This window comes from Frieseomelitta varia, unplaced genomic scaffold (assembly GCF_011392965.1).
Source record: "Frieseomelitta varia isolate USP_RPSP 00005682 unplaced genomic scaffold, Fvar_1.2 scaffold_582, whole genome shotgun sequence".
Lineage (NCBI taxonomy): Eukaryota > Metazoa > Arthropoda > Insecta > Hymenoptera > Apidae > Frieseomelitta > Frieseomelitta varia.
Genome location: NW_025110348.1, coordinates 642,753 through 714,841, shown reverse-complemented (window position 1 = coordinate 714,841; position 72,089 = coordinate 642,753). Strand labels below are relative to the sequence as shown.

Here is a 72,089-nt window from a genome sequence, read left to right as displayed (position 1 = left end):
TCAGAAGCGTCGCTTGTTTGGAAGAAAGAATTTGTATCGCGCGTAGAAATTCCTACGTTTGAAGGGAAAGGGAGAAACAGCTCGGGGGGCAAACTCAAAGAGTGGTTGATACTTGTTTTTCCTCGGGAGGCACTATCTCTTATCCAGCTCTGTCGTTGGTTTCCCTAACGTCGGTTGCGAAAGGCGGTTGCGTGTTACGAAAGCTTTCTTTATTTGTCCGCTGCCACGTACATCTTCTCTCGGTGATTAATACTCCATGAATTGGTGCAAATTTATCTCGAAAATGCGAATGAAGATAAAAGAAGTTCGATACGAGTTCTCTGACATATCTTACAAGTCTCTTAAAAGTTGTTAATGGAATACCACGAAGAAGTATATTAATTTTTTAACGCATCAACGAAACAGAGCTAAATCATAGTTGAGAAATATGAAAGTCTGCAATGCATTAGACTAGTTAAAGGCGATGGAGCTTGAAACTGCACGACGTTTCAAATGATGACTAACTGTAAATGCCAAATCAACGAAAATGCATTCCTCTTTCTACGCTTGATAATTTTCACTCCAAGCGGAAGTAAGTATTCGTGCCATTCCCAAATTCACATTTTTCACAACACGTGTCTCACAGTTCTAGTCAACGAGACTGCCGACTGGTTAATCACAGTATTTTCGAAGTGACGGATTGATAACAGTTTAGAAATATCAATCGGTTTCACAGTCGTTTCTTTTACAATTTCAACTTTTCAGTTCGGTAGACGCCCCTCATGAGTCCATGCGTCAAAGCTAGTCCCCCAACTTTTATCATCGTCACGAGAATCCAACCAATCGAACCACCTTGATCCTGTCGGGCAATAATTTCTCGATCGTTTCCTCTTGGATCGAGTCGCAGAGCCGGATTCCACTCTAGCAAAAATCTGTCTGCGAAAGAAACTTCGACGGTTGACAGGGAGGTCTAGCCGAAAATCCGATCGGGAAAAGGTCGAGTGCGAAATAACGACGGAACAACGGCGAAAGTCGAACGAGGGGGTGCAAAAGGGTGGAGTGGAGGGGAAGGGGGTGGTTCGGATCGGCGTACAATATAGCCTCGCGATTGCCCAGTAAATATCGGGGCGAGGTTATAGCCGGGCTCCGCGGCCCGTAAACCAAGACATTAAATTTTATAATATTGCGTCCCGTCTCGCTCCCGTCCCTCCTCAACATCGACCCCTCTGGTCGTCGTTTCACCTACCTACCCCTTGGTAGCGCGCGAGCGGGGTGGACGCGGGCGCGAGCGAGCCAGAACGCGAGCGCGCACCCGTGCTTTTATTGGCTATTTACAGAGGAAATGGCCTCTAAATTAACTGCAGACTGCCGGATTGCTACCTATATCGAGCGGCCTCGTATAACGCCTCGCCGCTCCCGCTGCCCGTTAAGATCAAAATCGAAATGACAGAGCGGCGGCGATTAATTTTGCGCGCCAAAATAGCGAGCCTCGCTTTTCTTTTCTCGCTCGGTTTCTCGATCAGCTCGGGTTCGATCTTCCTCTGGCTCGTTCGCTGGGCCAGCGGCGTCGCACGCAGCGACGCATGATCGTTTCGATGGCTACGACGCGGCGACCGTCGGCTGTCTTGTCACCCGGACGCGAAAAACTGATCAACGTCCTGGCGCGAGAGGAAGGGAACTGTCGATGGAAAGAGGGCCGTACGTGTCGGGCTCCCTTTTAATCAGACGGTAAATGTTTGATCGTTCGACCGAGCGGTGGCGTTTATCGGATTTTTTTCGGGACCCTTGATCGTCGAGATCGGTCGAAGAACCGACACACGGAGTGTCAGGACTCCTGAGAGTTCTACGAGCTTGATATCGTTATTTATGGTTGCTTGATGGCGTGGTTTTATCGGGCAGAGGGGAACGTGTTTGGCGAGGAGTATTCTGGTCAGGGTTTACCCAAAAGTTCACGTGGACGGTTACTCTTTACATTTTTATGCATCTTGCCGGGATAATTGGAAGTTTCATTATTTCTTTCTCCTCTTTGGTCATTTTTTTTTTTTTTCTTGTTTGAAATACCTTCGAAGGATCGATTTGCTGAAATTTTCACGAAAAGTTGAATTGACAATTATGCGCTCTTCATCGAAGATCTAAAATAGGAATGTGTGAAAAATGCACGAAAAATCCCGACCCGTGCAATCATCCTGATCTCATTTTGACAAAAAGATATTCGCAAACGGATAAGGGGACGTTCTTCTTCTTCCTACGGCGAAACGAAAATTTCGAAACGATCGTACATCGTGCTAAAGTTTTCATCAAGTATATCGAACCTGACAACGCGGTGCCAAATAAATTTCATGTCTCAATTAGTTTTTCGGCCACGTGGCGGCACGTGGCGAATGCTGGTCCCGCGACTCGACCCCGTTCCTCTCCTTTGCTTCTTCCCTGCCACCGGCAGGGGCGTAATTCAAACGCAAATATATTAAGTGTTGTCTACACCGTGCCTCCGTTTAGTATGTCCGTTTCGTTTAGCTCGATAAGCATCTTCTGCTTCGGCTGCCCGCGATTCTACGCGACAGGATGATTACAGATCGCGGGGACACGATCGTATCATTTCATTCAATTAATCTAAGGTACCTACGAATAATACTTCGTGTAATTGTAACAATATCTACGCCTTGTGAAAGATTGTTTGAAAACAGAATTTGTACATGATTTTGGATTCGAGAATTGGAGACAAAATTATTCCAAGATCAATTAAAGAAAATGGAATTTCTATCCAAGTGATCTGAAGAGTTTCCCAGTCAAGGATGTAGATGAAATATATGTATTGGAGTGACGAGAAAGTAATTGTATTTTTCTTATTGTAATCTGATACCTGATTCTTCGAGCTTGATTAATAGAAAAAAAAAAAAAAATAAATGTACGGTCTCGTTAACAATTGCTCGTTTGGTATCGATTTCAAAATGCAAAATCAAAAAGAAGCATTTTCGCTTATAGAAAATTATCTGATACGTCTGATGAAGAAGCCTTGAAGCTAAATTTCACTGCTGATGAGGATATCAAACATATCGAGAAAAAAATAAGGATTTTTTAAGAACGCACGAATCACACAGTTGCCTGAAAAACGAGGAAAGAACAAAATGGACAAAGCTTCTCATGAAAAATTTGCCAGTCATTTGCACACAAAAGAAACTTGCAGTTACTTTTTAACTAATCTGATATTTTTGAAATTTTTCTCTTATTCATAGAATACTGACATCAGAGTGTTAACTCTGTAAAATCGAGAAGTCATGTTTTAATTGCAGTTGAAATCGAATGATCCGTAACGTGTTTGTAATCTCTGTATACTCCCTACGCAAATACGATCGGCAAAGACATATGTTGTGGAGTAGCGTAATATATACATAGTTTCCGCTCGGACACATCGTCCTACAACATATTAACAGCTTAGCCGGTAAGCCTTTTATATTACATTTTTCCCTCTATGGGGTCTTCTAATCCAATGGGGTAGCTGGCCGACCTATAATGCAGGGAAGCACACATAGCGAATTCGAGCCAAAGTTGGAGCTAACGCGCAAGCTATCGAGGAACCGCAACTCCCAAGATCACCCCTGAACGATCGTCGAAATGAAACGATTTATTTCTGCAATATTTATCTGTTATCTGTCATCCACGACTTAAAGATTACACCGTAGAGAATCTCAATCTTGGAATCGATTGCGCGAACAAAAGTTACTCAGTTGCAAACACTCGAAGAATGAAAAAACACGATTTTCTGAGTTTCACTATTTGTTTCGCCATTTTACAAACAAAGAGTGATTGAAAACTTGAAAAGGGAACCTGTTCATTTATATCACAAATGTTTCAGTATCTGAATATTTGAATATTCAATCTCGAAGAGAATAAATAAAATAAAATGAAAGCAGACGGAATTAACAAATTGCAAAGATATTTCATAACTCGAGCCCAGTTATGAATCAACCCGTTCATTCTTCCACGGTTTCTTTCATGGCGCAGTTTCACTTTTGTTAACACGTAGGAACACCCGTTCCAGGAAGCCCAGTGCTTCCCTTCGATCGTTCAACTTGGCCACTCATCGCGTGAATCTCCCGCGAAGTATACGTATTCATACGCGATCCGTCCGACTGTGTTTGGCTTTACAGGCACGTAAGTCACGCGTCAAGGGATGATTCCGCGTTGCGTGCGTTTCACAGGGCAAACAATGGGCCAACCCCGGCCCAGGGTGCGCCCCGCAAACACGCGCCAACTGACGAAGTTATGTCCACGTATACCGACCGATTTCTAGAAGCGATCGTCAGCCAATAGATTCGCAACGTCGCGCGGACGGGTCAGTCATTCTACTTAATTGGGGCTTCGGGCGTGAAATGTTCACAAAGTCAAGTCGGAGGAAGCGACTGTCCCTAGGAAAATCGCCTGGTAGGATCGTTCGACGTTCGAACGGTCATGGGAAGAGCGCAGTATCGCGATTCAGAAGGGGGCCGATAGTTTTAATGTTAAATCAGCAGTGAACGAAACCGCAGAAGATAGATTTCATTGAATGATGCATACCTTGTTTCTTCGATTAATTTGCCAGTGAGACGAAACGATTGAATAAACAATAAGCGAATAAGCGTGAATTATTCGTTGCCTGGCGATAGGATGTTGTGATAGAATATCGATAAGAACGTGTCACAAAGAGTTGAAAGAAATCGGAAGAAAAATTCGTAGAGACACTGTCGCGTTTAATTAGAGACACGTTACGATTGTCTCGTTCTCGACACACAACTGAACTTATTTAAACGTCTCGAATATGCCTGCGATTAAAACGGTTCTTCGTTCAGTGACCGATGAACACGTTGACGCGTTGAAGTCAAAGAACGCGAATTGCTCGTTTTGTATCACGATGGTTGCAAAAGGGTCATCAAAATGCAGAGTATTGCATCGGTGTGCGCGGCAGTAGTCAAGAATTCGAAGATACGAGAGGCCGGTAATAAATCTTTAGTCAGGACTTAAGTTTCGAAGTAAATCTTCCCACGTTTTAGCAGTAAGTCCAGAGCTCACCGCGGTAAGGGATCAAGAATATACCGACTTGCTGGATAACAGCTTGCATGGTCTCGACGACACCGTCGGCGGCGGCTGCGTAGTCCAGGAAAGGTGCTAAATCCACTTGTGACGAGTTTAAAATCGACTCTATCACCCATACTGATGTGTCTCGTCCTTAATCCGCCATAGAGGCACGCAATCCGCAAGACTCTGCCGAACCGCGAACGCGTTTTCTCTCTTCTTCTTTGAAGAAGAATTTTTAAAAGCATTTTAACTTTTATAATTGGTAGATATTTCAATTAATCAGAGGTCCATCAAAACGAAAACGCTTAACTCTTCTGTAATTTCTTCTTCTTTCTCTTTCTGTAATTTCCAAACTGTTCCTTATTTTTTCTTTTTTACTATTAAAAGGAGTTATCATTAATTCGTTGATACGACAACGTAAAACATTCAGGCACTGTAATCGGATTCAAAGTTTAAATTGCAGGAAGAAAAATATGTTTCGGGGTTAAATTTTTGATAAAACGGCAGAGAGGGCAGTCGAAGGAGGAAATTTTTAAATTCGAAGAAATTTCAAGTAGTAATTCTGCGCATAATTCATACGGTCGGAAAGTTCCGATTATTATGGCCAAAATTCGCTGATTATATTTTATAACAAATAGCCGGAACGAGTTTCGCAGTAAATCACAGTCGAATAAAACAAGATAATTCACATCGTTAAATTTACATTAATATCGCGTTTCCGAACGATATTGCATACCACAACTAGATCAATGATCACGTCATTTAGAATGTAATAAATTGTTTTTCAATCGTGCGGGGATTAACCAATTAAACAATTATTTCGATTTCGAGCGGAGAATTTCGAAGGGCAAAAATACCGTTCGGGGAAAATCCGCCTGGTGATACGTCGAGGTGATTATCGCGAAAGAAAACTGTCGGATAAAGAATTGCGAGCTGGCCGATGGAAGGGGATAAAGTTTGGACGGACTAGAAGAGAGAACAACGTGATTTAGATATCGTCTTCTTGCGGTAATCAATTTCCATTAACGAAGTCTTGGCTCAGTTAGACGAGGGGAGAGAGAGAGAGAGAGAGAGAGAGAGAGAGAACGTGGGGAAACGAAAGGTGAAATGGAAATAAAGAAAAACCGAGAGGAGAGAGACAAATCTAAAGAGGTTGCGCCTCGTAATCGAGTTTTTGCGCATTCTTATACAAACGAATGGAAGATACCAAGATAAAACTATTCTCCTTCTTTTTATTTTTATACGTCTTTGAAAATACTTTAGCAGGTATTGTAAAATTAATAGGTATTAGGTAAAGGATATTTTTATAGACTATTTTATTGTTAATATATATTATAACATTTCCACAAATTCTTGTTTCTTAGAGATCGCAGTTGCCTACGTCGAAAAGGTACAGCGAGAGTTTAATTTAGATCGTGGTACCAGTACTTTACGTAAAAACTACGCGAGCAAATGAAAAATCGTAGAATGGAATTCTATAGGGAACATTGGCGTCGTGTACGTATTGAGCATAAGGAAAGAAATGCGAAATTTAATTAATTGAAACGTCAATGAAAGCGTTAACCAACGTTATTAACGAATATCGATACCGTTCGGGTGAGCGAAACGTTTCTTAGAAAGTTTCAGCGATCTCCTCCTCCAGGATTCTTCGCGATAACAATAAACAAATCTGGAATAACGAGAGAAGCGTCGAGGCATCCCCGATCCTTACCGGGAATAGTCGGCGAGTCGAGAAAATTGAAAAACTTCCCGGTAAAATTGTCTCGCCACTAGAACTTGCACTGAACTTAACCTGTCCGACCCGCGCGCCTCCTCCCCCTCCCGCTCCTTCTTCCCTTCCACCACCCCGTCGCTCAATACATTCTAAAAACTAATTAAACTTTGGACATACACAAGAAGAGGCCCGACCACAAGTTTCCGTCGAACGATTCTCAGGGGTGGATTAAGCAGGCCGAGTTCTCTCGAGTTGGCAAAAATGCTTGCAGCTGAAGGCTGACGGCGAATACAATTAAGAAGGCTGAAATAATCAAAGCTTCCGGCACGTTTTCAATAAAATTCTTAGCTGGTAGTAACTCGGCGCCGAAAGAAGGAGAAAAACCTCGCCGAGCCAGCTTCGAAATTCCCTACAATTTTTAACAATCAATTTCGAAAGTCCTGATTGAAACTGTTCGCGCGTTCTTGCCCACGTTTCCTCACCCGACCACCGAGTAATAACGGATTTTTAAACAAATGCGCGCATCATTGAATATACTTTCGTTAATCGAATCAATTTGCCCGCACCAGGCCCGTAATCAACCTTAAACCCTCTCCCGCGGATAAAAAGTTTCCAAACCGTAAATTTATTTATGGTACTCGAAAGTTTCACGCGTGCCGGAGGGATGATCGTTGTAAATCGGCCTGGCAAAAAACGCAGCAAAAATCTTCTTAATGAAAATCTATAATATTCGACAACCTTTGCTACGCTGCTCCACGCGCGCGCGTGCGTGCGTGCGTGCGTGTATAAACAAAATCGTTCATTCAGTCAATTCATCATTTTTCTCTTAAAACAACCATCCACTGGATCCGACGAGATCCGACCACTCAATTAAATCTATACAAAATTCACAGATCGGCGATCAATCGCGAGAGCGTGAAAACGCGCGCGAGTCGCGGAGCTGCGCGACGATTTCGAAAGGAGCGAGTGGAATCGATTTCGGCCGAGGAGAAACCGGACGAGGTGGAGAAGGAGGAGAAGGAGTAGGAAGAGGGAGGAGGGGGGGGGGAGGGATGTGGACGAGGATCGAGAAGACGCTTGATGGCCGGACGTGGCCGTGAACGATAGATCGCGGTGAAAAGCGACCCAGCAGCGGCGTAAACGGCGTGCACCGGGGAGATTCGGCAATTAAGCAAAAGCCGGCCCGCGTCGAGTGGCAAAATATTTGCAGAAACGTGGCATCGCCGTTCGGAAACTCGTTGGTAGCCGTAACTGGAATGTGAGATATGGCTGGAACTCGATCGACGTCCAAATGAAGCACGCTAGAGAGTCGGCAAGTACCTGGTCGGATATTATAGACCTGTGAACGAGACTGAGGGGTGGTTTCCGTTAAATTGAAACGCTCGAAGGTAACGTCTAATGAAAGCATACGCGCGGAGCTAATATCCACCCCACTAGAATGTAATAATTTCGGAATGGTGCTTGAGAGAGAGGCTGTACTTCTCTCTGCAACAAAGGTTTAAGCACGCGTGCAGCTATTCGGAATCGCGCGTTCTCGTCGTTCGCCAGAATCGGCCGCGTCGCGCCGCTCTGCACCGGGTCGCGCCACCGCTCTCCACATCCGCTGCGAGGACCGGTGCGTGCCGCGCCGGTTAAATATAGCAGACGATTTATTAAAAAGTTCATTCGATAATCCCCGCTCGGGGCAGAGCCGCGCGTTGATTTCGTTAGCCAGCCGGCTCGTGGCAAGTTTCGAATCGAAAGAGCCAAGACCAGCCAGAGCGAAATCAAAATTTGCACCTCGACCTGGTTCGAGCTCTGCTGTAATTGCGTGCATCTGCGTGCTTCTCGAGTGTTACCTACGTTTCGCCCGAGCAATATCGCTCGCCCGTTGCCGCTATTGAAATCGTTTACGTCCGATTGAAATTGACTGGATGCTTTTTATGCTGGGAATTCTGCCCCGCAGAATTGGTAACTTGCAGCGTAGCCTGGTTGATTTGTATCTCGGATAATTGTTTACTCCACAGTTGAGAGAGAGAGAGAGAGAGAGAGAGAGAAAGAGAAAGAACAGAGTTGCATGCGAGTGATGGGATTTGGTCTCGATCATTCGGCATTCGGCAATATTATATTCACATGTCCCCACCTTCGTGATTTTATAAAAGAAAATTTTCTCTTTTGGAGAGAAGCGCCGATTAATTTCCACCGTTAGGAACTAGCACGGGTAGACAATAGACAGATGATAAATTAACAGATCAGCTTTCACCGATCCGATATTTAATTTACATCGATAATTTCAGCGAGAAATTGTTCTTTTTTTATTTCACAACTCTCCACGAACGATATCGTTACGATGCAACGTTTTCTCCACATTCCTCTACGAAAAAAAAAAAAAAAATTCACTAACGAGAACGGGATGAATAGAAGATCGCACGAGAGAGAAAGGTATCCGCTATCGCATCGGAACGCACGGAAATCCAACGAATATCCAGTTTGGAGGAGCGACCAAAAAAAAAAAAAAAAAAAAAAGAGAAGGAAAAAAGGAGAACGAGACGAGAAGCGCGTAACAAGTAGTCTTTCGAGTTGCACGTGGCGGTAATATAATCGGGCATCGATTTCGTGAAAATCTATCGGGCGAAAGCTTTCGGCGATCAACTGTAATCGGGAATAGGCGGCCAAGCGTTTCGGAAAGCCGGTGTTGAAAAGAGTTTTCAAGAGTTCCAACTGGAGAAGTGCGCGCGTAGAATGAATTTCGTTGGAGGACCATTTCTCTGCGATTGTGTACGTCTACATTCGCGTTCGTGTTATTTCTACGTATATGCGTGTATTGCGTGTGTAAGTTTTTGTGTGTGTGTGTGTGTGTGTGTGTGTGTGTGTGTGTGTGTGTGTGTGTGTGTGTGTGTGTGTGTGTGTGTACGCGCGCGCGTGCATTCACACTCTCGTCCGAGGCTCCGGTGTTAAAGGGTGGGGGTACGAGAGCATGTGGGTGCTGTAAGCACAAATTGCCACAAATTGGAGAAAATTGAATGAAGCTTACGGCTTAACGAAGGCACTAAATCCTTGTGGAACGACCTATCTCAACATGCAGCCCATTTTCGTGATAAGCGAGCAGATGTCGTGCGTTTAAAACACTCCATTGACAAATCGCGATCAGACTCGCTAGACTCAAACTCCTTTCGGAGGGGACCGATCGTTTCTACGTGTTTGCATTTCAAATCTGATCTCGATACTTGCGACGATGTTCGATTCATTAAAACTGCACACTCTAACGACGTATACTCTTTATACTGAACCGTTTAATACCACGTGTTACGATACAGTTAACGTCTTTAATCACACAGTATTACTTGCAATTGAAATTTTTTCAATTTCGTGGCTAAAGGAAGTTTTCAGTTTCTGAAGATCACTCGAGTTGATAAGTCAATAATTCACAGTCGATATGCACGTTTCGTTCTACATTTCCATGTACCGTTCGAACATGCTTCTTTTGATAAAACGGAATTACTAATTATAGCCTATTCATCGAGAAAACCGGTTACGGTAATCGTATTTAAAGCGTTCCACGTTGTAGGCACTGCTGATTATACGCAACGTCCGTAACGGGCGCGATGCTAATAATTTAAAACGACTCGTATAAGCGACCGCCGTTCACCGGATCCAACTTTACATTTCGTTCAGAGATCTCCCAGGTAACCGTGGATCTCCCTTCCCAAGTCCAATAGAAACTTTCTTCTCCCCTACGGTCGAACAGAGGCATTTTATTGAAGTGACTTCTCCGTCGTTAAAGACGGCGGCGTTGAGTTGCGCGAGCCGATCGTGCAGGATCGTTCGGAATCGAACAGGGCGAAAGGGAGTGGAAGATGACAAGAACGAGTCGCGTAGAGAGATAGAAAGATAGATGGAGAGAAAGAGAGAGAAAGAGAAAGAGAGATAGACGCGAAACAGTTCCCTATTTGTAGCGAACAGGAGACACTGACGAGAGTCGGGGAGGCGTGCTAGACGTGGAATATGTCTGGCGTATGTGGAGAACCTCGTACACTCCCTCGGGGTTGTTACGGGGGCATTCCGGCTTCTGGTATGTAATATCAGAAATTCCTGTCTACCTGTGTGTCGCCTGTTGCCCGTGCACGTTGTTCCAATTGGAACAGGCGGGGCACACGGTGCGTCGCGAAAGTGGTATTACTTCTACCGGCGTGCAGGCCCAGGAGGATGAGCTTGAGCATCCGCCCTGTGATTCGTCGAATATTCGGAGAACAAAGCTATAGCGGTCGAGTCCTACGGCGGAAAAAATTAACTAGACGCGGAACAGAGATTTCGTTTGACCAGACAAATCTGTCCGCAAAATGGTTTTTGATTCTTTTTCTCAAATTTTGATTTCGCGCTGACATTGCCTCGTTGTTGGTGATTTTGCTCGACTCTGAAGAATCACAGAGGCAATTCCTGCGGAATTGTTGGAATATTTCGGCTCGTGAGTTCTTTCCTTCAAGAACGAATGTAGACAGTTGAGAGACAGGCAATTGGGATTAGATACTGATAGATAACGCAAAATTCAAACGATCAAAGATAAAGATGAAAATGAAATAAAAATCGCGTGTCAGAGAATGAGAGGAGGATCCATAACGCGGAGGACTTTCGGCAAACGCGTGGCGTGTTACACCTAAAACGGACCTCGATCTCGCAGCACAGAAGGGTAGTTTTAGCCAGAGGCATCGGTTGTCTGCATTCGACACATTGTCAATTTGCCGCTGCTCGTCTCGCCTGTTTAAAATCGATCGCGTACAGGCATATATGCCTGTGCGTGTTTCCGGCGCCCGAGTGTGCCGTGGGTTGCTGTTGTTGCAATTCGTTTCCGCTAAATACCGTACAAAGTAAAGAAAAAAAGCTGCCAAAGTTTAAAGAAACGAAAGTAGGCAGGAGGGAGGGAGGGAAAATGCAACGTAGTTAGTCTCGAATGTAAAAATACGTCTGGCCTGATCGATCCGAGCTACTCGAAATTTTTTATTTCGAGTCCGAGGTAATTCGAAACTCATTCGAAGAATATTCTCCGGAGGTACGACTACACAAACACTTATCCGCCTATTGTACGGTTCTTCTTCTGGCGATTTATATTTTGAATTTTTCCATCGAAAGTGCATCGAACCCGCTGGCAACCGAGCAGCCAAAAGTACGATCGTAACGATAATTAAACTGTAATCAACTAGTCGCGGAAAGTGGATGCAGCTGGTGACCGAGAATAAAAACTGCAAACGGCGAATATTTGAAATATACGGCTGCATTGTAGCCGGAGGATTCCTGCGGTGTGCGCGCGAATCGCGCCGTGCATTCTCTGGTTATGTCTGTTTCATTAAACCGGAGAATTCCAGCGTATTTTTGGAAGCGTAGGAACCGAGCGAAACCGCTGGTTACACCATTTTCCGTGGACCGTCAACGCTCGTTCGACCGCGCATATTGCCCGCGCGACGCTCGCGACCTGCCGGTGATCGAATATCACCGACCGACGACGTTAATTATTTTCAATGCGATTATCCCTGTATTTGCGCACGCTGACCCGAATGTTTTTCTTGAGAGACTGCGCGGAATCAAGGGAAACGGATTCGTGCTCGAAAAATCGCAGTCAGATCGGTTCACTTCAATATCTAATACCTGTCTGCGCGGTACGGGGGCTGAGCTATTTTGAGAACAGTATTTCTCGGATATTAACTCTCTACGTTGTAAATTATTTTCATATTAATGCAAGAATGCCGAATAGTCGAACGACGAAGCGTTTCTGCCGTGTTTATTAAATTTCTTTGACATCCGCCCCTTCTCGAAGCAATATGGCTTCTTGGTGGCATCTACGCGTGGCATTTTCCGCGAAATCTGCATCTCCTTCGAGAGAATTTCTCGAAGTTTTTCTTCCATTTCTCCCAGCTTCTTTCTCGCGAGCAATTGTTCTTTTCCCCTTTCCTGCCGACTAGTTGTTTTTTTTTAATTTTTTTATTTTTATTTTTATTTTTACTTTTATTTTTCTTTTTTTTAGAAATTTTAACGCCCATCGATGGTGTTCGTAAGTCGCGCGAACGATCGTCGACGGAAGCAACAACGATTAATTGCATTGTTGTCCTGACAAAAACGAATTTCGGTTATTTGTCGGCGCGTAGTATTTCAACGTTTATTACGAACTTATTTCTTCACTGAAATAACCGCTCCCGGTGACGCACGCCGCACCGCACCGTGCTGGACAAGTATGAATTTTCGCTTCGACGTTCGGGGAATAAAGCGTTTCAACGTTGTTTTTTTTTTTCCTCTTTTTTTTTTATCGTGCTGCACAAACGGCGCAATTGAATATTTTATCTTTCATTATTTATTCGATCATCTATCGTCACGTGCAAATAAGATCCAGAAACGGAGTATTCGTAATGTGGAATAAGTGAGTTTTAATTTGCAAATATACGAGTTTCTTTTATTCCAACACGTCTGTCAACATTTGCTTGCGTCAAATTCGTCCCGTGTATCTGTCGTGACAAATATGAATTGTTTTTTATAATGTTCTTACAACGCTACGATTGATCATCGTTCATAATCCAAGGAGCATAGTACGTAATGAAAAGTCACGAAAAGATTCACAAGACGTAGCAGAAAAATTATTATATAATTCATATTTACAAGAACGTGTATGTGGATCGTGCAGCCACCACGTCACACCATACCAGGAAGATGCGTGAGGATGCTAATCGATAAGTTAAACGCACGACGACGTAGTAACACCAGACTACAATAGTCCGGCGTAAACGTACTCGATCTACTTCCTCGAACGCGCTTATAACCATTGCTCTCTTACGCGCGTACGTAAGAACCCTCCGCAATAATTTCAAATCTTTCCAAAGTACCCGTGACTTCACACTCCGTTTCGTTCGGTTACCTCTCCGAGGAGGGTTGAAAGTTGAAAATTTCCAAGTATCGCGATAAACATACCCCACGAATCGCGACAAACTGCCGCGTCAGACGACTCCAGCGTTTGGTCGACTGTCGGCACGTTTAGAGAAGAGTTAAGTAGAAGCGGGCTGAAGGTTTTCGTCGATAGGTGAGCAGAGTGATCGCTGGCATATTGCTCGGTGGTTGACGTTGGAAGCCGGCGCGGCCGACTTCCGTCTTCGCTCGACAGCCACTACCTTATAAAAAAGGGTAGCTATTGAATTAAAAGGACGTAGCGAATAAAGTGGCCGGGCTGAGCGGCGTACAGCCAGCGAAGAGGGAAAAAACGCGAAAGTGGGAAAGGGATGGAATAGACGATAGGGTGGCGGAGGGTGGCTGGCGGTCGGTGGCGGAACAAGGACAGAGGAAACGTGGAAAAAAAGTTGGAGGAAACGAGAAGGAATCCTCTTCTCTCCTTCGTCCCGTCTGGCCCCGACGCGCACCCTGCAACCCCCTGGCATCCACCGGACGCCGTGCTTACCGGCCATAAAAATAAAATTTCAATAAATCTCCGGCAGGGGGTAAGCTAGTGGGGCATCCAGAGGGCGGGCTACTCGCTCATTGGAGCTGCGTCCGTGGCGGTTACCGCCTACCGCAAAACAGAGACAGCTAGACTACAGTAACCTGGATAGAGTTTACCTCGGATATGGACAGCCCCGCCAACCACCGTAGTCCGCCAGCAAAACTCTGCCACTACCGCTTCTCGATTTCCTTCCGTCTCCCTTTTTTTCTCCATTTTTACTCTTTTTCCTTCATCCCCTTCTTCATCCGCGAGACTCCAAGTATACTCCTCTTTCTTCCTTCTTCTACGTCGTCGTCGTTGTCGTCGTCGTCGTCGTTGTCGCCGTCGTCGTCGTCGTCGTCATTGTTGGATGTTGCTGCTTTATCTTTTCTTATATATTCTTCATCCCGCTTTTTGTCCTGCCAATCTGTCTCTATCGGTCCTCCAGTCGCGTAACATTCCCGGATAAAGTGCTACCGGAAGTACGCCGGTTTCATCGGTGCGCTTCACCAACCCCCATCGGCCGGACCTTATGAACCACCTTAAGTAGACCGCTGGTCCCCGCGATCTCCAGCCAACTGTTTTTTACACGTAAGACAGATGCAACGTCCGATACACTCAAATCACTGAGAGTAACCTTGAGCACACAGATGCAACGTGCTCGCTCCCTTGCCAACCCTTGCTCCGAAAACTCAGCCCTTACAACCGTGTTGTCCTTAATCCCTCCTCTGCGACTCCGAGCTTCTCGGATCATTTTCAGACGTTTCCAAAATTGGTCTGAAACGCTGTCTCCTCCTGAGGTGTACCCAAGCTTGTAGGTTCCCTTTTCAGATACGTACGTTCCTGGTGGCGGCAGTGAGTCTGAAGCACGGCAGCGATTTAATATCACGCCCACAAGCCGAGCGCCGGAGTGAGAACAAGCTGGCGCGTGCAACGGGGGAGAAGAAGAAGCGCGCAAGAGGGTGTTTCGCGCGACAGAGAGAGGGACATCCGCGGCTATCATCGGCGGTGGGGGAGCTCGGATATGGCAGCTAGGCAGTCCGCTGTTTGCCTTGCTGGGGCACGGGCCGTTCTTTCGATACGTCTCGTCGTGTACAACTCATCTTGTTCGCGTCCAATTCACGAGAAATATTCGCAATATCTTTTGGTGGTTACATACTGTTACGTATACTTGTTAGCGCGCAATTGTCAAGGGTGGCTCGCGGTGACACGCGGATTTTCTATAACCGCGTCCTATCTGTGTCGGGGGTTGCACACCCCGAGAACGGCATGCTCAACAATATCTCCGCCGGCGGTTCGGTACACGGTATTTCCGGTAAGTAGAACGACGCAGAAAGGTGCGAGCAACCAGTTTTTCCTCCTTTGTTCCCTTTTTCTCCATTCCCCCGTCGAATCACGTGTGTTTCACTCGTCGAGCACTTCTGGCGATTAACTACGTGGCCCAGGGTCTGAGATCTGAGACTCTGTGAAGTTTCACGGTTTTCCAAGTAGGGATACTTCAGGGTTCGTTGAAATAATTTTGTTGTTCGTTTGTATGTGGTTTCATGGTGAAAAAGTGGAAGAAGGTTCTTTGTGCTGTGTAAGGGTTGAAATTGATTTGGTCGTTTCTCGCTCCATTTTATTCTTGAGGAAGGGTACGATGACGTCTGGCTTCTGTGTTTATGGTAAACGAGTACAGAGTAACGTTTTCGTTATAGTTTCTTTCCTGAAAAGTGGAGGTTCCAAGCTTTGTTATTGTTTCACGTACGAGCCAGGTTTTCGATTGTCAGGTGTTCCACTTGTGGAAACGATGATTTGTGATGATAGACGAGAGTATTACTTTCTCTGCTCTTTAAACATGTACAGTGACAAAGCCAAATATTTGCACTTTATTAAAAGATTGAGTGGTTTTAAGAGTAGCGACGGTGAACGATGGTCATTCATTCTTTGTTATCAACGCAATTACGTTTAAAAATTTAATCGTTAAAAAGAACTAGATATTTGAGAACGTCGTTATCGGAGAAAGATTTTAATACAACGTTGAAGTATGCTTTGAAAATGATCTTTCAAATGATAAACATTGTTCTTTCGCACAGAACACGTTTGAACTTCAGAGATTGAAATTATGGTTTTATAATTCTCGATTATTTTTCTTGCGTAAAAATCTCCTTTTATGAACGTTTAAAGAGTAACATTAGCTAAAAATATGGGAGTGTTGAAAATAACATCGCCATTTACGTTTAAAGGGTTGTTAATTATAAAAGTACGATTCATATACCAACTACAAAAAAATTTGTTAAAAAAAAAAAGAAAAAAAAATAACAATTCTACGCTTCTGATAGGAGGTATTCTGAAACGCGCAATCGCTGACACAGTTAAGCAATTTTACCTGCTGAGTTATATTTTATTCGTTACCTGAACTTATGCGTTTTAACATAAAATATTTATAAACTTGATGAACAGTAATATATTCATTTGATTATTTATTTTTATCGTGAAATTTCAAGCTACGCTCTGAGGAAACACTGTCCGACGGCGCGCGTTCTTTTATATCAGCATGCAACCTATCCGACTAATCCGACATCAGCGTGAAAGACGTGAAATGATGATCTAAATTAATGTCACTCTTCATTAATATGTAATCAGTGTCTTTTCTCTGATGAATTCTTCCAATTTATTTATATATTTATTTATTTTATTCTGATGAGAACATAATAAATTCAAGTTGTAAACGTCGCTTACCATCCCAAACACATTGCAAATCTTTCTTCGTCCTTGTTAGTTGAACAAAACGCAAGATAAAAATTCTAAAATCGAAAAATGAAAAAAGAAAAAAAATATTTGCGCGCTCAAACATCAGTCAACAGTTCCGTTTTTTATACAAAGCCCTTGGATTTTTGTGAACAAAATTTTCTGAAGGTAGTAAAAATCGACGAAACAGTATCGCCATTCCCATTCATCCCCATCAGCGATCGTGCAGAAATTATACGTCGCGTGCATCAAACGCCGCGGTCGCTCTTCAGTTTTCCCTGTCGAAAGTCACGCGAAACGGAAGGGAAAAGTTTGGCCGAACGATAAAAAGGAGAAAAACTTTTTGGCACCGGGTACGAACACGTGGCGAACGCCTGTTCGCTTCTCTCCTGCCCAAGGAAACCGCTTCTCGAGTTTGATGACCTTAATTACTTCAACGCTGATTACATTAGGCGGGAAGTTAAGGAACGATTTAGAGTTGGAACTAGAGGCGGTAGAAACCGAGCGCGACGTGTTCGCTTTAATTAAAGAACAATTAACCGTCGATTTTTGTCGTCCGATTCATTCACTTCGTCTTGAATTCGTCCTACGACGCGTACCAATCTTTTTTTTCTCCGCTGGAAACGTCCGATGCTTTAACGTGACTTGCGAAACACCTTGCCCAGTTTCCTCTGAAAATCGTGACGTTCGTTTTTCATGGAAACGTGACGACGACGTAACAGCTTCATCAAGAGCGTTAATTTCATTTAATAGTACATCGATGCATTGAGAGTATACGCTATTTGCTATTTTCGATGATCGAAACGAATATCGTGCTATTCGTGGATTAAGTGATACATGAATATATTGATCAGACATCTTCGAAAAGGCTATTATTAGTGGCCAGCATTTTAATTAATCACAAACATATGTCGTATCGCGGTATCGCGACTCATGCTGTCTTCTTCTTCTCCTGGTTGCCAGTAACAAAGTAAAGTAAGAAATAAAAATCTTGGGAGAGGAGGAAAGAGAAATAAGAAAATAATCAGAGGCAGGTGGATCCGTTGTCTTAGGGCGCTATCCTTTTAATTCGATTAAATAATCCGATAATCCGAACAGGTAGAATAGGATTAAACAATGGTTCTTGGCGTTAATGAGAGGCGAATGGTTGCGAAGCAAACAGAAAGAGGTTGCAGCACTAATCCTCGCGAAGCGGCGCGTTCGCACTAATTATATCTTGTTTGCCAATTTTTATCAAAACTTGTCCCGAAGCAGTTAAGCGAATTTAATTTGCTAGCACTCGTATAAATTTAACATTCATTTGCCCGTCTTTTGTTTTTCGATTTAAATGCCTTTTAAATTCGAAAGGATCGAAACTCTCGTTTATGATACCGCGCGTCAAAGGATTGGACGGTTTGCGACTTTTGCGACACATGCTGTTCCATTCTTTATATAAAATACGCTTTTTTTTTCGCCGATTCAAATTGATCTTGATCGAGACCAATTAAATTACGCGGGTCGTGGCGCGGATCACATACTGACAATTCAATTCAACGCGCTCTTTTTTAGTGAAAAGTTCGCAGCTGCGGGACAAAAATTGTTGGGAAATTCACGAAAGAATCTCTGTATCGGTGTTCTCTCTTCCTCCCGCTCTTTCTACCCTCCACCTCCCCCCTCCCGCTCTCCGTTGTTTCTCTTTGACTCTCTTTCCGCAGAAACGAAAAACCACGATGAGGAGATCAAAGGAACGTACCGAATTTCGGACGGGCGAGAGCGAGGGTGCTCGTAAATAGCGGATTTCGCCCGGTAAAATCGAAATAAAAATCATCAAGACCCATAAAAGTAAAACGGAAAATAAAGACCAAAGTCATAAAGTTCATTCATACGGTGTTTCCATTGAGTAAACGGTCGTTGCACGCTGGTGGTCGTCGTCGAGCATCGTATCTTTGCCTTCGACGCTACGTGAATATCTCTTTCGCCGTTTTTATGATCCTTTCGACTCGCCGATTGCCTCCAACTTTTTTTTTTCTCTCGATCTCGTCTATTATTCACGCCTATCAATCAGATGGCGTATTTTTATGAGTCTAATTCTCGAGTCTCATCGGATTTCCCATTACTTTTCATTTGCCACTTACGTCATTTTTTCGTTTCCTTTCACGCTGAAATATTTTTGTCGCTCGTCTAATCACGGGCAGAAAACCGGGACGAATCTGGTAGATTTTCGAGCGAAACTCTATCAATGTGAACAACGTAATGTCGCGATGGAACGCAAGAAGCTCAGCAAAGTTATTTGGTCGACGATTCACAACGAAATGGCGCGCGATCGATATTCATCGGGTACGCAAGATTGCATTAACGCGTGCACGATGCGTCGGAATATCGGCCCGACAAAAACGATTTTCCCTGCCGGGACATTTGCATAACTTAGCGAATGTTCGATCTCTCGCGAAAATATGTGCCGGCCGTTCGAAATTTTCCAACTATTTCCGGTCGATACTTCCGGCGCCGATTCGAATTCCAGACTATTAACGATATTACGCGTGTGCGGTCGCATTAAGCATTTTGGATACGCGCCGCGGCGATCCAGACGGTCCGTATGAATCACTATTAGCCGACCGGATTATAAAATATCGATGCAAAACTGCCGGCCGGGTCAGCGTGTTTATGAAACCAATAAAATTCCTCGGTTACTATATTATCGTTTCGTTGTAACCCGTGTGACTTCATAACCTGCCTGATGTACGATCCGACGTTTAATTAACAGCGCCCGTGATATCGAGAGAAATGCACTGATTGCGACAATGATCCTGATACCACTGATTTATTATTCACAGAGAGAGTGATTTGACAAATGCCACACTTCGAGGAGATAAATTCTCCATTTGCTGAAAATCATCTTCCGACGGAGAGAGAGCGCGGCTTTGGCGAAAAATTTGTTTGTTCTCATCCAATAGACAGACTTTGTAAATCCTTAAAATTTAATACTCGGCTGTTCGTTTAATAAACCATCAGTTAGAACAGCGACGATTAAGGAATATAAATTTTCTAGAAAAAAATTCGGCTTGAAATGGAGCCGAAGTTGGAGCAGTGGAAAAATGACAAATTATTCAGGCATTTGGTGACAAAATCAATCTACAATTTACAATTCAATTGATAACTGCCAGATCTGACGTGCATCCTATTGAAAAGGGATTAAAACAGTCTCTCGAATTATTCGCCCGCTAAATAATACAGTATCTCCTATTACCAAAATTATGACATCTCATTATTTTAATTAATTTTGCAATAATCTCGACCACTTTTCAAATCACGTCAATCCACGTTTGCCGGAGAACCGACGATATCACGCTGTCAACCCCCTGTGTCGTCTAAATTTCGACTCGTTCTACTCGACGGGATGCCACGACCTCCGCGTTCCGCGGTTTCTCTGGCCCGCCGCCCTTAAACTCGAGGCATAAAAAGTCCTCGGATCACCCAGTCGGAGACTAGAAACTAGTTTAGTCGATTACGTAAGCAAGTTTGACAAAGCACAACGACGCGCGATGGCCGCGGGTCCCCTGCGCGGGCACTTCAGTCGTCCTCCACCCACGCATTCTAGAAATTTTCTACGACCACGTAGCCGCGCGTGAACACGTGTTCGTGCACGACACCGGGCCTGGATGTGTGTGTTTGCTCGTCTAGAAGCCGGAGGCCGGTGACGATTCTCGCACCTTCGTGCTAAGTGATCCGTGCTCCCCTCACCACCGGCCACTCAGCTTCTGCTCCTATACAAATTTAAACTACATAGAGCAGAAAAGGGAGTGAGCGTGACGAGGGGGCCGGTGGCGGCCGCGGGGTAACTACAGAAAACTGTAATGGCTCGTTTTTTCTTTTTCGCGTTTCGCGTTCGCAGGAGCGAAGGATCTTCATGCGCAGGACCTGAAGAGGCACGAGAAGTTGGACGGCGTGCTCGGAGTGAATTTGGGGAGCGGATTGTCTGCCGGCGGTGGCCTCACGCTTCATCAGGAATTAATCATGACTATGCCTGGCACGGGTAAGCGTTTTACCGTGTTTCAATATACATCCGTTTCTTTCCTTTCCCTTGGCTCTCTCTTTCTTTCACACGTTTTTCTTCGCCGTCGACAGCCAAGCCTTGATACCGTTTCGCTGTAGGATAAATTCTAAATTTTGTTTTATCGCGTGCGCGCGATCGACTGCGCTTGACAGAGAAGGAAACGGTAAATCACGTCGAACTCGAAATCGGCGAAGTCTCGGTGTCAGACTGAGAAACCTGGGAAGAATGAAAGAAACGAGAAAGTGGGAGTTTCTAGAACGTCCAGGCGATTCTTTTTAACACTATGAACGATTTAAATCACGGGACTTGCACTAAAGGATCGATATGTCTTTGTGTTAAGTTTTATACTTTTCATAAAATCAATCCCTATTCCCGTATCACTCCGTATTCCCTGAAATTCATTGCGGGTAAACGAATTGGACATTTCTACCGTTTCTGGCAGTTTCTAGCAGTGAATTCTCTTAATCCATAAAATTTCGCGAGTTTTAACTTCATTTTAGTTGAACTGTTTATGGTGGAATGAAGGAAGACAAGTTTCGCGGATTTTAACTCTATTCGAGTTGAAGTATTTGTAGCATGGCGGAGGAAAATGAGTTTTGGTTGAATTTAGAAAGACTGGAAAATTTGTTTTCTATCGCAGGAAACGCGGCGGCGATCGGACAGGGCGATGACAAACCCGCCAAGCAGAAACGGCATCGGACGAGATTCACACCAGCTCAGCTGAACGAGCTTGAAAGGTGTTTCAATCGGACACATTACCCGGACATCTTCCTCAGGGAGGAAATAGCTGTGAAAATCGGCTTGACGGAAAGTCGAGTCCAAGTAAGTGTTACAAACATCGTTGCAAAAGTCTCGAATAATTTTAAAACAGCTAGTAGTTAGAATCAGACGAGATTCTCTGCCCAAGCGATAATTTCACGCGACGTTTCAATGAGAGGTGCCAGTTGCTTAATTCTGTATGGTTGTTTGTACAACAAGAGACGCGTTTAATAGGCATAACTAGGTGGTACCGCGAGTGTCTCGAAATCAATTTCGCTGGCCTACCGGCGGCTTTTCGGATTAAATCGAAACTTGGAGTTGCGTTAAGCCTTCACCCTACGGGGTCTCGAATTTTGGTGGACTCCGACTCGCTGCGGGGCAACCGCAAAACTTTCGCGAAACTTTCCCTATCTCTGTGCGTACGCCGGATTCAAGGATCACCGGGAATGGCCGCGAGAGTTTGCCGAAAACGCGACGTTTCCGTCGAAATTTCAATTACATTCTCAAATAACGTCTAACTTATTCACAACAGATAAACATCTATAAGATAGATTATTTAACGAAGAAGATCATAAATATTGGATTTTCACCGTGTGAACGATAGCGCAAGGTATCTATTCGGCTAATGAGATACTTGAACTTACATCAGTCTAATAACATAAATTTATGGCACGCTATTAAAGAACGATGCGCCGAGCCAGCACCTTTAAAACGGAAGTTGATGAAACCGATACTCGAGACTTGACCAACGGGACACGGCTCGCGTTTCAACCCTTCCCCCCTGGCCATCAACCGGCTGGAGCTTTTTTAAGTCTCCGGGGCACGTCTAGAAAAACGAAGCTAATAGAAATTCATGAAAATTTTATTCGCAACTCGGAAGCGTCAGTCAAGCCAGGCGTCGCGCTGCATATCAAACAGTTTTCACTCGTCTTCTTTCTCCGTGTCGACACACACGCCGATCCCCTGTCCGTGTGCGCGACGTTTTCTACCGGGTTCTGGATATTTTTCACACGATGGTTTATGAAGAGATTCGTTCGCCACCATTATGAGTGTTAATCTCACCGTTCTATGACATCGCGATCGACGTGCTCCAAATATACACCACGGACAGTCCAGTCATTTAAACCTGCAGACAGATTCTACTTATTTTCGTCTACCAATCTTCTTCATCCCCCTTGCGTCTCACGACGAACGTTCTCGCCGAACGATCAACCGATCGCGCGACACATCCCCTAGAGTTCCATCCGTATCTTACAGTCGAACGTCTTCTCCCTGTATTCCTCGTCATCCCTCCACTCGAGTAAACGTCACGACGCGACGCGAACGCTTTCAAGCGTAACGTGGCCATCCATCGTCGAGTCCTCGGGACTTGAACATCCAGCATAATTATTAAAGAACGAAGGAAATCACTAAACGGAAGACGAATCGGGGGAAGAGGAAGGGGAGAGGGGGGAGAAAAGTCGATGATGCGAACGAGAGCTCGTCACGAAACTCTATCTCGCGACACAGGTAGATACGCGTTCGAAAAGTAGCGTGAGCGAACCGGTGAAAAGGAGAGGGAACGAGACAAAGAGAGGAAAAGAGGGAGAGTAAAAGAGTGAAAGAGAGAGAGAGAGAGGGGGGGGGAGAGAGAGATCCAACGGTCGGTGCTCGGGGTGGCTGGCTGCCTAATTGAAAGAGGTTTTCCGTGGGCGAGGGTAGACATCAGAGCGAACGAAGCGTTTCCAAGGAAACCCGGCGGCGGGCTCTCGTGTGGAGAGGGTCTCAGGCACCAATGGGGCTGCTAGGGAAAGGCGCCGGCGCCCAGCGTCGCTATACTATCGAGCGTCGCTATCAAAGATTTCTTGACTCGCCATGGCGGACCCGCCGCTCAACATTTTTACGAGGGCTGGGCCACCCCCGTGGATGTGTCGGACGGTGCCGCGTGCACACGTGGCTTCTCTGCACTCTGTGCATCGCCAGTTGCAACGCACTCGCTGCCAATGATTCCTATCCATTGCTTCTCGTAGATTTTGTTTCTTCGAATTGAAACGATTTCTTTTTTTTTTTTGTTCTGTTTTTTTTTTTATAAATATCGACCTCGCCGTTTCTTTCCTTTTTTCGAGATTTTCAGTTCTTTAAGTAAAATTGCTAACTTTCTGAGATTTAGCTTCAGCAGCGAAACCAATTCTTGAAAGATCAAACGATGGAATTCAACTTTTCTCTGTAGATAGCAATAAAGATCTTGTAAAACATCATGTTCAAGCGAAGAAAGAGACGTGAATATTCAATATCAGGATAGCGTCAAAGAACAGGATCAGTTTACCCTTTGTGAAGGCGCAGAACTACTCATGACCAATTAGGAAGGGAGGGTGAAAAAATGCTTTGCAAGTGGAATTGTCGAAAATTCCACGGCCTATCCATTTCGTCTAACGAAGGAATGTTCCATTAACTGTAAAAGAGAGAGAGAGTGAGGAGGAGGAGGAGGAGGGGGGGGGGGAAGGGAGGAGAGGGGAGAAGGAAAAGAACGATAGCGAATCAAACAATTGGCGCGAGAATCGCGGAACGCGAGCTACTATTAAATTATGTTTTTAACCGGGTAATTGGCAATACCAAGAATCGCCGAAAGAATACTTCGCTTATGAAGTTTGCAGAATTTTCCGCGCGAACAATCGGGACTTTTTAATCGAACGAAACAGAGTCAAGGCGCGGAACGTAGTTGCGAGATCACGGAATGGATCAGGGGGAACGGCGTCGGATGCAGCTAAAAATTAACCGGTTTTAATGCGATGATAGCGTTAGCGGAGGAAGAGCGCCAGCGGGGAAACGTTTCTAATTACCAACACAAAATACTTGAAATAGTGAAATGAAATATTACGATTTATCGATCTGTTGTAATTTATTACTACTTGAAAAGAGATGTAATTGCCGCTCCGTCTCTAATTGCTGTTAATTAACAACTATTATATTGCTTGCACGATAACGCGATCGACGAAACTGCTTTACAATCAACAATTACTTCGGTGCGGCATCGCGTAGCCAATTCCCGGAATTATGCGATGCATTCAATTACACTTTAATGTAATAACGTTTTCAATTGTGGCACTCGTTCAGCGTGGCCATGGTCAGACGACCGGGGGGAGGCCACTGTCTGAGATACACGCCGGCGATGCAATTTTTATCGCGATAATCAGAAATTTAATGAAGGCGAGGCCGGCCACGTATGAAAATCCAGCTCAATCAGCCGAAATAAAATAATCAAAAGCCGCTAACTTTATCGCTGAAAAATTTACGCGCCCCTCCACTAACCTTTCATTTGATTTAATTAGCAGTAATGGATATAATAAATTTTACATTAGACCGAGTTTTATTATTTCAAATAAAATATATACACACTCTGTATTTATCCTTTCTTTCATTCACTTCGCTTTTTTTCACCCCCATACTCCCGCTCATTTATCTGCCGGGCTGTTTGCTTTCCATCTGTACGCGTCCTGTACATTCTATCGACATTTTCTATATCAAAATATCAGATAGAAACAAAGAGGCACAGACGAAGAAGAGGATACTGTTCCTTTCTCCGGGAAGAAGAGGATACTCCCCTTTCTCGTAAACTACCCTCGTCCCAATCGATCTACCGTCCCTTCGATCCTACAAGTATTACACTCGAAATAATAAAATCGCGAAACATCGCGTTTCGCGCGCGTGTCCACGAAAAAAAAAAAAATGCTGCATCGGGGAGCAAAAATTCGACGATATTCGAAAATTATTCGTTGCAAAACGGCGATTCGACGGCCATAAATAATTTCGCAGCGCTCGTCGGATGCGCGCCAAAAAAAAAAAAAAAAAAAGAAAAAAAATGTCATCCGCCGGGAACGTCCAAGGGCTTTTTTTTTCCATCCCTTCTCGAAACCCTCTGCTGGCGACCAGGGGTCAATGGCTCTCTTTTTGGTGTGCGCGCGCGTTCGCTCGCTCGCCCGCTCGCACGGCTCGCGTCGCTGCGGCTCGTTGTTTTCGTTGCACGATTTTAGAAAGGTATACACACACGCACCGTTCCTTACCGTCAATCATTTCTAGAATATTAATTAACCGATCTCGATGCTTCAAATAAAGCTCAATCATCCGGCGATGCAACGACGAACGTGTCCGCCAATCCATACGTGATCGTGTAAGCGCGTCCGGGCGCGCGCGCTCTTTCTCTCTCTCGCACGTGTGCCCACGTTCAGACAAAAAGCTTTTTTCAGCTGGACATTTATCGTGAAGCCGACAGTCTATTTTCGGGGACACGTATTGGCGCTTTACGGTTTTAATTACGCGTATTTTAATCCGCCCAGGAGACATTTTCTGTTTCCAGAGCGGCCGCCGCGGAACGAGCTTTATTAGACCTGCACACAGCCGATTTAAATTTAATCATAATGAAGAGGCGATTAAAATTGCAATCGTCCACGGAATAGAACCCATAGCGGCGGGCAGTTAACGTCTGCTAACAGGCATTTAACTTAACTGCCTCAGGTAACTGCTCGTTTCTAGGCTGAAGGGTCCTTTCGATTACTACTGCCCGGAAATTTTATGGGACACGATCTTCCGTCGATGGCCACAATCTGTACGAAAGCTTCGCGACAAAAAGTCGGAGAAACGGAAGAAAAAAAGAAGACAACACAAAGAGAGGGGGGAGGGGGGGGAAGAGGGGTGTTGAGTGAGAAACGTTGCTTTTGGAAAACATCCCATTACAACGGCCGCTCGTTTTCCGGCCTTTTTCTCTCCGGCCGTTATCTGTCCGAATCTTCCGAAAACGTATTTAAAGGTATTTGTCGTGGATTAATGCTACGAGTGGATACGACTTCCGAAAGAAACGACGTCTAGGTTTATGAACCGAAGCCTGGGACTTTATGGTTTCAGTAGTGATAACATTGTGGACACAAACGAGTGGTTTCTTCCTTCGATCGATTCTTTTGATAAAAATCCTTCGTTTTCAGCAGGGTTTCATCAATTTTCAAGCTGCTTTTAAAAACTTCTAGATCCAATTTATTGTTCGACGATTAAAAATTTCCGCGTAGATGCATTTCCATTAATATTTCTCAATTGTAAATGATATTTGGACGTTTAAAATTCCAAGGATCATGTGATTTTACTATTCAACGAGATTAAATAGAATCTTAATCCTGTAGGTTACTTTCGAATATTATTAACTGATTCGGCTGATCGCTCGGTTACATGGAGAAATAAATTCAAATAATAAATTGAACTATCCACGAACTTGCTAGTCCCGATGCATTTTGGGAAATGATCGAAGTTTGAAATCCGTGTCTACGCCGGCTAAAAGTCACATATGCCGTTGCGAGAGATGGTCCACGGGTTAGCGGATGTTGGGTATTGCTTTCAAAGTATCCCACGGGAGCTGGACGAATGGCGGTGTCATTCGACCATCCTTTGGGACAAACAAGTGACTGTACCGAGGGTAAATGTAGTTCGTTATTGTCTTGTCCTGAGAAATGGGAAATGGTTTCAGTGTACACTCCCAGGAATGAAATGCTCGCGACACTTGACGATGAACTTTCTTCGATTTACGCGAGGGTGAAACTTACGATTCGCGCTAACGAATCTGAATCTGAACGATAAACACGTTTCAACGAACGAAAATTTTCAATCCCCTGCCGTTCGATTAATATCGCGTGACATGTGTTGGGAAAAAAAAGGATTACTCCAAAAAAAAAAAAAAAAGAAAAAAAAAAAAAAAAAAGGAAAAAAAATGGAGAAAAAATACGCAAAAGGGCAATATGGAATTATGGCCTCGCATTGGCGGGCATTGAATCGAGTATCGAAAGCCAGATATGATCGATATGCAATTTCCATCTGCAAAATTTCCGCCCGTAAACTATCACTGATCATTTACCTGGATGCGTCCAGCGTATAACCAGACACGTGTACGCGGCAATCGAGTGTTTTACGATGGCGCATCAAACATGCGCGCGTCAAGTTTCGCCGCATCGCGAATCACTCTCGATCACGGTTCTGTCTCGTGTTAAATCACTGCCACATTGTTTCTGGCCCGTCTGTAACGTATGAAACGTCATCGAACGAATATCGAATACGCCCCGGCGATGGCGAGACGCGCCCGGAAAATAAATCAACGTCCTGCTCGAATAAGAATACACTGGGACAACAGACATTAGTCTAACATTAGTCTAATATTAAGCATGAAAAATGCTCTCGTTTCGAAATATCTTCAAATATATTGCTGAATAATAACGTAGATGCATCTGCGTGACAAAAATATAATCAAAATATAGAGCGTAGCGAGTCTCTCGTTCGATACTTAGAAGGGAAGAATTTCACCCTTCGCTTAAGCTTTGAGATTCATTAAAATCTGATATCACGTTAATTGTTCTACATTAATAATTAGAAGCTCGGTGTACAATTTACTGCGATATTAGCACGATTACGTTTCACTGTTGAAATACATACACACGTACGAGCAACATTCGTGGAAATGTCTCGATGAAAACAGTAAAAGTTCAAAGGACGCGAGATGCCGTCTAGCAGCAATCCCCAACGTGACAAACGCTTCAGCCTACGCAGCTCGACGAAGATTCAGCGCGTCTGCTATGCAGCAGCCTATGCATTTTAAGGGAGGGGTGATTTTTAATGCCGTATAAATATGCATAGACCGCGATATTAGCTCTTACGTGTCGTCGGCCGAAAAATATCACGCTGGGTACCGAGCGCGCGCGGCTGTGCTCGGTGCACACCAGCGAATCAACTCGTACGAACACGCGGAGAGAAGAGCATCCCCGTGTACATATGCGGTGGCTAGGTATGGAGGAGAATTGGGGTTCTCAATGGATAAACTATGTCGCAGCGATGACCCTAGGGAGCATCATCTAACGCCCATTTTGTTATGACGTCTACTGGCCCTGAATAATTTCACACCCGCGAAAATACACGGCCTGCTGGGTGGTGAAACCGATCGTCACCCCTCGAAATCACGATTTTCACGCTTGACTCTTGGCCGTAGAAGATGCGCCGGTGCAAAATCACATTGAGATTTATTACATTATAAAATTATACGTACGATTATTCGTAATTACGCTAATCTGAATCATTGGTGAGAATTTAGTTGAGAGTTTCATGCAAGAGTTCTTATACTCTTTAACTTCTTAATCGCATTATCCCTTGATAAAAATAAAAGTTTCCATCATCGACCACGGAGAAGTTCAATTTTAGACGAGAATTCGTAATTTATTTTTGGAAGTCTACAAGTAGAAAAAAATTATCCTTCTCAAAAGACCAGCCGATTCGATCGAGATTCAATTTATTTTCTCTGACTAAAATAATTAGAAAATGGCTTTGAAACATGCTCGTTTTGGTAAACAGTAAATCCGATTGAAACGCAGCAATTTTATACGTTGCAATTGATAGATGGTTCGCTAGCGCAGGTATTACGCTATACAGATTCTTGCGAGCGCACTTACTTCAAAGGATAAATCCAGCTCCACGAGCAATTCGGGCTAATTTCACGACAGGCATCCTAAGCCAACTATATTGCATCCGTGAAATAATAATAAAGTATAAATGGATCAAGTTTACGGTTCGCCGTGTATGCGAGAGCCGCGAGTATGCACTTTATCGGTAATTCCGCACCCTTTATGAGGTTGCCCGCACTACCAGGAAGAATACATATCTCTTTACTTTATTTTAACCTTACTCGAAACTGAATGAGAAAGCCGTGTTTGAAATTTCGTATAAATAAATACATAAATATTATATCGATACGTAATAAAATTGTAATCATTCTCATATCACGTCGATATATAACCGAAGGAATATAGGCAGAGGAATATTTAAAATTGACGTGTTGCTCGAGTTGCTCATGATAATTCTCACACTTTAATTTCGGCGTGACGTTAGATCACGACGACCCACTAATGGCCCAACGAAAATGTCCCTTCTGACGACGTAACGCAACATGAAACAGTAGGCGGTCCGGGTAATGCGTCTTGCCACCCTCGGACAGAAGCCCGACCACCGTCATCAATCAGGCTCGCATCGCACCAACTTATGTAGTATTTATTTTCATTAAATATTAGTCGCTCCCCACCACCAAGCTATCTTCTATCTTTGTTTCTCTTTCGGTATAATATATAAAATAGAACGTTTCTTCTATAAAAATTGAGTGTAACAACGGGATCGTTAACAATACAAATCGTATTCGCGTAGCATTCGCGAAAATATTAATTCACACATTGATTGAACACAGTGTGATTGAAATCGAAATTCAATATTATCTATCGTGCAGCTGTTTTACGATTTTTAATCAAGCCGTAAGCAAAAAAAAAAAAAAAAAAAACAGAAGCGTCGATCGAATATCCGAATGTCTCGACAAGTTTCTCTAGAATGAATAGTATATATAGATAGCGTATGTTTTTGGGTTTTCAATTGTCATTTCGCGATTGTCATTCTGATTCCCCGACATTTCGATTAATTTCGTCGCGTTTAAATTATCGACAGGAAGGCGTCGCTCTAGTTTCTAAAATAGTAATGTCATTCGGAATTCGACGCATCGAACGCTGTCTGGACAGTGATTCCCGTTTCTACTTGGTATGCGCGCGCGACACAACCCGGAGATTTCACAATATTCGTCTTATTTCGATCGAATGGAAAGGATTCATTGTCGAGGGACGAGAGAGAGAGAGAGAGAGAGAGAGAGAGAACGCGACCCGATGATAAATTAAGTTTTCATCGCGGGAACGCTTCAATCCTCGCCGGATCGCGGAAAATCACGAAAGAGAAACGTTATCTCGGTTTTGCGGCGATTCCAGGCATTTTTCCGTGAAGCGAGTCCAACTATTCTTCAATGGCGCGCTGAAAGCTACTTCTATATATCTTAAGGTCTTGGGCAGATCCCGCCGCTTGCCTTGATGGCAAGCTCAATTTATATCAGCGTCCGTTGAAACCCCCTTTACGAGGTCTCGCCGCCTCTTCCACCTCCTAAACCTCACCCTAACCTCAGACCGCCCCTGAACTCGCCTGGCCAAACCTTGCTTCTTGCCACCTTCGGGGAACCCCCCCGAGAGCTCGAAAACTCTTTCCTCGGGTTAAACTAAGCTATTCGCGATTGCACCGCAGGAATCCACGCTTCTGTTCTCTGAAACGGAGAACCGTCCTCTACTATATATCGACCATTCATACGTCCTACACGTCCTCGTACATCTACTAAAAATCTTCTTTGTTGATTGACGACATCGTATTATTTGTATTAACATAGGATAAATTTACGGGAGTCGATTTTTCCGCGGACTCAACAACACGCCTCCGCCGAGAGTTCACGTGCGCACGATGAATCCGAAACAAGGGCAATCGTTTATGTAAATTCAGTGTCAACTTGGTAGGCAGCTGGATTGTCGGGTAAATTCACTCGGCATCAGTAGGGAAAAGGTGAACGTCGCTGGATAAAACGCATAATTAACTACATACAGGGGGGATAACCTAATGAATCTCCGTGTTCGTGGAATATAGTCTATCGTGTATGAAAACGTGAAACGACGGAAATTGTACGAATGAGGAGAAAATGATAGAGCTTTCCTTACTGCCTGTGGAATACGCGATCGAGCGTTTTCGCTTATACGTTCTACTCGTCGTTTGACGCCGTCTACCAGTCATCGCAGCGACTGATGCTGATTATTCGAAAGCGTTTGCGTTCGTTTCCACCCTCGCCGTGATTCCAGGTGCTTCCTGGGAACAGCTGCCGCGGCGCACGCGCCTTCGCAACAACGATGCGGTGATTGATCAATTTTTAAAAAGCAATGTTCCTAATTGACCCGCCGGCCCGTCTCAAACTCAGGTATTATGGCCACGAAAGGCGTCAGTCGAGCAACCTTAGTCATCGAAAGGTGTGTTCTGTGATTCGATCTATCCAGTTGCCTTTCTCAGACCCTTTCCCATCCCATAAACTCTCGATGACGTTAACAATCGAACACTCGACGTTCGTTGAAGATCAATTCCAGCTCGAATATAACGACAAATAATTTTTTGATGGCTTCTAATTCAAAGTTCTTTCGACTTGCGCGTTGGAAAAGTCCTACCTCAGGTTAATATAAGATCAATGGAATGTTGTTTCTTTGAATTTTAATTGAGGAAGAAGAAATTTTATATGAATTACGACATATATTCGATATTAAGAAGATTTGATATAAAAATATCAAATTCTTGTAATTGGTCAATTGGAATATCCATGAGAGTTATTCACGAAAGCTTAAATCCTAGCTCTAAAAATAGTCTTACGAAAATTCTTGGGAATAAAAATTTGTTATTCTATTTCGATTGTCTGGAAAATTCAAAAATTGTCAAATTCTACAGCTGGTAATTCTTTTGAAGATGAGACTAATTGGCCATTGGAAAAGTATATTGAAAAGCGTTTACCATGTACTCTGCAGAAGCTACGTGCGATTGAATCAACATTTCAAACTTCCTATTTCAGGTTTCGTATCTTTTATTTTCAGGTAGTTACGCGATATTCGTTTCATGCTCATGTTATAGGTTGTGTAGCGCGTTGAGTAGATCTATAATATCATCGATTCGACGTTGTTCAGTAGCGATAGCAAGCGATTTTTAAGATACCTGAATTTAATGATCGCAGATCTATCATACTAGGTATGCAATTAGTGCGGGAACATTCGCGCTAACCACCTTTGTCCGCTTGTCATCATGGAGGACGATAGTTTCATTTCTGTCATAGCGCGGGCCGTATCGTGATATATGTGTAATTAACACAATTTCATAGATATCCGTGATCATCGAAACGGATGTGCTTTATATAAACGTAGAACGATTCGATGATGACGATTATTAACAATGGTACAATAGTGTTTTACCGTGATTGAATAAAACTGAAACGAAAGTTAATATTTGCTCTATGTTCCAAAGTTATTAAACAGAAGGTGTTATATAGTTGTATAAATTTGAAGAAAAATACCGAGTCGTTTCTAATAACTCCAAACAGAAAACTCACGTTTATGTTTCGTCACGAATCGTGAAATTCCAATGAATGTACGCATGACGCGCAACAATATCGAAAACAAAGAACCTGCTCGTTAACATGTCTCTCAAGGATGTACGAAATTTTTTTTTTAAATTACATGTCTTCAATTTGTACGTATTAAGAGTATGAACTTGCGTGAACGCACTTTGCAAGAAAATGGTCAGGAATAAAACGTGGTGCAATGTTCCAACGACAGAGAAGAACGAAAGAGAGAAGATATCGAATCGATTTAGATGACAGAAAACTAGCTTGGCGATCGTCCGGCGCTCAGCGCTCAATATCGTCGACGAAAGCTCTCGTTTTGCGTGCAGTTATTTCGTAACAGGAGTCATTAGCATTCACCTGCGTTAATTAACGGAAGTTCTGGCGCACGTATATGCAGGATGCATCAGCCGTGTGTAAGGGGAGGCAGCGAGAGAGGGTGGGGGGCACGTGATAATGCGCGATATATACAGGTATACATCGATAGTCCCTTGTGCTTTTTCCCTCTTTTAGTTTATATCGTCGATGCTCACGTGCCGTGTAACAGCAAATTATCCACGGGCTTTTAGCTGTAGTTCTGGTGTAGTTGTACCGTGAAATCGGCGCAACCACACCCACTCGCAAGAAACACTGACAAGACGAAAGGGATCGAACAAAGGGGAAACAGGATTTTGCATATTCTCTGGCGGTGATTCCTTCGGCTGTGAGAGGGGAGAGAAACGAAATCTTCTCGGCTCGAAACGAGAATTCGATCGGTCGGACGTTACGATGATCGTTACGTGTGAGATTTCGATGGATAGCGTTATCGTCAAACGCTGCGCCAATGGCTGTGATCTATAGACACCGATTCCGATCCCAATGCACTTAACACCCATCCAGCTCTAATACTATTCTCTCGTGACGAGCGTTCATCCTTGAGTCGCGGCAGACGTGCCAGATGTTCCTAAGCTCCGCCAAATAAAGCAAGATATCTCGAGATAATATATCACCAACATCCGAAAATATCGCGAGGAAACATTACGAAACGCATCGTATTCTAGCTAAAATATTCCCGTACGATCCTCCGAGTAATTCAAACATTTGAACCTCGTATTCCTACTTATCTCAATTTTCCCGATAGGACCAACGTCTCGCAAAGTTCACGCAAGAGCGTAACAGAGGTATACCAAGAGAGGTTTTCATTCTGTCGCGAAACTTAGCGGCTCATAATAAACCGCCTTCGTTGGAGAAATCCGACGATCGCTTTCTGGCAATACCTGGAGTACACTGGAGCGTGTAAATCCCATATATCCAATTAGATTCGTATAATCCCTACATGTTAGCAGAGGGTGTCTCCACCCCTCGGGCTGGCTGGCTATTTCGTTCTCTGTTGCCCCCGGAAGCAGCCTCGGTTGCTCCCGCAGGTAACGCGTTGCTACGTGTGCGTCGGAGGCGCAAGCGCGCATCGTGCTCTAATGCTAAAGTACTAATTTATGGGCACATATGAGATGGCTATAGCGCGCTTTACCGTGCCAAAGGTACGAAAGGGACTGTAGTCCGTGGAACAGGGCGGAGGGTGGCTAGTGGGGATGTAGGACGAGGGTATATCGGAGAGCACAGGGGTGGGCTTTGCATGCGATATCAATAAATCAAGTCCCCGGGACCTCGGCAGCTTAGGGGGGCCACTACGTGGCCAGAATCAACAGCTCATAACGTCGGCTAATAGCTACTCGCCGTGGGGTCGAAGATATTGTCGTAACGCCCAGGGACATCTTAACGTCTTGCCTCGAATTTGCTTTCGCGCGTTCGTGAAAGAATCGCCCGCCAAAAGAACGTACCGTTTAGAACAGCAATTTCACTGCGTCGCGAGGCAAAGGCACGAGACGTAATTGTAAATTTATAACTACAATCGAGTTTTCGTTTCCTAATCTACGCTTTGGATCGATTTCGCAGTTGTACATTTAACAGAATTAAAATTTTTTTTGGTGATAAAGTCGCCACGCATTATTAATCATGTCACGGCGGAGATATAAGTTTGCATATAATAGTAAATTCATAATTGTGTGGACCGGATGTTGGAAATTTCTAGTTTCAATTTCAATTGTATGTATCGTAGAATTAACTGTGTTGAAAGACTTACGTTTTACGGCTTGTCAGGATACAATTTGAATTTTCATCGACGACAGGATGAGGATTGAAGATATCGGTGCGTTTGCAGGTGTGGTTTCAAAATCGTCGAGCGAAGTGGAAAAAACGGAAGAAGTGCGGCCCAGTTTTCCGTTCTCCGCCAGGTCCGTTGCTGCCATCGCACGGCTTACCCCCGTTTGGACCGATGAGCTCCGACCTCTGTGGTGCCGGGATGTTTAGTGGACCTCCTGAAAGATGGACAATGGGAACAGGTCAGTAATCAATAATTGTTTCATTTCAGTGAATTGAATTCTCTGTGAAATGAACCAACGTGATATATCTATTTTTCTGTTCTCTTTCTTTAATTCAGATCGATCAAGGTTTAGAGCGTCGCGTTAAATTCGTTTCCCTGCGGTGAAATTTCCACGAAAACGAAGGATGGAAGAGCGATCGCGAATAGGTTATTAAATCTACTCGCAACAAGTTGCCTGGTTTTACATTTATTATATTCAATTCGTCGTGTCATTTCGCATACGCGTAATCTTATTACCAGATGTTTCACGCTCGGTTGCGAGGGAGACACGTCTTAAATAACCGGACAGTAGACGAAGTCTCGATAGTATGTATTCCACTTCTAATTTAATTTCGTGTGTCCATTGTACCGGACAGATTAAATTATCCGCACGTATCGTTGGGTTTTGCAGCTGTCCGACGATTCGCGCGTGTCGTTCTTTCTCCTTTTTTTTTCTTTTTTTTTTTTTCCTTTTCTTCGCTGTCCGTTCTTCCCCTTGATCGACAAACCCTTCGTAACCCTTTTTGAAACGAGTCACGCGGCTGTTTGTCTAAAGCCGCTTGTTTTGCAGGTCTTGGACAACTGGGACAAGGGGGCATGGGAATGAGTGGTTTCGGCCAAAGTTTGGGACAACTTGGTCAGCAAAGTACAGGGAGCCTTGGCTCGAGCTTAGGTCTTGGTAATTCTGGACTACCGATCAGCAGTCCGTCGCAGGCCGTCTATCAAGCTAGTTATGGTCTGAATTCCCTTGGTAAGTCAATCTTATACATAGATTATCTTCACTCGAGCTACACCCCAAAGATGATTCTTTGAACGTAGTCGAGTTAGCTTATAAGTTTGTCGTGTAATTTTCTCTTGTTCGGGGAACTAGTTATTTCGTATTACCGGAGATAATACTGCTTTGATAGAAACGGGAATTAATCGTCGTCGGAAAAGCGAATAGTCTTCGTAGAACGTTACGAACCAAGAGTCGACGCGAGACGAGAAGACCGATCATGTTTATGCAATTTTAAATGACGTTTTACAACGCGCGATACTATGAGGTTGTTGGAAACGGTATTCCCGGGATAATAAAGTTTTATGTGTTAGTCTTTAAAACAGCGATTTAGACTTGGTTCGATTACAAACGGATCTTCTAGGTAAGAGGAATATTTTGTCTATGGCGAGAGAAGACGAATATTAACGTGCCGGACAAACGCAGACGCTTATAGGCGGTTCGATAATCGTCTTGCCAAACTTTTGGACCGTGGCCCTGTAAAGAAGACGATGTGCAAACAGTATCGAGGAACCCGGTACCTCTTTGACGAAGTCGTTAAACGTTACGGTGCATTATCGCTCGAAGGGGTTATGCGCCTGCATGTAAGGAATTTGAGACAGAAACATAAACTCCGTCCTCTCGTCTGTTTACGCAGGCAAACTTCGAGCCTGGTCTCGCACCTAGGTGCGAGATCTTTCGCTGTATGTTTACCATAACATCCCGATGCAACCTGTCTTGGTTGAGTTACGCTTCAGCTTATCCAGGGACCTTGTACCTTCGAAGGTGCCTCAGAAGACGAGACGTGTGTGAAATTCTTTGTCTCACGAAATTCTACCCATCGTACGAGTTCGGCCTCTCTCTCTTTCTCCCTCTTTCTTTCTTACGAATACACGAGTGATACGGTCGAAACGTTTTAAGAGAACATAGGCGCGAAGAAACTGAAGAAATGGAAAGGCAAGTTGAACGATCGACCACTCGTTTCTCTACACGTTTCGTAGTCACTTCGACGTACGGCGATCGCAAAGGTAAAAAAAAAAAAAAAAAAAATAACTAAAATGAGGAGATATAGAAAGCTATATGAAGAAGCGAAGGTTATTTCTTGAGCGATGGTTATTTTTCCAAAAATTCAGATAATCGTGTCAAGAGAAAGGGGAGGGACATCTATTATTCAATAGAAAAATTCCACTGTCTAATGTCTTTTTCGATTATCCGATTTCATAATTCCAACCGTCAGCAAATGCATATTGACACGTATAAATGGATTAATGCCGACGGATATACCTGCACCGCCATTTCCCGAGGTCAACAACTCTTAAGATGCGGTTTTGCGATATAGATTTTTTTTTTTTTTGACAAAAAAAATCCTGTCATTTGTCGCATATAAGCTCCCGCTTCGGTTAGTTTATTTATGATTAACCGGCGACCAAGCGGTAATTGAAAAGCAATATTCATAATAAAGGGTGGTGACGTTATAAATGCATTTCGAAAAGCCAATAAAAAAAAGTTTAAAACCGGATGCGACTTCATAAAGTTTTCAAATGTTCGTACACTTCTTTTGTAGTATATTTATATCGTTTTCTATCTATTTATTTTATCTTTATCGATCGGTAAAGACGTTTAATACCTACATTGAATGTTGAAGAGGCAAGTGGTTAAACCATATGGCGAAACTGGCTTTGGGTGTAGCACAATTTCACAATGTACGCATTAATGTGAGTGTGTGTCTGAAACGCGAACGCGTACCTGTGTACATACGTAACACGTACAAGGTGTCAATTATCACGTATTATCGCCGCGGGGCAAGTAACGTCAACCAAAAGGAGAGAGAAAAATGCCGTTCCACAGGCGTGATTTACCGTCCATGTGATTCGTGTGATCCCGGTTTAAGGTAGACGCCAATACTGCTCGAACCTTAGCAGTCTGACCGCAGTCAGTTATCCGCTTTTACTCGCCGGTAATACCTAGGGCAAACACCTTTTAGAGAAACATCTTATTTTTTTGGTTTTCGATAATGATTAGCATCGAACGGTAGCGTGGTCGAAGTTTGCCGGTTTCCAAGTCGATTACGAAGCTCTATTTTGTTTATTCTCGTCTAGCAACAGTGAGCGAAAGAACGTCTATAAGGTGTGAATTAACACGGCCGAAAATGCCCGATTTTCGAGTCACGCGCGCGACCCTCCGAATATCCTTCCAACTTGGAATATATATCAACCAGCTATTTCCACGAACGAGATTTACTTTTTTAAATAGGTCTTTGTTTCACCCGAAATAACGAAGAATGGGATAGCATTCCCGGCAATAAGAAAGATTCACAGGACAACCTTCGATACAACACGTCTCGGAGGTTTTACGAAAATATGTAAAAAAAAAACATATTTCAGAATCCCGTGAAATCCCGGACTGTCGCAGAAATTGACAAAGAAAAGCTACATGTACAATATCACGTGCGTCGATGCCATTAGCTGTTCCATTCTTCATCGCTAAAAGGGGCGGACTCGCGTAGTCCTCCGCAAACTTGTACTCACGCCGCAATACCGCCATAAAAGGATCCCTTTTCCCCCGTTGTCTCTCGGCGAGCCCACCAACGTGGCGCAAGAAAAAGCGGAAACGACTTTACGACACCCGGTAGCGCACCCCACGCACTTTGTGAGCCTACTGTATTAATATCTCCTGCGAAGGAACGAAACGTTCTCTCGTGCACCTGCGGTATCGCACCTGTAAATTGCCATATCGCTACCTGGCTCGACTAAGGGTTTCTAGACTGACTATCCTAGGCACACGACTAACAATAAGATAACTTTAGAAAGAAGTTTATATAATAAAATGAAGCACCGATGATGTTCATTTGCTGTTATGAGCTCCGGTCCTATGCAAACGATGTTGTTACAACGGCAGATAGTAGGCTATGGTTACAGAGAATGTCCGTTTTCACCGTTGTTTAGACGTGCATCTATTGTAATCATAGCCTTACCAAATAACGCACTCAAACACGTTCGAAAGTACTGCATCGATAAATAACGTGAAAACAGACAGTTGGACTGACGAGAACGATATTGCAACTTTCAGGGGGTGTTCACGTGTCAGCATCCCGGGGCTCACCGCCAGGAGGATCCAACGTGGGTGGTGGACAGGGTGGTGGGCTAGGATCAGCCTTGAACTGTGGCCAGGGATCGCCTGGGACGACTTCTGGCAGCGGAGGTGGCGGCGGCGGTGTTTCCTGCGTGGCTGCCGACGTGAACGCAACCGAGGCGTCGGATTGGAGAGGCGCCCACAGCATCGCGGCGCTCAGGCGTCGTGCCTCGGATGCGTCGCAACAATATAGTCCACAGCCGCCGCCACCACCCGCAGGACCCCCTCAGTACGCCCAGGACATGGAGTACAATTCTGTTTACTGAGGTCCCGCCAGTTTCGCTATCAATTCGACGATAAATCCTATCGGGGAAATGTTTCAAGGATTTCCTTCATGGATGGTACCGAACGGTCAACGTGCAGGGTAGCGGATCAAAGTAATGCACGACGAGAGGGAAGGACACATTGTGCCAGGATGTTTCTCTTTGCTCCTCGTGATTGTCACTCCGGAGCCACGGATCTACGTTCGCCACGACATAGATGCGGTTCCGATTTTCAGCGATTTCAACGATGGACAGCAACATGGCATGGGATTCTGTCTGTCGAGATGTCTCCCGATAATATCGAATATTTGTTGTTATTTTTATTCTCGAGTTACGTATGTTTAAAGAAGAGAAAGTGGAAGAAGAAGAAGAAGAAGAAGAAGAAGAAGAAGAAGAAGAAGAAGAGGGAAAAGAAATTCGATGAAATTTTATTACGTTACTGTATACTGGCCGTGTCAAAACGATAAGTTTCGAGTCAGACGATACGAACGTATAGCAGACGCCACTGATAGAAACTAAGTCAGCAACAACGAATTTTAGTTATCTCTACGACGGTTATAGAAGATACGTCAATGTTGGTTTTATTCTTGCTTGGCTGAGTCAATTTGTAATTACGGATAGAAGTCAAGAGGCCGTAGAATTTCTATCAATTTTAGCGACGATACTGATATTTCTTCTGTCAATGATATGTGTGATCGTGATATTCGAGAGAAGTGAGTCGTCAGACTGAACGAGTAAATTAAGAAACATTGGGAAGGTCTTTAAAAAGACGAATGAGAGAGAGAAAAAGTTTCGTTAATTAAAGAAGACATACGCATTAGTGACTTTTTCAAGAGGACTCGTGTCATATTGAAGCTGTGCAACGCTGAGAAGATACGGTGGTTCATATATACATATATTAACTCTATCACGGATGTTGGTCGGACGATTTGCTACATTCTATGCATTTGTAATATGTTTCTAGGTTCCAATTAACAATTTATACACCAATAATTCCATCGTTGTCACAATTGAAACGGACAAGTTTGATTTTATTAATATTTTACAACTGTATTTCATGTTTACTTAAGTTCTCATGAATTACTTACGTGAATCAATCGATTTATTTATTTAGTCAAAATCTAGATCAATTATGTGAACAAAAATTTGTTCTAATTCTATGAAATTCATTTTCCATTTCATGCTCTTTCGAAGGAATTTTGAAAATCATAAGTAATAAATTCTCGCGTCGTGGCACGGTGTAACGAAAAGGTATACGACAAGTTATTATAGTATTACGTATGGCATTGTAAATATGGTAAAAAAAAAATTGACGTAACAATTATGATCAATTATAATTATTATTACTATTAAATTTAGTAATATCACTGATAACTTTCTGGCTAACTAAATCTAGTTGAGTTTGCTTCCCTAAGTAGAAATCTACTTTTAAAAACCAAAGCAATGGTACTTTTTCATAATTTTCCCGCTTCACCTGAATTTTATTTTATTTAAAAAAAAAGCCTATTTGTCAATCCTTTTAAGATTTGATGATGAAAAACAATTTGCATAAGTTGAATACGCAAAAGAGGATCTAGCCTTTTACTCTGTTTAATGTTACTTTATGTTTCGAACGCAGACTGGTTTAATTCTTGAAGCGCATCAAAATGTAAGTAAATGCTCGAGAGAAGACGTGTACTGAACGAGAAATTTCACTTGCTTCAAAAATACCAGTATGTGTGTGAGTGTAACGTTAAATTTTGCACGAAAGGAACGGTACTTTGAGTAAACTAAAATGCAAGTTAGCACTTCTGCGTGTTGCATTTCCCCAATAATATCCTAGAACGCTACAAGCTATAGATTGTTTCTGTTGTTGTACACCGGAGCGTAAGTTTTGTAAATAGAGTATACGTCTAAACAATTAATAATAATTAAATATTGTAAGTGAACACGACATCCCATTTACGAACGAAACGTACGCGAGTATACTTGGACATTGTGATATTTTAGGCCCGCTGTTCCATTTTTTTCGACAGCGACAAGCCGTGTACATGATATTGCAAGAAGAATAAGCGGTACCACAGTAGTGATCGCGAGCGACGACGAACGTCGATTATTCTAGTTACGAATTTATGGTAGTCCTAGGTAAAAGTTAGTGATAAATATGAAATGAACGATATGCAGTTGTCAGTGTATTACTACGAAATGTATACGATTTTTAATGTACAAAAAAAAAAAAAAAAAATGGTATAGCCGCGAAACGACGATGTTTTTTCGCAATTTCATCCTGCTGGTACGATTTGTGTTCAGGATGAAATATCTTATAATTGAACTGATTCTAGCGATTCTCTCGTTTCCTCTTTTCTTCTTGTTCTTTTTTTTTTTTTCAAAATATTTTCTATACACCTACCGACTTGCACATTTTTATACATATTTAAATAAAAATCGAACGCCTGCATATACAAGACATTTGCAAAATGTGTCATGAAAATGCATTATGTCTCCTGTTAAATACGTGAAAAATACAACAATATTTATTTATGGGCTGCGTGCATAGATGAAATGATTTCGCGAAGATCGAATCTGTCAGAGTGTCGTGTTTATTAGCGGATTGAACTAAATTGCATGAGTATTTTGTAATATGATCGGTTATATATTTCATGTGAACGTTCTCCTTTTTTCTCAGCTCTATATTTTACAAGCAATGAAATATATTTGATAGAACACGTCGCAAAAGAATGGACTGACTTTATGCATCTTTAACACAAATCATTATCGTCAATGACCTTAATTAGTAATAAATAGAAAAATTTTAATTTTTATCGTTGTATAGTTATGTATAGAAGACAACTAAGTGTGTAAAATAAATCATTATCAAAAAGTCAGATCTTTTATATATCTTTAATAATTTCACTGATCAAATCCTGAGCAACGATCCGACAAATTTTTACTGGAATACCTTCAGTAATACAAACACCAGTTTTTATTTGAAAATATACATTTCCACATTTATGAATACATACATTACGTTTATGGCAATTACACATAGATATTTACACGGTATGAAAGAAACATAGATTAAGAAAAATAAAAAAGAAGAAATATAAAGCAAGTTAGATATGAGCATTATAAATATTAGATAGTACATTATTATCTAATATTAAATGCAATCTCAGGTACTAGAAAAATAGTGTCTGTCGAACATATTTGAATGAATAAAAATTTATAAATACTGATTAAACAAAACATCTTGAAAAATATAATTATATATGTGTATAGATATATATGTAACCTATTCTTTATATTTTCAAGGGATATGTTAATAATTTGAAAAATGTAGTTACATAATATAATTTGTAAATGAATATTGATATCTAATATATGCAGTTTAGGTTTGGTCATTTTTTTAAGTGTTATTTGCAAGGCCATAATCATGAGGTAAGTTATAATGTTAACATAAATATTCTTACAATTACAATTAATAATTTCGATAAAAATTAAACATACATTTTATATATATATATATATGTAATGTGTTTGAAATTTATCGAAATATATATATATATATATATATATATATATATATATATATATATATATATATATATATAGATCTATTTACCTTATTTTGCATTTGTTATATTGACTACTAATTCATATAAACTTTAATATTATAAAAAGTAATTCGATTTAAATCAAATATATTCGATCAAATATATTCGAAATAATAATAAAATCTTTAACCTTCAAAATTTCAAACAGCTCCTTATTACTTCTTGTAAAGCTTCACAGGAAAATGTTAACCTCTTATTTTCACCATTTACAGACTTATTATAAATTAACTAAATAAAACTAATATAAATATTTAAATTAACTCAAATAAATCTCCGAAAAAGAAACACAAAATCTGAAAATATTGGCAGTTCTTTCGAAACACTAATTGCACAAGAGAGTCAAAGAGAATATCGATATCTATCAAATTCAGTGTTCGAGTAATCGAAGGTATAAACGCGGGAACTGTTTCATAACACACACACACACACATATATACATGTACATATATTATATTTCAATATCTTTTGTTTCTCAAATATAAGAGAAACATTTTAATTTCTTTACGTATAATTATTATTTAAAACATGCAGGAATAGTAATTTCTATAAAATTAAATCAATTAAATTGGAATAACGATTAGAGATGCAGCGGATTCACATAATCGTGAAGTTGGCTACTTCCGAGTGACGTCAGTTGATTTCGGTTAACGAGAGCGGGAGACGATCGGGTAACGATCAACGGCGAAGTCTTAAATAACGGATTCGATATTCTTTTTTTAAAGAATATAACAAAACAATTACGTATACTTAACTTTGTGAGTGATAATAAGTGACTTTATGTGAAAAGGCAACAGTCGTGAGGCATTAACTGGAACATCTCATAATTTGAACATCGTACTTCGTAGGACTAGCATCGTGGAGATCCAAATTCAATATACATGCAAAAAGCCTGAATTGGAAGGTAAGACAACAAGTTTGTTTAATACAGATACGTCGTTAAAATCATGTTCTTGATTAAAACTGTTCAACATTATGAAATAACTTTTGCAAAGCTATTCTCCGGATATTCATCCTCCGACGTTTCTGGTTCCGTGTTCAATTTACTAAAGTCTCGCGGATTTGGTCGTTTCTCCACTATCTTGAAACTCTTGCCTCTTCTGTTTTCCAAGAGATTTGGAAGTTTAAAGTTTTCTCGCCTCTCGGCTTCCCAGTGCATTCGTTTGCGCATTATTAACAAACATCCTGTTTATAAAAATAAACAGCATTAGAAAATGATTATTTGTTTTTTTTCTTTTTTTTTTTTACTCGTACTTGATAATAATAACGCGACGATCCTTTATCATTATTTTCGAATCTAAAATGATCCAGTATCTTAACCAAAAATGCATTATATAATGCATTATTTTAACCAATAATGCATTATATATTATATAAAATAGCGACGAATCTAACTGCTATCTATCTATAAGCAACGTGCACTATGTTTTATTTAATACTTACACAATCTGTTTAAGTTAAACTATTTAAGTTAAACAGGATAACGCGCAGGGGAATAACGGAAAACGTTGTTAAAATGAAGTCATGTATATTTTCTTTTACAAGATATGTCTATGTTATATCTAAAATAAATAAATAATCATATACAAGAGGTAGAAAAGAAAAAATGCAACTTTCCAAAACAAAATATTTGTGAAAAAGTCATAAAAAAAAGTTTAAATTCAGTTATGAAGTAAATTCATAATACTTTAGTTTTAGATGTACAAGATTCAATAATAAGACTATAAATAAAACATTTATACATTTGTGCGATCACAGAAAATTTCAAACAATATTTACAATGTAACTTACTAAACATTCGATTATGTAAATGGAAGTCAAGTTAGAGATTAATGGAATGTTAAGTAACTGAACTTTAAGTTGCTAATTATAATTTGTAACAAGTCATAGTCATTTCTTGTAGCAAAATATAAAAAATGGAATTGTTTTTTCCCAAGAATAAGCAGAATAAATATTAATACTGCAGCATGATAATAATTCTATAACATTCGTAAAAATAAAATTTAATTAGATTAAAAATAACATTTGAAGTACCATTTCATCATCTAACCATTAAATTTTACATTTATATACAGCTCTCTTGTACTGGTTTCCATAACCTAATGCATTCATATTTGTGTTACGTGTTTGATATGTAGTTATTTTGTTTTCTGTAGATAAGCACATTTAAATAAAATAATAAAATATATGTACAACCAGTACAAAAGTTTATGCAATTCTTATGCAGCGAGATTAAAATTTGAAAAGAAACTAAAGATAAAATAGCAATAATTTGTAGGATATTAAATTTGCAAAATTATTTAACCCTTCTTTTTTGACCTCTAATTATGTGATATTTCATGAAATTTCTTATAACTGTTTAACGACGAAATTAATTACTTTTGATAGAACCACTACTTGATTTTGCAAAAAACTAATTAACATGCGTGCACAACTATTATATAATAATTCAGTTAATTATTACTCTTATTCTTATTCGACTAATTTTGAGAATTCGACAGCAGATTCATCATACTGAAACAATCTACCTCTTTTTTGACATCTTGCTAAAACTGCAGCAATTGCTATACAGAGCGCAATAAAAATGACTGCTGCTGTAACAAGGGATAAGACTAATGTTGCTGTTGTAGTACCTCCAGTAGGGTTGTTCATATCACTATCCGTCAAAGGTGCTGGTTCATGATGAGAGTTTGTGCGTACCACAGAATTTCCAGTTTGTACTGATGTATTTATATCTATAAAGAAAATGTCATATATGATTACTCAAAGAAATGTAAATCAAATAGGCTTTATTCTCATATTTCAAGGACTTAAAATCTTACTCTGCAAAAATTTATAAACAGTATTCTTATTCAGTTCCACAACATATATTTCTGAACCATCCTCAGACACAGCTATATCATGTGGACTATTCATATCTTGACCTGGTCGAAATGTAAATAGTATATTTCCTGAATTTATATCAAGAACAAACCCCTGAACATGTATATTGTAACTTGAAGGATTATTAATTAAATAAAGCCTTCCTTTGGCATATGCCACACTATAAATCAATGGGCCAATTCTCTTAAAATCCTTATACTTTTTGTAAAAAGTCCCATTATTTGCAAAGAAAGACACAACTCTACCATTTTCTCTATCAGCAACAAAAAGTAAGTTCAATTCACTAGCAAGAACTAAAGCATGAGGTACATTAAATGCATTTGGTACAGGATCTCTTTCTGCATATGTCGTTCCTGTAATATATTGATTATATTATAACCTAACATAAATTATTAATCTTCATATAAGTGCAAATACTTACTACCCCACTTTAAAATTCTCTCTCCTTTAGCATTGAATTTAATAATTCTAGAATTACAGTAACCATCACTGACAAAAAAGTCACCATTACTTTCTACAGCAACTGCTGTTGGTTTACAAAACCGTTTGTCATCGTTACCAGGTATAAAAGCTTCTCCAAGAACCAATGAAGGTTTAGGGTTAGAAAACATTGTTTCCTGATTATATTCTCCTTTTTTTAATCTTGCTATATCCTTACTATCAAATTTAAATACTTGATGTAAGGCTACATCAGTAATCCAATAATTTCCATGCATGTCTATTGTCAAACCATGTGGTAAATAAAATTTCTTTGCACCCCATTCTAACAACTTTTTTCCAAATTTATCTAACAAAATTACTGTGTTTTCTTGAATTGGGCCTTCCTTTTTATCAAATATATTTTCATTGTCAAATGTAGTTAACCCCCACACTCTTTTTCCTCTATGAAATACTCCAATATTTCCATTTGGATCTATAGACACTGCTGATACCTGTCCAAATTTGATATTTTTGGGCCACTGAGAATCCCATATAATATCTGAATATACAAAGAATTGGAAATTGAGATGCATATAACATTTTAAATCTTAGTTTGATAAATATTTTACTCACTTTTATTAAGTAAATCTATAGCTTGTTCAGTATCTATTGTAGTTTTTGGTACATTTTGGTACATCTGATCCCATTGCGATGTAAAAGATGTTCTATCTCTTTCATCATTATCAGAAGATTCCAAATACTCACTGAAGCTAAATTTGTTATCAGGCAAATGATTTGTTCTATGCTGTAACATTAAATCAATTAAATAAAGAACATGAAACATGTACCCATTTATTTAATCCATATATATTTTTATTTCGAAAGTGCTAATGTTACTTAAAATATCAACATAATCAAAAAGTAATAAATTTTATTAGGATCTAAATTACTATATATAATTCTATATTATTACCATTATTAATATTTAAACCTATTTTATAGCATTACACTTTTCAATTTTTGTATCGATTCTAAATTATATATATAAAATTGTTTTATTTACCTGAGGATTTAAATAATTCTGAAAATCCGCTTTGGCAAGATTTAAAATAAATAAAAATGAAATGCAACAGGCAATGTCATGTTGTAGATGCATCATTCTTAAACGACACAATCATTAGATTATTCTATTCAATTAATTTTATTAAAATCGCTATGTGTTATAGATTTAAACATTGATCATATCACATAGTATGATTTTAAGAAATTACTAATCAAATATAGATATGGGTCATCTCAAACTTATGAAGTTTTTTCACACCACGCGTATGGTCACTGACGTATGCAACAGGAAACGCGATTAGCCATCTAACGGCAATTCATTGAAATACATCTAATAAATACACGTCTACAAGATTTACTAATTTATATAATATTTTTATATTATTTCTAATATATATACATACATCTTTTAGCCATAATAAAATACTAACATGTATATAAAATGCTAATAAAGAACTACAACACTTCGTGCTTATAAAATACATTTCTGAAAAGTATTTTTTCATATCAGTACATAAGGTATTGATTATATTTTCTGCGAAGATATTTACATATTCATTATTTTCAAAGGGAGAACAATGATTGAATATTAGATAAACGATTAAAAGAAAATGACTGACGTATCTATTTTTACATTTGAAATTCTAAAAGTGTGTAACGAAGGACAAAAAATAATAATATAATAATTAAAATTAATTTTATTATTTTCATGTCAATATTATAATTATAGTAATTTATATAGAATAAGATTATAATTCGTACTCTTATATAAATTATATATGTAATTGCTAATTATTTTTATATTTTAAATATCAATATATCTTTTATTAAAGCAATCAATAATATTGCGAAACTTTGGAAACAGACGATTAAGAAATTGTCTTATTTAGTGGGCGAAAGAATTAACAAAAGATTTTTTTCATGTAGCTAATGTATTTATACCTTGCAATTAATCTATAATATTATTTATAATATACAAATATTAATTCAGACGGAAACAAAGTGCTTAGTGACGACGAAATATACAGATTTTTGTACAATTAATATGACATACAGAATTAAAAAAATAAAAACGTAATTGTATTTCGTTTCGAAAAAATTAGATTTTAATTATCGTCTAACCAATTTAGTAAATTCTATTTATGTATATTTATGTATAAGTCTATATTGTCAAAATATTCTTATTGGATATTACGTATTTTCTTATTGGATATTACGAATTTTGTTCGTGTTTGCTCGTTATTCCACCGAAGTTGTTGACGACGCGAACCTGTTGCGCTGAAGTATATTGTTGAAAGTCATATTGCGATGTGTTTTTCTTTGTAACACATTAATTGCGCAATATTTTTGCCACTTTATCTCCGTTCAGACCAACGCTTGTGTTCACTTTGTACGTCTTATGCAATAATTTATAATAAATCATATAATTTGATTCCTTTATACAATTATTTGAAAGTTTTGATCTTATTTTGTGTAGATTATTGGTTGATTACGGGAGAAATTTCGAAGCATAAGAGGGATGCTATGACGTTCAGAAGGACGCCACGATGAGTAATACATTCAGCAACACTGTTTGAAGATATGACGATATTTGATTTATTCCAATGAAGGCAAAGGTATTTATGTGTTTGTCCCCTTTTTTTTCAATTAAATAATTGGTCAATAATTGGTAAATAAAGTAATAATCTTTAGTTAAATATTCAATTGATATAGTGCTTCGCAAATAATTCTTGACAATAATAATACTTTCGTGATATTACTAATTAAAATTTTTAATAATTTCATATTAAGAATATTAAAATAAAAATAGACGAGATTAAAAAAATTAGTTAAAAATTTGAATCAATAGCTATTAGATTTGTGTTTGTGAATTTTTAAATTGAAACTTTCATTTTTGGCTTCAATTCATCGAGATCTGCCAGATTACCGAAGCTTTACCTATATGCTTTTACATTCACACTTCTATTATATATTTTCTACTTATTTGTTCGTTCTTTAACTTCATGCTGCATAATTCATAACAATTCAATTATTAAATTCAAGAATAATTTATTAATAATGTACATATTTAATAGTTAAAATAATAATTATAATATGTAATATAATAATATTTTTTATCAGGTGTGTGAATATTTTTTTTCTTTTTTAAGAGCTTTTCATAAATTTTGTATATTTGATTTAGATAAAATTCTTTAGTTTTTATTCTAAGTTATTTCGTGTGAAACGCGCGATTACAGCGCCCCAACGGTGAAATACGCAATATACTTCCTACGATTCTCGAAATAATCGATATTTCTCATGATCGATTTTTAAGCGGGAAAGCAGACCTTTAATGGCGGAAAGACGCACATCTCATTTGTCAAAAAGGAAGTGGTCCAGGAACATCATCCAAAAAGAAGTATTATCTGAAAGTTCTCAGATAAAAATTTAAATCAATATTTATTAGGTTTGTGTTTGTGTTTTATGTTTTTAAGATAAAACGTGCATTTTTGCTCCAACTCAACTTTGCTGCATTTTTGCTCCAAGGTTAGATTTAACCAAATAATTATTACATATAATTTCCCACAATTAAAGAAATAATAGCATATAAATGTTTAAGACTATAATAGAATATACTATGCTAAATTATTTATAATTTTATACCAAAATTTAATTTCAATTCTAATTAGTACAAATATTGTAACCTTATAATTGACTAACTTAACCTTATAATTGTTACATATATACAATATATACGTATTTTATTATATGCCTTTACACACTCACTTCTATTATTTTCTACTTATTTGTAACTTCATAGTGTGTAATTCTTATATTAAATTCAACATCATAATTTATTAAGAATGTACGTATTTAATAGTTAAAATAATAATTTTACTACGTAATATAATCGAAGTTCTTATTTTTCAGATAAAATAAGACGTAGAAGACCTTGAGGCTCGAAATCCGAGGAAACAACATAAACATAACACTTACGTGTATGTGTAAGGCTCTTATGTTGCACTTGTTTATTTGCGTGACTCTTTTTCGACTTTTTGTTATCACTTTGTCGAGACAAGTCGAGACGAGTCATTCAGCTACTAGATTTCGAGTAAATAATACGTATTACATTAGGTTCCGTGGCGTCGCTTCTTCGATACTCTTTTACTTTCATTTATACTTTATTAATAGTATCATTTAATTAATACCCGTGTGTTTGACGATTCATTGAGCATCAAGATAACGAAATCGAGTAAGATTTTAGAGATTTTCGTGCTGATTTTTCTTCGATCATCAATTTCACTCTTACAATCACATGTACCTTGTCTCGTACGCTAGCGTCGTTTTGACTCTTTTACTTCCATTCTTTAATACTTATTATTCTTCATAATTATTTTTTAGAAAAATAGCAGTATTTTCTGAATGAACGTTTGAATCAGCTTTATTTTAATTTTTCAGAAAATTTTTGTGACCGCGCGCAATGCGGTTGGTACACTCAGTGTTTGTTGCGAAATATTTTTATATTTTCCTGAGCAAAATGGCTCTTATTAAATAAAATAATCAATTCATTCAAATTATAATTCGCAAAATTAAAATCAGTGAGTTCGTCGATTGATATTTAAACGCGCGCGTTGATAGTCTTTTATTTTTCTTTTTTTATATTTCTTTGTGGTGAATATTCGTTTTCGACATTAGAGTCAGTGCTCAAGAGGATAAGGCCTCTTCAGGAGATCAAGATCGTAAGTAGTTTTATATATTGTACCTCAATTTATTCAATTTTTCAAATTTAACAACAAAGTATAATGTTTAATATTTTGCCACAGATCTTCTACAGTTTCCACTTCCCCTAATCCTCCAACAATCTTATGATGCTTCAAAAGCTAAAAATGTAAGTACTTTAGTATGTTGTATTTAAATTTTATTCTCTAATCGAATGTAAAATTATAATTATAAAATAAAAACTCTTTAAATTATTAGTCCTAATTTTTATCAATATTAAAATTTGAATTTTCATAAATAACACTGCGTTTTTAAAAATAAAATATTTTATGTTTCTTAGGAAATTTTTCATGGCGTTCACTTCCACCATGGGATTCTCAGTGGTATCATCTACTTGATGAGAGTCTTCACGATCACTTTCCTAGTGCAGCATCGATGATAACGTTCTTCATCATCTATTGCGTGAGTCGCATGCATTTATGTTCCTCTGGTCACTCAATCATGTCGTAGGACGAAAGGTCCGAATCGGCACGGGTGACTGGTTGTATACGTAGAATTTTTGATGAGCATAGTGACCGCAGGTATTTTTTATACCCGTGAGTAGTAACATTTTTTCAGATTTATTATGTATTATGTGTATTATGTGTTAGATCAGGATAGGGCTTCTTGCACATCGCGATTTTAACAATTAATGTGAATATATACATTTATAACAATTAATCAATATAAAATCAAAGTATATTCAATATAAATGTTTGCAAAAGCGAAATATCCATATGAATAGATAAATTATGAATAATTATTGAAATGATTTCGTTTGAGTATTTCATAGTAGAGAAGACGGATACCCTCCGACTTCATTGCTATGAAAGATACAGTTATCATTTATTGATATTGGTAATATGCTTTGTTATAACAATTAACAATTAATAATTTTTATAATAATTAATATTTTCCAATTTCATTTTATCTTTTATAATAGTATTGAATGAATGAATGAATTGAGTTTTTTAATTATGAACTTCAGTAACATTTGAAACATAATAGAGTAGACATTTTCTCATAGAAAAATGCATAAAATTTACGTGCAAGAAGATACTTCGCGACAGGCAGATTTTTGAATCAAAGCAACACTGCAAATACTTTTATATTTTCAAAAATGTGCTTTGATAAAGAAGTCGCCTGAGGTTATTTCTATTGATATTTAATTTAGAGTCAATTGTTTAATTTTGATTGTTTGAGTCAATTGTTAAATTTCACTGTATTTCTTCTAATAAATATAATTCTTGTTCATTGTCTTTATTCTCCTGCAATTTCATTAAGTTCTGAAAGATTAGAGTTATTGGACTTTGAAATAAAATGATAAAATAGTCCGTTAGATACAAATTACATAAAGTAATTATTTTTTTTAGTCAGGATTTTCAGATTTAACCCCTTCCGTGTTTATTGTCAGGATCTCACTCACGTGCCCAGGTGCTACTTGGGTGGGTGAAAGACATTGGGCACGATGACCATAGTTTGTAATTTTACAAAAAATTTCTAAGCGACTGATAGTGTGTTAGCGTATCGTGCACGACGTATTTTCCGCATGTGTGTGTGGTTAGGATGTGAAATTACGTCGTTTCTATTGTTTCATTCATTATAAATTGAAATATTTAAAATATCTCTGCACTAGTTTGAAATATGAATATTATAATAATACCTATTAAATACACTATAATTACATTATTAATTATACCATCAATTGTAATAATGGTTCCAAGTCAGTTTGCACATGTAATTTCTATAGAATTTATATGTACTTTTTCTCAGTTGTTAATATTTCACATATAATTATAAATATAGACGTGTTTTACGCACGTTTTACGCAATGGTCACTAGCCATTGTCAGTCGATTTCAGGAAAATGGTACGTAAATTAGAGTGTGAAAGTTGTGTGTTAAGCTCGGGTGTCGGAGGTGTCCCGGGACGTCCTCTCTAGTTTAGGTCTGCGCCCGAGCGGTATGTGTGAGAACCGTGGAGTGAGTGTGTTGGTATGCCTGTTTTGCCATTTTTTAAATATAGGGCGATTTTTAGGATAGGTAGCATACTTTCTGGTGTGAATGTGTTTAATTATAAGTAGGTAGGGCCGGGCAGGTTGGCACAGTCTCTGGTCGCGTGTCCCCTTTTCGCGTGTCCAACCTGTTTCAGGAAATCCAATTTGAAAAATCGACAGTGAAATTGGTACAAATGGAATATGCCACTTGTTTCTGGTTTTACTCTTCGATTTTTCGAATTTAGTATCGCGGTCGCGGCCGCGGATAGGTCGCGAGTAGGTCCCGAAACGAACGTTTATGTAGGTATTGCTCGAGCACGCACATGCGAGCGAACAACGATCACTATGATCGATGGTCGTTCATGTGTACTGGAGTCAGCTTTCGCGGTTTATCTTTTCATTTCACCTTTGTAAGTTATTTTTTGGTTTGCGATTAGAAAGACTCGAGCTAAATGTAAGTTTCAGCGGGCATTGCGCTCGAAGAAAGAAGTCGAAGAGGCCCGGCAAACTGCCACGAAGAGGGTCACAACAAATGGCGTCTCATCCTCTGGATCATTTAAATGATGCCAGAGCATGGGAAGTCATTCTCGTTATTACTTTGTCACTATGCTCTTTTAGTATTTGTAGTTGTATTTTTTTTTCCATCATTGTTTATCATCGTTTTGGGCAAATCGCGATTTTTCTTGTTAGTGTTGCGAGAGATCGATTACGGGTTGAATTAGAGTTGCGAAATAATTTCGCGCGTTATTTACTAGCGTTGTAAGAAATTGATTATGGTTTACATTAGAGTTGCGAAGAAATGATAATCGTGTTTGCTTTAGAGTTGCGAATTGCGAAACCGCGATTGTCTTTAATAATTTTGGTTGTGAATTTTTGAAGTTGTTTTAGAGTTATACATAGTAAAATCTACCTTACTTCCTATTATTTTAAATTAGATTATAGAGTTATTGCTATTAATTAATTTTAAAGTGTTGGAACATTTGAAATAGCTGTTTGTAATAATTTTCATTGAATTTGATTTTAGAATTAGTGTTGCGACAATTATTTTATCGCGATTTCTAGTTACTTTTACTCTTAGTGTTGCGACAATGATCGTGTTTCTTGAAGTAGCGTTGCGTTTACAAAAATGCCCAAATTCTTCCACTATTCGTGGAAGGTTGTTCCTGCTCCTGGATCACCTAATGCAGCAACAAGAGCTGTACAGACGTAATTATTCATCAGTAACCTCCAGTATAGTTACATTGGATACGTCGCAATTAGGGTTGCGCATTTTTAAACATGAGTGCATAAATTAATAACGTTGCGTACTTATTTCCGGGAGTTTTAAACATGACGAAGCACTCTTCGCATTTTGAAAATTTCTTATTTCACAATTAGTGCTAGTGAATTAGTGTTGCGAAACAACTTACGGTTTGTTGCTCTGGCTCGTAATGTAAATAATTGTACAGTAGCGCTTTTAGTTGCTGTATTGTTTAGTAAGAAATGCTTGTTTTTTAATAGTCCTTTTGGCTAGTGTATTATTTTTTTTTCCAATGGCCCTTCTGGCTAATGTTCTGCGACTTCCTTTTCAGTGATCTAGCCCTTCTGGCTATTCGTTTGTTTTCTTTTTTTTTCCAAATTCGGGACTGTTTTAGGGGTGTGGAATGTTTGTGTTAAGTTTTTTAAACTATTAATCCAACAACTAAGTTTGTTACAGATTTATCAACTTCCAAATGGATGGATGAAAGATGAACAACGTGGACTATGGAATTTAGAGGGAATGACGCTTGGGTCTAATAATTCCTGTCTGATGGTAATTAAATATATCTTGTTAAATTTACAAATCTTTTTCACATCAACAAAGAAAGATTACACGTAAAATATACAAAATTCTATGAAATATCCAGAATGCTCGTTACAAAAGTTAATAACTGAAGTAATACGAATTGATTGGCTGCGATCTAGGTGTCTGTGTAAATTTATTGTGTGTACATATCCATTAGATTAATGAAAAATAAATAATATGTAGTTTCGACATGTGAGTAACTAATTAAGCGTATGGAAAATATTTCATTCGAATTTGTATATTTTTCGTACAAAAATATTTTAGAAAGTCTAGAAGTAATTATTTCTTTTACAATGATCATACCTGTAAATGAAAGGCCGATATGTTCTTCAGAATTTTTAGAAAACCTGAGAATTATAATTTACTGTATGGAAAAAACTATCGTAATACCGCAAAACGTGGATAGAACTCTTCTATATAACTCTGATATATAGTAGAGTGATTTCGGTTAGTTGCTAGTTTTACATTTCGCTATTGAAAATTTGATAACGCTATAGAGAATTTAAAAAATCATATTTCCGGCGCATTCACTATTTGATCAATTTCGATCGTTTTAGTTGTAGTTCTCCAATTCAATGATGTTTAAATATAGAATGCGCTAAAAAAATTACTAATTTTTTAGTATATCGATATTTCAAGGCATGAGACACGAAGATGTTTGGTTTATTTATATACCGTGGTTTCACTTAAAATCGTTGAATTACTCATTGAATTTTATCGACGATTTGTCGATAATGTTCCTCTTCAACTGTACCTACATTTTGCTCGCTTACTTCCAGTTTTAGTCACTCTCCGCTGCAAGGCATTACGTGTTCCATCGTCTCGCGTTGGAACATAAAATAAATTTCAATTCATATCTATGTAGATACGGGATGAAAGGAAAGGTAGAGAATAAAAAAAAATGAGAAGGTAGGAAAGATAGAAAGAAGAGAAGAAGAAAAGAGATGGAAGCGAGTAAATATAAGGGAAAAAGAAGGTAGAGAATGGAAGGGAAACAAATAGAAATAGTTCAGTTTCCGCTCTTATTCATTCCAAACTTTTATATTCTATCATCTCACTATTCCATTCTAAATTCATTTTGTCACAACTCAATCAGAAGTTCTTATCGTAAACTAGCTGTATCTCATTTGAGTTTGTTACAAATTTCGAGCTGTTTAAACTCTAAATTTTAGCTAATTAATTAAAAGTCAACTAACTGTTGCAAATAAAATAAGAAGGAACAGTAAGATAACGTTCGTAATACAATTTCAGGGATAATGGATTTGGGTTATTATAGATATCTTAAATTCTACGTTCTAGCTTTCTTACTATTAATGGTGAGTAGGATTTTTAATTGAATCATCGGTGAAACAAATTTAATCTGTCAAGTTGAACGTTATTTTAAAGCTTTCATTTAAATGACGTACCTGCTGTTTTATAAATGAAACTTGCCTATCATTAACTATTCCTGCGAACAATCTTAGCATCCTGTAAAGAACCGCAGGCGGTTAATATAAACCAAGAAACGATGCTTTCTGTTTTACTTTCTCTGACAATTACCGTCGCTCTTATAGTATAGGATGAAAATCATTTTGAGTATATAGTATAGGATGAAAATCATTATGCCTCTTGAAACGTTCTCTTTGTACACTGTTATAATGTATCGTCGATATCTCTTATAGTCGACCCTAACCGTATCATCTTGACTTGAATGCTTCGAGTCAGAGATTTTTTTTATGGCTCGTACTACATTGTTACGTTAGACGTAGACATATTACGCACCTATGGGAGCCATTTCGGTGAAACGTTTCATTCTTAACATCTCGCGGTCGAAACGGGTTGCCAAGTTTTATTGTCTGAAACTGTGAATCATTGCGACTGTCTAATGGATCTCTGGTGCAAGCTGACGAATGAACTACTCACTCGAGTAATCAGATAACAATATTCTTCAAATGGTCTTCCACGAAATCATATATCGCGTTGTCAGAATTCTCCGACACGTGTAAAACGTGAGAAGTATCTGTTTTAAATTTTTGAGTCATTATAACTACTAAAACATTCGGTTATCTCTAACGAAAGTTATCGTTTCTTCAACAAGTTTATTTAACAAAAATGACTCTTGTCCACATTTATCGTTTTACAAGGTCTATAAAATATTCTTTTCTAATATCCATTCAATATTATAAAAATAACTTCAGAGATATGTATTATTCGTACATATTATCAATATTGTTAGTTATAATCTTCCAGTGTAATGCGATTCGAGGAAATTCGATAAATTTCTCAACATTAAAAATTGATGGTTTTTAGCTATTTGGTACAAAGGCACGCTCACTTTCCACTATTGTGCTATTATGCTCACCGCTCTAGAGCTTTGAATTGTGACGCTTCTGTCGTTATACCCGGCCTGAACTGAAGGCCGTCAAGCTTTAACAATGGTGCTTATCCTTTCGCGCGAGTGGAAGGGTTGCGTATTCGATTTTGTTCTAATCGACACGTCCCTCACGTTCTCCTCGTCTTACACTGCAGACGACAGTGATTCCTGTATTGTTATTGCCGAGCACAATTGCCGAGCAACGAAAATAAACGAAAGCGAACGTGGGTGGTGTCTGATGCGAATTGTACTTAACGTCTGATGATGTGAGGCCTTCTTGAGGTAGTCGAACAGAAAGAATTGACAACCTCCTAGAGGCTTGGAAGAATCCTTTATCTTTTCCCCCGGTGCGTTTCCTCGACTTTTGTTCCTTTAACAAGAGTTTAGACTCTGCTTCGACAAGTCAATGAATTCATCTCACAAACAATTCCATAAAATCGAAAGAGAATATTACGGGATGCATTTTAATTTGCAACTTGTATTAATTCGCTTTTAAGTCGATTCAACGCGAGGTTTTTCACTCGTTTTTAAAAAAATTTCGGTCGACGCTAAGAACGAGTCACTGACGATCCAAGTGGATAACGTTCAATACGAATTCTTTCAGCGGAGCAAGATCTCCTCGAGTAAAATCTTCGTCACGAAACGAAGCGAAACGCTGGCGATAATTTTCCACGGTCTCGATTTTCGCGAGTGGAATCCTCGATTCCGCAGCACCGCTCCTACGACGGCAATTCTTCTCTACGTTCCATAAATCCGCGCGATCGAACCGCGACAAAACTTGGCAAGCCTTCGCTATTACCACTTCGAGATCGAGGCGGCGAATATTCCGCGTTTGTTTGATTTCTCTAGAGTCGGATGAAATCCAAAACGAGGAAGAAGCGAGAAAAAGTGGGAGGATGAGAAAAGAAGAAAATACAACGTAAAAGGGAAAATGGCTAGAAACGTGGAAAAGAGAGAAGTGTGCCACAGAGTGAAGAGGAAACGACGCACGATGCAATGAAATTCTTTAATCTCGTTCGTCGTTCGACACGTATCTGTGACAGATGTTCACAGAGGCACCTACGCGCCTATCGAGTTTCGAGTTTTGTGCTTTTTAACCTTTCAGCCGTTGGGCTGAAAGAATCGTCGCTGATTCTCCTCTTTCCTCTCTGTTCCTCGTTCGTCGCTGTCTTTCTTTATCCCGATGCGCATTTGCGCCTTTCTTTCTCAAAAAAGAAAAAAAGAAACAGAAAAAAGAAAAATGGAAAAATAAGCGTGGTAGGTACGAAGCGAAGTGGAAGAAGGATGAGAAAGGGAAAGCATTGTGGGAAGAGGATTACACGGACTCGCGTATCAGAGGAGCCGCATTCATTAAAACATTCGCGTAAAAGAACCGTAGGCATTTGCGACTGTGATTGCAACGAAATAGGACGACGAAACGATTTAAACCTTTCGCGTACGTAATGGAGTAATGATATAAAGATAAAAAAGGAAAGACTGAAAGAAAGGGAAAACCAAAACCAGACACGGAAAAACCAAAAGTGATTCGTAATGGTAAAAACTTGAAAAAAAAAAAAAAACAGTTGGTTTGTTTAGTGCGAATCGTTTCATGAAAGTAGTCAGATAATGGAAAAAATCAAAAAATTGTAGACATATTATAAAGTTTGGATGTAGAAATTGTGGTTTTTATATCGTACAAAAGTAATGTAACGGAAGAAATACAAGAATAATTTAGTTATCGAAAACGTATCGATGTGCTTTTGAAATAGATCGTATGGAATACTTCTGGCGTGACACATGTACATGGCTCATAAAGATTTAATAAAAAAAAAAGAATCAAATGCTTCTTTTTTTTATCGCTTCATATTCATTTTGAAATATTCCCTAATTTTTGTGAGCGGTATATTCTTCGTAAATTTTCTTCCTCTTTGATAAAAACACGTCAACTCGTAGAGAAATTAGAGGATAAAAAGGATGAAGGAAGAAAGAGGGGAGATTCGAAGGAAACGCGTCAGATGGAGCATTAGCAGGGTTGTCGATGGGATCGACGATGTCGAATTCAGAAAACAGGATCGTACCCTTCGACCGTACGTTAAATGCAGCATCGTCGATCGATAACACATGCTATACAGGTGCAGCAATAATAAATTATCCGAGAGCGAGGCGCGAAATAGCGATCCTGCTGGATAACGTCACTGAGCTAGAACATGCTAAGATTACCGTAGGATTTCTATTTGCTGCTCGTCCTCTTACCTCCTCCGTCTTCTTTAAATCTCGCTTCCATTCATTATTTTAAAGGAACGTGCCGATAAAGGAATCCATTTTGTACGGTCGCGTCTCGCTGAATTTCACGGGCTCTTTTCCCATTAAATTAAAAAGGAACGATAATTAAAGGGGAATATTAATTCATTCCACTTGACGAATAAATTCCCTAATGTTTCGTTTTACAAAATTACGAAAAATTCACAGATAAAACTCGTGTTACGTTTTGCTTTATCTTCTCATTACAATTGAATCTCACCTGCAGAACCATAATAGTCATTCTTATCGATCTTCATTTTAACACGTAGGCTAATTTTAAATGGAAGTTAAAGAGGTCGATAAAAACATACATCGTTAATATTATTTCTCACCTGTGTGAGAATTGAATCTATTTTCCTTTAACAAATTTATCATAAATCGACGGCACGCAGGGGATTGCTCACGAGGCTCATAAATTCCTCAGTTCGGTGTGTCTCGAGACAAGTTGTCCGTAATAAAGTGCGAACATCGTCGCGTACACATACATATATATATAGTTAGAGTGATATGGCTGATAAGGTCAAAATTTCTCTCTCGTCGTAGTAGATTAACGAAGAACGCTCTTATAATTAGTAGCTAAACGGGCTGACGTGAAAATTAATTGCGAACCGCGACGCTTCACGCAACAAAAACACGAGCAACATAGAAACGGAAGGAAAAGAGTAAAATTATTGTTATTACGTGGGAGATACCACAGACGAAGTCCGTGCGAGGATACCAAAGTCGTGGAATTCGCATATTTATGGCGGAGCTAAGGATGAAAGACAGCGTTCTACAGCTCCTCTCGTGTCTTGCGCGTTGTATTACGCCACAGTGGAATGTTTCGCGGGTTTCTGCTATTACGGGAGTGTAACAGAAAGCTGAATAGAGATCCAAATTACTGCATATGTATGCGTGTTTCATTGGAGGGGAAGGTGTTACGATCGCGTAAATGACGAGTAAGCTAAATAAACGGTAATAGGTGTTAACGAGCGTTGCAACCGTTGCAAAAGCGACTGAACATTCGATAGAGATTTTCTGCTAGACCGAGTGGCGGCAATCGAAATCTCGTGCTGCTTTTTAAAGCAGTTCTTCCGAATCCGTGATATCTTAAAGGTTCCTTTGCACCGCTGCAACCGCGTCACGCGAGAACTTTGGCCAGATAACTTCGTTCTATAATCCGACAGCAATGACTGTGAACTTGGCGGTGTGTAGTTTGAAAGATTCTTGGGCTTCGTGGTTAATGCAGATTCTCGATGCATTCATAACTCGATATCGGGTGAATATCATGTGAATCGGGGATTTTGACGATCCTTAGGTTCGTAAGAAGTTTCTTACGGCGGGTTGAAAGTCGGGGAGAATGTCGATTTCTCCCTCTCTCCTCTTTCTTTTTTCTGTTCTTCGTCGGGTTCGTTAAACTTCAAAGGAGGTTCTAATTCTTGAGAAAGAATTCCCGAAAAAATGTTGCAGCAATGCAAACGTCGCCTAAAGCTCGTCGGACTTTTAAACGAAGCACGTAAAACGAGCTTCGGAATTTTTCTTCGTTCTGGAAGCTTTCCACAGTTCCTTTTCTTCCTCGCTGTTCTTACTTTAATTAAATACTTTTTTTTACGGGAATACTTGGCGATTCAGGATCAGTAGATAGGAAGGAAATCTTTGTTGATACGAGATTGGTGCTAATTAGCGATCGTTGTCCTTGGAATGCGTAATCCATTCGTCCATTAGGCTAACTACTCGAATATTAAATAAAGTTAAATTAATACATTGCCGGATCGGCAGCGAATTTTAATTATTAACCGTTCGTTTCGTTGCGTATTCAGTGGGCGTATTCTTTTCCTATTAAATTCGAAACGTTCGAATCCCATTCCCTGCTTCCATCTGACACTCGCTATCGGTCGTCTCTCTGAAATAACGTTCCGCCAGAATGTGGGTTACATTTTTCTCCGAGGAATACTTCCTAACACGTACTATGACCGCATTACGCAGGGGTGGGTGATACGGACGCTGGCTACAAAAGCAGGGAGGGTCGAAAGGGTGGCGGGTGGCGTGAATGGTCCGGATAGAAACGAAGAGACAAGATCCTTGGAACGAGCTACATTCTTCGATAAATGCCCTTGCTATTAGGTTGTATTCTTTCGTGGAACAAATCACGTAGATTTAAGAAATGGATTGCCGATATATTGCCGGAGAGTCGTCTGCTCGGTGTTTTATTTGCCGCGTCGACGTACGGTCGTGCTAGATTTCCTTCGGCGTTGTAATTGTACTTTCTTGATTTCATCACAGAATTCGTCAAACTTTCGATGAAAGTTCCATATAGATACCATTTATTGGAATTTTCGAATTTCATTTAGATTTTCGTTTGCTCGAAACGAATTCGAACGTTCAGTTTGCAAACAGTAGACCGGTACCGGTAGCTTTTTATAAATAAAATTTTAATTGTCGTGCGTAAATCGTTTCAAATAATGATCAGTTTATAAAGATCGTCAGTTCTAAAATTAAAAGTTTCTGAAGCAGAATTGACATAATTTTTTCACGTGATGAGTCCTTTCTTTCACCGACGAGGAAGGGGACATCGATCCCTGAATTTCGAAATTCAATAAAGTACCTATTTCATATCCGGCAATTGAACAAATTACGAATGATGCTTTTCGGTGAATATTTTTAATCAGCCTAGTAATATTCTGCCCTGCCGTGCAAACAACTGTGACAAGATAACAACACCAAACGTGCGTTATGAGTGTGGCATGTTCGCGCGCGTCAGAGAAGGATGTAACATGGTGGTTGCAACACTGTGGAATGTGGATTGCGCTGCTATTCCCAATGCGTCTAGCTGGTGCTGGTATATTCATAATAGAGTAGCTAGGGACGGATGAAATTTCGAATGGTATTCGGAGCCATCACTCTGAAGGTACAGCACGTTTATGTGTCGCGAAATTAAGCAACGACCATGCAGACACCAAATTAATGTAGATCGTATTATAGTTGTAGAAATACGGGCGAAATCTTTGTATCCTGGACATATCGTCCTCTTTGAAATTCCACTACGAATGCGCGCGTCTACGACGATGTATACCTTTAATTTTCGTAACGAGCGATAACTCAAGACATCCGACGAAAATTTATCTGCGAAGTGTTCTCGAATTTTCATCAATTTTCTCACCTCTGTATCTTCTTTCCCTCTTCGTTCTCCCTGACTCTTACCCCTTTAATTCTGCCTCGTCTATCGCGACGCGGTCTCTAATGCCATTAACGGTGACAGATATCGAAACGGCATTGAGTATAACTCACAATACGTTTCCTGAGCAAACCGGAAGTAACGTTAGGTCGAAATGTGGGTTACATTCTCATAAGTACAGTCGTGGCGCTTCGTAGCCGTATTAGAGCGCCCACGGGCGTACGATGAGAGGGCTGTGGGGATAGAAGGGGGTAGAAAAGGAAAAAAGGGATGGGTTAGGGTGCAAAGAGAGAAAGGGAGAGATGGAGAGAGAGAGAGAGAGAGAGAGAGAGAGAAAGAGAGAGAGAGAGGAGCGACGAGGACGCCCTCAGAGCCCGGAGGTAAAGGAGTGGAACGTGAAAGGGGGATGAACGTAGATGGCGATGGAGATGAGGAGATCGTTGGAATGGGAATGGCAATGGGATGGATAGGGGGGTATGGGGGTGTGTACGGCTGTATATACGCGGTGGTACGGGAGGACGACGACGTCTGCTGGCTGGAGCCACGCTGTCGCTGCTGTGGCATCGATCCACCACTCACTACGACTTTTTGCCACGGTTCCAACGAGATCTTTAACCCGAAAACTGGTCTGCAGCATGACCAGTTTTCGTTTCGAAACGGCCAAGTGATTTTGCCACAGCGGGGCGATCGCTATTTCGACCATCCGTAGCAACACATACTTCCATCCATTCACGTTCCAGTTGTTTTTCTTGGCAGTTGAACCATTTGTTAGTTGTGCGTTATTGAGTATTCTATAATTCTTGCAATTGATATTTTCGTTGAATGCGCGACAGGTATCGAAGTTTGGAATTTCAGTAAAAAGAAAACGACCAATGCTGTCTGCTTCCATCGCATAGAGCACCGCAATCGTGCAAAAAGTTCGTAACGACGCCACGCTAAAAATGATACGGTGATCGATACGAAACGAGATATGTATTCGGGAATGCTGAACGAGGCATTCAATCAGACGACGATTTATCAGCCTGCCGTTATAATTTAACCCTCAGCTCATTTACGGAAGTTGAATTATCCGATGATGATTACTGTCAGTTCGAAAACTCGATTCAACTCAGCGCCGTGATTGCTTCGTGACTTTCGCCGGTGTTTCGTGGAAAGAATATTTGTTCAAAGATGCGTATCAATTTTTTTCTTTTTTTTCTCAAGTTTCTCAGGTTAGATTTCTATCCTTTGTGAATTAAGAGAATTTTTGTAAATTTTTTTTAAAGTTGATAAAGTTGGCGAGGAAAAAGATCAAGATAGAAAAAAAGAGGAGTCGGTTAACTGATTTTATTTCCCTACAGATTAAATATCTTTCCCTGAGAAATCTTTGACAACTTTCCGCAAAATTTCCTTCGAGGAAATATAAAAGAACATATATCGCTGTATGTAACAAATTCGTACAACTAACATAACAAACAATATCGGCGATGGTTGGCAAAAGTTTCTGACAAATTACTTGACACTTTACCGACCAACTGTGTTGCACAATATCTCGGAATTTGCATATTTATACTAAAATTAATTTAACTTCCAAACTACCTTTCCGGCTTCGGACGAAATTCCTGCAACAGGCTTATCGGACATTATTTCGCGTTAGAATCAAGTATGTCCTTCGAACAATCGCCAACTTCTTCAAAGGGGAGAAACGAACGGAGGCGTCGAGCGATTCGATCAAGCGAGAGAATATTTATTTGAAAAAAAATGTTTTCCCATCGGAGTGCAACACGGTTATATATTGCTTACGTTGAATTCAATATTCGTGCTTAACGAACAAATTCGAAAAATTCGACGCTTTAAAAAATAAATAAACGGTTCGGCAGAGGGTGGGGAGTGGGAGGGGGGATGCTGTGCGTTCGACGGACGACGAAACGTTACCGGGAAACATTAATTTTCATTTGAAGCGAAAATATTTGTGTAACAGTTTGCACTCTTCCATAAAGTGTCGCATAGCGACAAATGCTGCGCGAAGTAACGATGTTTGCGCGTGACATTATTGGCTGTTACGTTGCTGCAAATTCATTTGCACGTTAGGACGTTTCTGTGTCTGTGGCTAAAGCTTTCATTTTTCATCCCACCCGCGTTGTGTATACATCTGTCTTTTTCTTCCATGAAACACGTGATTCTCGAACGCGTGCGTGGGCGGCACTTACCAGTGTAACGCAATAAAATTCCTCGTTGAATCTCGAGCGGCACTCCATTTTCGTCCGGGGATAATTTGTCACCGGAAACTTCTGGGAAAAGTTCGAATTAGTCTTGGCCGGGGTCGCCGTGCTTTCTCAACTTTCTTTCGGGTATTTGCCGAGTGTTGCTCCCCGTTGTAGTTACGAATTTGCAACGGAAACGGCTGAAAAAATAAATCGAACTCTGCTGAATCTTTTGTTGGACTTGTTACTCTGTTTTAAGGCGACGAGAAAATACGCTCTCGCGGTTCGGAAGAAAATTGTTCGTTTTCATAGTTAATTATTAGACTGGAGAATTTTATTCCAAATAATGTTTCTCGCTAGAAAATAGATCGTCGAAAGTCGCTTGCACTACTACAAACGAGACGGAAACAATTCCGACGAGACGAAAATCGTTTCCCTGTGAAATAGATAAATTATGCTTAGTTAACATGATTCTTTCGTTGCGCTTTGTTTCGAAAATATCACTCGTAGCACGGATGACTTCCAGAGTGTATCCAGCGTTTATGCAGGAGAGCATGAACGAATTAAGTGAACGCCTAAGCCGCTCGTAGTCGGACGGGAACCAGAAATGCGACGATGTCTCGAGTTTCTTGGCGCAGCGTTGTGTACTTTACGATTGTAGCCGTGTGCTGCCGTGCTTCGTTCTCCTTCGCTTGCCGGGTGAACGCGGCGGAATATTCCGGAAAACACCGCGAGGAAAGAACACACAGGCCGGCAGAATAATGCCGGAACACAGTGTCGGTCAAGTGTTTCACACTACTGGACGTGACCTTTACAAGAGTGTATACCTGACGAGTGACATCATGAGTCAGCCGCGTTAATTAGCGAATTCAAGGGTCTCGCCACCTAAGTGGGTCTCAGGCTTTCAGAAAGACCAGCCGAGGCAACAGTAAACGCTTTCAATGCAAAAATGACGTCCTTTATTACCGACTTTGCTAACGAAGAGGGAAGAACTTCGAGACCGTGCCGGGTCTTTAACCCCGGAAAATTAATCGGCAAATCGGCCTCGGTATTTGTGTATATTTTTCTCTCCTCCCGTTTCCCTCTTCGCGTTTCTCACCGATTCGTTTTTGTCCTCCTCTTCTCATCTAGTCCGTTTGATTCGGCGGCCGTACAACGACGCACGTCTTGGACGATTAAAACAGCTTTGAATTGCGAAACGGATGAAAAGTTTCCAATTGAGCTGTTTCAATTAGCGCCGATTGTATTAGCATTCAGCGGTTCGCGTTCTGCTTTTTCATCGTACGCGTTGTACTCGTTACGCGGACCTTTGGCTACGATTGTAACTGTCATAGTGGTCATAACATAATACGACTTTGATTATCGACATGTCGGTCCACCGACACGGGAAACGTATCCCGCGAAAAGTATCGAAGCGCGAATTCATCTGATCGATCTCGTTCGAAATTACGATGGGTGAAACGAAGCCGGGCAATGAAAATCACAATAACTTTGCATACGATCGAACTGATGTAAAATGCTTCGAACGTTATTGACGTTTAATCTATGACACCGCGACGTATTATCAATCGTTTGCAATTGATTGGTCGTTTGTAGCGAGAGGAAAGATACAGAAGTCAGCACAGGGTTACAGCAGTTGTAAGATAAGGCATAGTTTCACTCGAGTTTCGCTTCTTTATCTCCGCCTATGGAAATAGAAATTTTGCATAAGCGTTTTAACCCCGAGTTTGAAAAAAGTCGCAAGCATTTTATCGTTAGACGTCGTTAGCCGATCGTATCAGACGTTCTACGTTTCGGGTAGGAGAACCTTCTCCTTTTTCCTTCCACCCTTCGCCGCGTCGTGACGAAGATTTCCAAGTTGATTCTGCGCGGATAAAATAAAGATTTTTCTATCGGGTAAGAAAAGAAGAGGGGAAAAAAGTTGTTCGAGTCTTCCTCGTTACGAAGCACATTTCCGTGGATGGGAAAAATTCTAGTGTTCGCGTTGCCGCTTATAGGTACTCCGGCGTCATCGTTTTCACCGTTTTCCTCGAGGAAGGTAAACGCGCGCCAAACCGGAACACCGATGTTTCCGGGATGTGCTCTGGAAACCGCTTTATGCCCCCTTTTCTTATCCACTTTTCGTTTAATATTCGCTAGTGTTTTTCTATTTTTACGAGCGAGGAATACGAATCCTTTGAGGATAACAGTCAAGAACATCGTCCAGATAACTGTCTTGTCTTCAAAGAGAAGAAAAAAATTGTCCATTTCGTCGAAATTAAGCAAAATTACGGACATTTACCACGGAATATTTTTACGAATACGTTACGCGTACTATACGAAATTTTTTGAAATCTCATTATCTGTACTACAACGAGTATCATCGTAACTACCGCGGTAATAAAATAATACATGCTTTTTAAAGCGTGTGCTTCCACTAAATATGTAATATCTAACATTAGCGTAACTTTCGAAATTTGTCTGGCAGACAACCGCGTTAAACGTAAACCTCGACTTTCTCCTCGAGTCAATCGTAATCTCTTTGTCTCTTGTCCTGCGAAACGCGTGTACCACACGCCTGTTTCTCTCTCGCCGGAAGCAGGCTGTATCTTTATAGTTGTCGCGAAATCACCTGCGGAAATTCACTTACGTGAGCAAGCTGGCCGTTTACGTGGAAGCTCGAGCGCTCTGCCAGCGTGGCACAATGAACAATAGACCTCATCTCCTTACATCTGCACGACGGTGCGCGACACACACCGCGACTCTCACGTACGAAGATGTGACGCGCGCGTGTACAGCACGTCCAACAGCTCGAACCGAGCCGAACGTACATACGTACGAGCGTGGCGGAACACGCGCGTGTCTTGTCCTCGTGTTTATGCGGCGCACGTGCGCGAACAGCTGCATTTTAAAATCACGGATTCGGCCGCGCAATTTGTCAGGGAATTCGCGTGCCGCGGGATTTCACCGGGCGGTAGAAGTCAACCGAAGAGATGACGACAACGACGAGGTGGCGTCGGCAAGGGTGACGTACGCGAATCGCGAATCGCGAATCTTTCCGCACCCTTCGCTCTCTTGACAACTCCTCAATTTCCTTCCGGCGAGGACAATCAATTCTTGCCTGTGACGATTTCATCGCTGACAGACGACGAAATAAGGGGAAGGGTGAAAAGCGGTCGATGGATTTTCTCCGCGGTGACGAAAATATGACGGCGAGGACGCGAAACGTTTTTATTATTGGCGGCTGGCAAGATCTTACATTCGTGCATAATGCAGCAAGAAATTCTTTCGGACCGACCGACAATGGTATTTCGAACATCCGCGTTCGTGACGCTAGAATTGCAGATTACGTTGAATGTTTTCGAACGATCTAAGAGCAGACCGTGGTTCGATATATTTAACTCATTGATTGCCGGATGAATTGACGCATTAAGGTGGATGGAAATAATTCTCACGAGTGTGACGGAGAGATGTAGAGGAACGTTCGTCAGCTGATTCATTCATATCGTGTCTCTAATCTTGGATGAAATTTCAGGAAACAAATATCGAACAATATTTTTATAGTTGAATGTTGACTCGCATATTTTGCGACATTCTGTATATTTTGGTGGTTCTTCGGGGAGATACAGGAAGAGTTGAACGGTGTTCGAGAACCAATCGCCGACACGTAATACGCACAAAGCAGCTTAGAGGCTTCAGCGTCTGCAATTGTGACTCGTCGGGAAGTCGGTTAAGCCTGCTTCGGAAACAATAACTTCATCATTCGTGATATTTATAGAAATACACGGCGTAGCTTCCTTTTAATTCCGCGAAATCTTCTTCAAAATCCCATCTAGAGCTTACAAATTTCACGTCACGCAATCGTCTGTCGTTGACACTTATTCCTTTCTCTGCGTTTCTCTGTTTCCTTTTTCTATTTCTTTTTCCATTCTAACGAATTCGTTTCCAAATAGCGATAGTTTTATCGTGGCCGTGTGCTCGCAAACCTATTTGCTCGAACACACAGCGGAAAGGAAGCAAAAGGAGATTGGGGTTGGTTTCGTGCACCTGGCGAGGATGAAATAAACCAGAGACTGAACTGCGTGCGCTGTTCGTCCATCGCGAGACGAGATAGAACCGAGCTAAATGAACAGAACGAACAGTCGTACGCGCGTGGTCACAGGTGAGCTGACGGCCAAGCAGGTAGAATTTGCTTTGTTCGAACTCTGGCTCGCGTAGAAATCGATTTCACGCTTATAGCGCCTACCGACACTTTTATTTTTTTCTTTCTATTTTTTTTTTTTTTTTTTTGCGTTTTACGCGCTCGTCGAGCAAAGCCGCGTACCAGATCATTCACACGGCGAAGGGTCTTCCTTTTTACTCTGCTTTCTTGTTTTTTCGTTATTTCGCGTTTCGGACACGCTTATTTGCTCCATCGTTCCGTTTTCTGTCGCATTTCGTCAGATCGTTCGTGCGCCAGACTCTCCATTTATTTTTTGAATTCACTCCAAGAGAAAAAGTGGTTACCGAGTAGCTTAACGTTTGCCAAGCAGAACCGCCGGATTTTGAACCTGTAGAAATAGCGGGGAAGATCTCACTAAGGCAACATGGAAGTTTCCGCTGCGGAGAATATGTAAAAGTTTATATTTCAATTCGTTTAGTTCGAAATTTATTATTCTGCGTCGTCGTGTATTACGTTATATTACTGGCAGGAAGTATAAACATTCATACACACGTACTGTGGCCATAGAAAGTTTCTAACCAGGGTGTAGTTCCGTCTCCGTGTAACTTCAATGAAAACGTTGTAACGTTAATAAAATTCTTCTTAAATTCTTCCTTTATAATATCGTGCTTTATAAGATGCAAAATATGCTCCGCTTGTAGGACAAACTTTTGTTTTCAGAAGCTCATCATCCCGACGATGTTATAAAATTGAACTTTTTGCCGGAAACATTTGCCAATCACTGTACGTTCATTTCCAGTTTGACCACCTTGATATTTACCGCTCTAATTTGGCTGTCAGGTTCAAAAATTCACAATAGGTTCACGAATACCTATGTATATTATCCAACGTTGCAAGCATTATTAATTCTCAATCATAATATTATAAAATTGTAATGCTAATAATCGAGCTACAGAAAGTCCGTGTATTCCATTAGTGGTTCTTCTCCATTCTCGTTCAATAAAGCGCGTTTTAAAACGCAACGTAAACTTCAGTAGTTGTACTTTCGTGCATGATTTCTAGAACAGGATAATTTTTTCGCCGGGCAACGGAGAAACCATCGCGTTGATTTTTCGATATTAAACGTTTCCAACGGCGAACCGGTATAATGAGATTTTCATTTTTATTCGGTAATTGCAGCTACTTGGAAAGTTTCTGATTTTCCTTTCCGCTTTCTCTCCTCTTTGCTCTCTCTCTCTCTGTCTCTCTCTCTCTCCAGATATTAATAGAAAACTTTTTTAGTCTGAAATAATAAACTTGAAGCAGTTTTAACGCGAGAATTTTATCCCGTTCGATGTGCTCTCTTTTTCGTTCGCTGCACGCTCATACTCCGTTCTTTTTCCTTTTTTCCCCCTTTTTTTCATTCCTTCTCCTCTTTTCCTCTTTTTCTCTGGATGCGCGCTGTCATTCATCGAAATAAATACAACGAAGAAAGAAAGAGGGTTTTATGCCAGATTGGCGACGCCATTAGCCTGTGCCAAGCGTTTATCCACTCCCCCTGAAGGGAACGCGCGGGATTTCGTTTCTTGGAGGATGCCAAAGATTTTAAGACAGTTAGATTTTATACTTTTCACCGATAAGCTTCGATATTATACAAATACTGTGATGTCTTTTTACCGTTGATGATTTACTTAAGAATAATGAATATTAGCAGTGAAATATAAAAAATGTAATGCTGGATCCTTTTGGACAGTAATTTATTAAGTAATTAAAGGTTAAAAATTTTATTTATTGCACTGTCAAACTTGTTTCTCTCATACAATAAAAACTCAAAAAAACGACGAAGCAAATGGCTTATAAAATTTTGCTAATATTATTAGTTCAATCATGCGTTTTAAATTTAATCAAATTAATGTTGTATTTGTGACACTTATGATGACACTCTCGATCAATTTTCGTTATTTATCGTACACCAACAGTGTCGCAACTAAAAAAGGAAATGTCGAAAAAGCATCGCGATAAATTATTACAAACCGGCGGAGTATAAATTGTATCGGCATATCTTGAATGTATGAATAATTCGCGAATATTAATAAGCGTTGGAGTAGTTGGAACGGATCGAGTGTAAATAGTGCAGAGACTGAGCGCAGCTAATTACATACATCAAAAGTTAATATTTAATTACGATTTATTGATTGATCGTTTGGTTACATTATGAAATTATCATTGCTCTATTACGAGGCGTCCATAAATTAACGCGATTGCATCGAGCATCTGTGAAATAACGATTTAAATCGTTATAATGTCATCGTTGCAAAGTTCGGCCTACGTTTCAAGATGAAGCAGGATTTCTTCCGCGTTGTTGTGCCAACGGAGAGATCGACTTTTTCTTCATCGGTGTCTCGGATAATAAGAGAAAGTCGCGAAAGGAACGCGAAACACGAGGAGCACACGTTCGATTTAAGACGCTGTGGGATCCAGTTTATCCGGATACCGTTTATCTAAAATGGCGATCGTCCGGACGCAGCTTATCCGAAATGGTATACAGGATCTTGTCTACCGGTATGTCGCGCGCGACCTTGTCTTGTATCGAACACACGTCCCGCGGAAACTCGAGCATGCGTTATACCTTCGGTGCAGTTCCAAATATCGATACGATCGAAATAGTTTCCGCCTCTCTGTTCTCTTTTTTGGAGAACAATATGCAATAAAAAAAAAAAAAAAAAAAAAAAAAAATAGAGGACGAAGTCTCGGGAAGCAATTCAAATTTATTTTCTTTTTTTTCCCCGAGAGATTAATTGAATGATAGTGAATGGTTTCATTAGATTTAAAGAATACGCATAGCCTTTTGAATGGAGTTTCAATTTTGGGAAACAAATGTGCCGGAAGAATCGAGTTCTTTATTTATTGATTTATTTGCATGACAGGTCCGAGAGAAAAAGTCTTCTTCGTCTATGAACTGTAGCCTTTCAAAGAAATTCTTTGAAATTTTTAAATCCGCACGTGCTTCTGTAAACATCTTTATATTTTACTAAATCGATATCTTACTTTATCGCCATTGTTAGTACATTAGAATATTGCGTGCTGAAGTATTTCGAATGCATTCGAATACCTTTGGAGTGCCGGTAAATGGATTACACAGGCAACTATGCAATGAACTGGATCGAGCCACGTTTTTACTAAATATTTAACTGGCATCAGAAATTTACATTCGATATCCTCCGCTCTGTTCATGAATTCA

General features: G+C 40.2%; 2 protein-coding genes across 4 annotated transcripts; one reads left to right on the top strand and one right to left on the bottom strand.

Moving 5' to 3' along the window:
* The first annotated feature begins 15,235 nt into the window (after nt 1-15,235).
* On the top strand, nt 15,236-42,100 carry LOC122534285 (homeobox protein orthopedia-like). 2 transcript variants are annotated; one of them, XM_043664783.1, is made up of 6 exons: nt 15,236-15,492; nt 20,779-20,919; nt 21,581-21,762; nt 34,896-35,076; nt 35,668-35,847; nt 38,920-42,100. In XM_043664783.1, the coding sequence occupies exons 1-6, from the start codon at nt 15,447-15,449 to the stop codon at nt 39,246-39,248; spliced, it is 1,059 nt and encodes a 352-aa protein (XP_043520718.1). In that variant the 5' UTR covers nt 15,236-15,446; the 3' UTR covers nt 39,249-42,100. The 2 variants fall into 2 exon arrangements, with proteins under 2 accessions (XP_043520718.1, XP_043520717.1); XM_043664782.1 differs by having other exon boundaries at nt 35,653-35,847.
* Nucleotides 42,101-42,839: 739 nt separating this feature from the next.
* LOC122534282 (peptidyl-alpha-hydroxyglycine alpha-amidating lyase 1-like) lies at nt 42,840-47,492 on the bottom strand. Of its 2 annotated transcripts, none has more exons than XM_043664778.1 (6): nt 47,202-47,492; nt 46,772-46,943; nt 46,140-46,697; nt 45,658-46,071; nt 45,364-45,570; nt 42,840-44,020 (listed from the first exon to the last, which is right to left on the bottom strand). In XM_043664778.1, exons 1-6 carry the CDS (start codon nt 47,295-47,297, stop codon nt 43,809-43,811), a joined length of 1,659 nt encoding a protein of 552 aa, XP_043520713.1. In that variant the 5' UTR covers nt 47,298-47,492; the 3' UTR covers nt 42,840-43,808. The 2 variants fall into 2 exon arrangements, with proteins under 2 accessions (XP_043520713.1, XP_043520714.1); XM_043664779.1 differs by having other exon boundaries at nt 45,469-45,570.
* Nucleotides 47,493-72,089: the final 24,597 nt, after the last annotated feature.

Bases quoted from the DNA above. Each gene is read 5' to 3' on its own strand.
- LOC122534285 (XM_043664782.1), top strand. From the start codon at position 15,447: ATGCTCAACAATATCTCCGCCGGCGGTTCGGTACACGGTATTTCCG. The intron at 20,920-21,580 runs GTAAGCGTTTTA...TTTCTATCGCAG, and splicing joins CATGACTATGCCTGGCACGG to GAAACGCGGCGGCGATCGGA. The intron at 35,077-35,652 runs GTCAGTAATCAA...GTTTGTCTAAAG, and splicing joins AAGATGGACAATGGGAACAG to CCGCTTGTTTTGCAGGTCTT.
- LOC122534282 (XM_043664778.1), bottom strand. From the start codon at position 47,297: ATGATGCATCTACAACATGACATTGCCTGTTGCATTTCATTTTTATTT. The intron at 45,571-45,657 runs GTAAGATTTTAA...TTTTCTTTATAG, and splicing joins TGTTTATAAATTTTTGCAGA to ATATAAATACATCAGTACAA. The intron at 44,021-45,363 runs GTAGATTGTTTC...TTTTATAAACAG, and splicing joins AGCAAGATGTCAAAAAAGAG to GATGTTTGTTAATAATGCGC.